Source organism: Ranitomeya imitator, chromosome 4, assembly GCF_032444005.1.
Source record: "Ranitomeya imitator isolate aRanImi1 chromosome 4, aRanImi1.pri, whole genome shotgun sequence".
NCBI lineage: Eukaryota > Metazoa > Chordata > Amphibia > Anura > Dendrobatidae > Ranitomeya > Ranitomeya imitator.
Window position 1 is genome coordinate 49,805,820 of NC_091285.1, and position 72,089 is coordinate 49,877,908.

Below are 72,089 nucleotides of genomic sequence, written 5' to 3' on the forward strand. Positions count from 1 at the left end.
CCTTCCTGCTTCCTCAGACTGTGCGGCGTCACGGCCGTAGCATGCTATTAGGGATCAGCTGACGCCGCCTAGTCTGAAGAAGCGTGAAGAAGGGGAGTGAGAGGCTAGTATATGCACTGCGCATGGCCATGGATACCAGGCCCACTGTGGGATCACATTAGACGACACTGCGAGGTGGGATTTCGGGCAGCGTGGACGCACAGGCGCAGCCAGGACGACAACAAATGTTGTCAGAGGACGGGCAGCGCAAACTGTGCATGGCCAAGGGATAACATAACAGCGCAGGGTCCATGACGGAATCAAACAACGCTAAGGAGCCAGCGCACGGTGGCAAGGGGGTAGCAATGACGGCTGTGCTGCGTCACATTACAAAGGAAAGTCCAACCTCCGGGACGGTTGGACGGTGTGAGGGGACACATTACATGTGTGTGTAGTTCAGCGTTTGCAAGGAGCATAATTTCAAGAGCGACCTTTCCCTTGTGCAGTATTAGTGCTGCACATGGTGGCTCTTTCAGTAACAAACGCCTGGGGGGGGGGGGACAGGTCCCCTTACATTTTAGGTGTGCCAGCGTGGCGGTCGCATGACACGTTGCCGGATACACAGCTGGGGATCAGCTGACGTTACTGAACCCCAATAACAGAGGAGCGACTGCTGACTGTGCAGACAGCACTTCCAGGCACCAACTGGCGGTGTTAGAGCCCAGGGACAGCAGGAGCAGCAGATTGGAGGTATTGCCGCACACACAGCTGGGGATCAGCTGACGTTACTGAACCCCAATAACAGAGGAGCGACTGTTAACTGTGCACACAGCACTTCCAGGCACCAACTGGCGGTGTTGGAGCCCAGGGACAGCAGGAGGAGCAGATTGGAGGTATTGCCGCACACACAGCTGGGGATCAGCTGACGTTACTGAACCCCAATAACAGAGGAGCGACTGTTAACTGTGCACACAGCACTTCCAGGCACCAACTGGCGGTGTTAGAGCCCAGGGTCAGCAGGAGGAGCAGAGGAACAGAGTGTAGGCCGAAGCCTGATTGGAGCAAGTTGAAAGGGAACCTTTAACCCCCCCCCCAAGACGTTTGTAGCTGAAAGAGCCATCTTGTGCAGCACTAAGGATGCAAAAGGAAAAGGTTGCTCTTTTAATTATGCTCCTTGCAAACACTGAAGTAAACACTAAAAATGTGTCCCCTTATACCGTTCAACCGTCCCGGAGGTGCAAATTTCCTTCGTAATGGGACACAGCACAGCTGTCATTCCTATCCCCTTGGTGCCGTGCGCTGCCTCCTCAGCGTTGTTTTAAGCTGTCACGAAGCCTGCGCTGTTCTGTTAGCCCTTGGCCATGCCCAATTAGCGCTGCCTGTCTTCTGACATAATTTGGTGTCAGGCTGTCAGTGCCTGTGCGTCCACGCTGCTCCAGATCCCACCTCGCAGTCTCGTCTAACGTAATCCCACTGCGGGCCTTGGATCCATGGGCATGCGCAGTGCATATCATCGCCTCTCACTCACCTCCTTCCTGCTTCTTCAGACTGTGCGGCGTCACGGCCGTGGCATGCTATTAGGGATCAGCTGACGCCGCCTAGTCTGAAGAAGCGTGAAGAAGGGGAGTGAGAGGCTAGTATATGCACTGCGCATGCCCATGGATCCCAGGCCCGCAGTGTGACTCAATCAGAAGACACTGCGAGGCGGGATCTCGGGCAGCGCGGCCGCACAGGCGCAGCCAGCCTGACACCAAATTAAGTCAGAAGACAGGCAGCGCAAATAGGGCATGCCCAAGGGATAACAGAACAGCGCAGGCTCCGTGACAGCTTAAAACAACGCTGAGGAGGCAGCGCATGGCACCAAGGGGGTAGGAATGACGGCTGTGCTGCGTCACATTACGAAGGAAAGTCCCAGCTCCGGGATGGTATAACGGTATCAGTGAACACATTTTATAAGTGTTAAGTTCTGCGTGTGCAAGGAGCTAAACCAAAAGAGCTACCTTTTCCTTGTACAGCATTACTGCTGCACAAGGTGGCTCTTTCAGTAACAAACGACGGGGAAAGGGGGGGACAGGTTCCCTTACATTTAGGTTGTTGTGCCAGCGTGGCGGTCGCAGGACACATTGCCGGCTACACAGCTGGGGATCAGCTGACGTTACTGAAACCCAATAACACTGGGTCGTATGTTTTTACTGTGCAGCCTGCACTTCTGAGCCGCAACTGGCGGTGTTGGAGCCCAGGAATAGCAGTTCAGGTGGTAGAAAGATGAACACAGCAGGAGACCTGGATGACACCCAATTACTTAATCAGGCAGAGGAGTGGCAAATTCCTGCGAGATCCAGGCCTGGTTCATTTTCAGGAAAGTAAGCCGGTCAACGTTATTGGAGGACAGTCGCATGCGACGGTCTGTTAGTACACCACCTGCGGCACTAAAGACACGTTCCGATAAGACACTAGCCGCAGGGCAAGCCAGCACCTCCAATGCATACTGGCTTAGCTCTGGCCATGTATCCAGCTTAGAGACGGGGAAGAGCCGTCTGGGAGTACAGTAAGAGGGCAAGCCATGTAGTCTGTCACCATCTGACGGAACCGTTGCCTCCTGCTGACTGGAGCCGCCGGTGATGGTGTAGACATTTGGGGCGGGCACACAAAAGTGTGCCAGAGTTGTGCCATACTGGGCTTGCCTTGGGCAGAGGCACTGCTTCTGCTCCCTCTTTGGGCAGAGCCTCCCCCACTGCCTCGACGCACTGAGCTGCTTTGTAAAGCACTGGCAGCACTCCTCTCAGTTGGACAGGAGAAGATGATGGAATTCACCAGTGTGTCGTGGTACTCCCGCAATTTACGCTCCCGGGTCAACGCTGGGATGAGGTTTTGGACGTTGTCCCGGTAGCGAGGAGGGTGAACACCCAATAATCAGGCATGTTGAGAATGTGGTCGATGCGGCGGTCGTTTCTTAGGCACTGCAGCATGAAATCCACCATGTGCTGCAGAGTGCCAACTGGCCCAGAAACGCTGTCCCCTGCTTGAGACATGATCTCTGCCCGTTCGTCATCACCCCACCCTCGCTGTACACACTGACCACTGGACAATTGTGTCGCTCCCTCCTCTGGACGGAGCTCTTCCTCCTCCATTGACTCCTCCTCATCCTCCTCACAAATTGGCCCCTGCGTACCCCTTTGTGAGGAACCACGTGGCGCTGACTCTCCAGAAGCTGATGGAAAAGGTGACTCCTCATCCTCCACCTCTTCCACAACATCATCCATTAACCCTTGCAAAATTTGCTGAAGCAGGCAGATAAGGGGGACAGTCATGCTGACTAGTGCATCATCTGCACTTGCCATCCGCGTGGAATAATCAAAAGGACGCAATACCTGGCAGATGTCCTTCATAGTGGCCCACTCTGTGGTTGTGAAGTCTGATCGGCGCTGACTGCGACTTCTTTGCGCCTGATGCAGCTGGTACTCCATAACTGCTTTCTGCTGCTCACACAACCGCTCCAACATATGTAACGTGGAATTCCACCGGGTAGGTAGGTCACATATGATGCGGTGTTCCGGAAGGCGGAATCGGCGCTGCAGAGCAGCAATGCGTGATCTGGCCAAGCTGGAACGCCGCAAGTGAGCACACTCTAGGCGGACCTTGTGCAGCAGGGCATCAAGATCCGGATAGTCCCTCAGAAAACTCTGCACAACCAAATTGAGCACATGTGCCAGACATGGGATGTGAGTGAGGTTGCCAAGGGCCAAAGCTGCCACCAGATTTCGGCCATTGTCACACACTACCATGACTGGCTGGAGATTCGCTGGCAGTAACCACACATCGCTCTCCTGCTTAATGGCATTCCAGAGCTCCTGCGCTGTGTGGCTTCGATGCCCCAATGAAACTAGTTTCAAGACGGCCTGCTGACGTTTGGCCACGGCTGTGCTCATGTCGGTCATAGGTAAACGTTCACGGGTCTATGTGGAGGTGGACTGTGACGGATCCTGCAGAGACGAATCTGAGGAACTGGTGTAAGAGGAGGAGTCGATGCGTACAGACTGGATTCCTGCAATCCTTGGAGTGGGCAGGACACGTCCTGCGCCACTCGCACGATCTGTACCTGGCTCAACAACATTAACCCAATGGGCAGTGAGGGAAACGTATTGCCCCTGTCCATGCTGACTGGTCAACGCATCGGTGGTGAGGTGGACCTTGCTAATGACGGTGTTCAGTAGCGCATGTTTTATGTTTGCCTCAACATGCCTGTGCAGGGCAGGGACAGCCTGCCTGCTGAAGTAAAAGCGGCTGGGCACCTTGTACTGTGGGACTGCCAATGCCATCAAGTCACGGAAGCTGTCAGTCTCCACCAGCCTGAACGAGAGCATTTCCAGGGACAACATTTTGGCAATGCCTGCATTCAGAGCCTGTGCTCGGGGGTGGTTGGCCGAGAATGCCCGCCTTTTCTCCCATGCCTGTACTACCGATGGCTGTAGAGTAGACTGGGAGTGTGAGGATGACTGGGAATGTGGTGCTGTGGGTGGAATTACACAAGGTCTCTGGACAACAGTGCCAGAGGTTCTTCCATGGCGATCCTGGGAGGAAGCCAAACCAGCTGTGCGTGAGCTGGAGGAAGAGGCAACACGAGCTGAAGAGGTGGTAGCTGCCGCTGTTGGTTGGCCTACATCTTCAGTCTGTTTCTGTAACTCCACCGCGTGCCTGGTCCGCAGATGTTTTCACATATTTGTGGTATTGAGGTTGCTGACATTTTTCCCTCTTTTTACTTTCTGATGACACAGCTTGCATTTGACAAAACAAATGTCATCTGCAACTGTGTCAAAAAAGGACCAGGCACTGCAAGTCTTGGGAGCGCCCTTTTTGGCTTTGGAAAGAGACAGGCTCCTAACGGGTGCCAAAGTGGAGGCTACAGGCTCCGCAGTCTTCCCCCTCCCTCTCCCTCTTTGGCCCGTAAGGGGAAGCTCTTCCTCAGAGCTGCTCCCACCACCTTCCTGTTCCTCACGCCACGATGGGTCAAGGACCTCATCATCTCCACTACCCTCTGCCACCAACTGCTCCTCCTGGGTAGTCTCGGCAGCACAGTATGCATCAGAAAGCGGCACCTGAGTTTCATCATCAGATGCGTACTGCGCTGTGGTCACCGGAGGCACTGGCCCACCTGCCTCTTCAGAGTCAGAGAGAAAAAGCTGTTGGGCATCACTGCACACTGCCTCTTCTTCCATTTCTCCAATGCTGCTTGGCTGGCCCCCTGTTTCCAAGCCAAGAGATTCAGAGAATAGAAGTAGAGACGGCTCCTGTCCTGGGCTCTCTGACTGCCTGGCCAATTTGGCAGGTGGTGAAGAGACAGATGGCTGCTCTCCAGTGCTCTGTGCCTGAGAGGATGTGGCACTAACTGAAGTCGATGCCGAGGCGTTAGCTGCCATCCACCCGACAACGGCTTCAATTTGGTCTTCACGCAGCAGCGGTGCACGGCGCTCTCCGACAAAGCTGCGCATGAAGGACTGTTCCCTGCTGAAACTGAGTGACGACGAGTCACCGGCGCCCGCAGCAGGCACAGAATCACCACGTCCTCTCCCTGCTCCTCTCCCTGCTCCGCGCCCACGCCCACGTGCCTTACTCCCTGCCCTCTTCATCTTGGTTGACAGATAAAGATAAGCAGAAAAGTACTAAGGCCTTAGTGTGCTTATTCCTGAAATGCTCCTCCTAACAGGTGTAAGAAACACTAATGTTGTAAAGTGTGGACTAAACTTTATTATTTTTCAAATGTGGCCTACACAAGTGTTAAGTTGTGTTTGGTGAACTTTACTTTTTTTTTGTGCAGATTGGGCTACAGAGCTAGTTTAAATCACACGGAGACCGTGCAGACAGCCGTAAACGGCGCTGCAAGGCCAAAAAACCCTCCTCTAGGTTATCCTATGTAGTGTTTTTCCACTATTTAGCTGGAGACGGGTGGAAAGACACTAATAGGAATTTTTTTTTTTTAATTTTAAACAGGCTGCACTATTTGAAAAAAAGGAAATTGTTTTTCAAGGTATGAGGCAGTAACGCACCCTGAGCTGAATCCAACCGGCTATAGCTGCACACAGACTACAGGGCGAGCTGCGCTCACACAGAGACCGTGCAGACAGCCGTAAACGGCGCTGCAAGGCCCAATAAACCCCCTCTAGGTTATCCTATGTAGTGTTTTTCCACTATTTAGCTGGAGACGGGTGGAAAAACACTAATAGGAATTTTTTTTTTTAATTTTAAACAGGCTGCACTATTTGAAAAAAAGGAAAATTTTTCTCAAGGTATGAGCCAGTAAAGAACCCTGAGCTGAATCCAACTGGCTATGGCTGCACACAGACTACAGGGCGAGCTGGGCTCACACGGAGACCGTGCAGACAGCCGTAAACGGCGCTGCAAGGCCCAAAAACCCCCCTCTAGGTTATCCTATGTAGTGTTTTTCCACAATTTAGCTGGAGACGGGTGGAAAAACACTAATAGGGAATTTTTTTTTAAATTTTTAAACAGGCTGCACTATTTGAAAAAAAAGAAAATTTTTCTCAAGGTATGAGCCAGTAACGAACCCTGAGCTGAATCCAACCGGCTATGGCTGCACACAGTCTACAGGGCGAGCTGGGCTCACACGGAGACCGTGCAGACAGCCGTAAACGGCGCTGCAAGGCCCAAAAACACCCTTCTAGGTTATCCTATGTAGTGTTTTTCCACAATTTAGCTGGAGACGGGTGGAAAAACACTAATAGGGAATTTTTTTAAAAATTTTTAAACAGGCTGCACTATTTGAAAAAAAGGAAAATTTTTCTCAAGGTATGAGCCAGTAACGAACCCTGAGCTGAATCCAACCGGCTATGGCTGCACACAGACTACAGGGCGAGCTGGGCTCACACGGAGACCGTGCAGACAGCCGTAAACGGCGCTGCAAGGCCCAAATACCCCCCTCTAGGTTATCCTATGTAGTGTTTTTCCACAATTTAGCTGGAGACTGGTGGAAAAACACTAATAGGAAATTTGAGAAAAAATGTGCAGCAGGCTGCACTATGAGCAAAAAAGGACAACTGTGTGAGGCAGTGTGAACCCCCCCTGAGCTGAATACAACCAGGTATATGGCTGCACACAGACTACAGAGTGAGCTGCACACCCACACACACACAGAGACCTTGCAGAACGCTGTTAAAACAGCGCTGCAAGGCAAGAGCAAGGTGAACAGTGAAGAGAACACACAGCGTTTTGCTAAATTAGCCTTTGGAAAGGAAAATAAAGCAATTAGCTAGCTCAACTGGCCCTCAGTTAGAACACAGCGTCCTGTCCCTAACTGAAATCACAGCAGAGTGAGCGCAAAATGGCGGCAGCGTTTTTTATAGTGCAGAGTGACATCATTTCTGCAGCCAATCACAGCCTTGCCAGTACTTACATGCCCACCATGCTAAACAGGATGTGCCCACACTTCCAATCATTCCTCATTGGCTGCTGCGTTCAGTTTGAATTCTGGGAACTTCCGATTCCGGTATCCGATACGCGGGAAGTATCGGAATTTGGTATCGGAATTCCGATACCGCAAATATCGGCCGATACCCGATACTTGCGGTATCGGAATGCTCAACACTAGTCATCGCGCCATCTGACCTGCAGTCAGAGCGGAGAGACGCCGGGAAGATGGAGCGGTGCCGGGAAGATGGAGCGGCACCCGGCGTGTGGAACGCAGACAGGTGAATATAAAATACTCACCTAGTCCTGGCGCTCCTGACCCTCCCCCTGCCTGTCACACTGTCTCCGGGTGGCGCAGCTCTTCCTGTCACCAGTCACTGGCACCGCTCAGAGGAATGAATATGTGGCTCCACCCCGATGGGAGTGGAGTCCATATTCATTTCTCTAATGAGCGGTCCCACGTGACCGCTGTACAGGGGAAAAGCTGCGGCACCTGGAGACAGTGTGACAGGCAGGGGCAGCGTCAGGAGCGCCGGGACTAGGTGAGTATGCCTCAGCTCCCTCTCCCCCTCACCCGCTGACCCTGCCACCCACCGTGACTCGAGTATAAGCCGAGAGGGGCACTTTCAGCCCCAAAATTTGGGCTGAAAATCTCAGCTTATACTCGAGTATATACGGTGTGTATATATATATATATATATACATATATAAATCCACAAATGGAAACCTGAAAAACATATACGGAGAAAAATAAAACAAGACCCTGCCCCTGTTCACCAATTTATTAGAAAGAAAAAGTACCATATATGCTCGAGTATAAACTGAGATTTTCAGCCCATTTTTTTAGGCAGAAAGTGCCCCTCTCAGCTTATACTCGAGTCATTATCCCAGGGGGGTCGGCTGGGGGAGGGGGAGCGGTGGCTGTCACATACTTACCTGCTCCTGGCTCGGTCCCTGCATCGCCGATGGTCTTTAGGCGCTGACACCTTCTTCCAGCGTTGAGCGGTCACATGGTACCGCTCATTACAGTAACAAATATGGATGCGACTCCACTCCCATGGGGGTGGAGCCGCATATTCATTACTGTAATGAGCGGTACCAGTGACCGCTCAACGCTGGAAGAAGCTATCAGCACTTGGAGAAGACCATCAGGGAAGCAAGTGCAAGTGCCAGGGGCCTGAGCGACGAGAGGCGAGTATGCCATTTTTTTTAATCGCAGCAACAGCATCTTAGACAAATATCTCTACGGAGCATCTTATGGGGCCCTTATTAACCGTTATGCAGCACTGTATGGGGCAAATGTTTCTATGGAGCATCTTATGGGGCCATTATTAACCTTTGTGGAGCATCCTCTGAGGCCCATCATAAACTTTATGGAGCATTATATGGGGCATATTCTGTATGGAGCATCTTATGGGGCCCATCATGAACTTTATGAAGCATTATATGCTGCTCCTGATTCAATATGGATATTCAAAAGCACTTAACCTACTTAATGTGTAGCTCAATTAGTTTTACTTTTATTGGTATCTATTTTTATTTTTGAAATTTACCGGTAGCTAATGCATTTTCCACCCTAGGCTTATACTCGAGTCATTAAGTTTTCCCAGTTTTTTGTGGCAAACCTAAGGGTCTCGGCTTATACTCGAGTCGGCTTATACTCGAGTATATACGGTATGTTAATTTATAGATTCCCAAAGGGTGCATTTTTACATTTCAGGGGCATGAAGATTTCCATTTTTACTTGGCAGAAAAGAGCCAATTATATGTTATGGCCACAAGATAGCGACCAGAGATATTCTGCAGTGGCCACATGTCTGAACGAGAGAAAGGAAATTCTAAATTCTGGTCTTACAGACATATGACCACCGGATCCAATCACTGATGGCAGATGTGAAATGTTTCCTCTACTGCCTCCATTGATTAGCTGTGGTGGTCACATGAGAACACTGCAGATAATCAGTGGAAGATTGGAGGGTGAGCATTTATTTTTATTAAGAAATGTTCTTTGGCTGTCTTTAATAAAACTGTAAAAAAATTGGAAAAATATAGTGGTAAAGCAATAGTGTGTGGTCTAAACAGCAGAACTAGTATTGTTTGTGGGCTGCAAAAAAATCATACAACTATGTGGGAGTACAAAAGTGGTGTAGGTAACAAAAAGAGGCACTATTATTTTGTGGTGAAGCACATAGATAGGAACTTTTACAGCGTGGTCTACTATTAGCCACTAATGCTTGGGGTACAATATGGGGTGATATCTGCTCTAATATTCTGAGGAGCACTATGCATCTGACAATACTGTATTCAAGTATTGGGGAAGTATAATATTTAATGGAGCTGTAATAATGGCAAATTTTGCAACATTTAGCTCAGAATTGTAGGCAAGTTTAGTTAGGAAAATGTAGTGAGGTTGCTGGAGAATTCAGGCACCATGGACATTTGAACAAGTCCTGGCTGAAAAAAGTATTCATGGTGATCTCTGCCGGAAAAGTTTGATAAAAATGAAGAGCGAGAAAGAGTGTTACTTGGTTTAAATGGGTTGTTCAGTCTTCTGATGAATGTCTGCAGTCACTCTATGTGACTGCAGACTTAATCCTTGTAGCTTATGCACCACACGCTGACAGCATTCTCCAGTGTTACTGGTGAGAGCGTGCAGTCATGAGACCACAAGTGTGTGACTTGTATACATGCAGTCATAAGCCGACTAGACATGCTCAGCCTTCAATACATGTGAATTGAGCAAAACCAAATATGTCTAGTCAGATTATGACTAGATGAATATGCAAATCACAGTCACATGATAGCACGCTTTCACCACCAACAACCGAGAATCCAGAAGTGTGTAGTACGCAAGCTGTAAGGATTCAGAAGTCTGCAGTTGTGACATCTGCGTTGGTGCCTACACTTCCTGTCTCTGCTTCTGTCAGCAGGTGGCATTGTGCTCTTGCTGCAGTTGACTGCGTTGTTTCTGTGTTCTCTGGTACTTGCAGTTCTGTTTGTACGGGGGGTATCCGGTGCTAACTATTCAGTGTTTATTTCCTTCTTTGTGACCTTGGTGGGGCTGTAGGCTATTTCGGCTCCTGAAATTTGACTTGCTCATAGGGAACTTCTCAGCATCCTGCTTGACTCCCTGTAGATATTCCCGAATTTTTACTTCAGCTCATTTTTTGACTACCCTCTTGTCTTGCCACTACAGAACTATTCTATTTGCTAGCTCGCATAACTGAACAGCAGCTAATTCTGTGGCCCTATCCTAGGAGTCCAAGTTAATTCTACATCTTTCTATGGTGTTAAAGGGTGTAGGCCAGGTCAGCACCTGGGACATGGAAAATGCAGTAGCTCTTGCCAAGCTTGTTCGTGGTGGTCTTCTTTAGGGCTGCCAAGTGACCACATACAGTGCTCCAGCTACAGCAGACACATAGAGTGACTACAGACATAAGAAGACCAGAAAGCCACTTTAGCTTGCATGTACGGCTACACAGTGAGTGTATGGGGGTAATATTGGTCTTTTTAATTGGTCAACATATTATGGATATTAAGTCAATATGTAGCGGTATCGGCACAAAACATGCATTTGCATTTCCATTTTTACGGAAGTACCGGTAATATGTAATCAATTAGGTATAATTTGATTCCAGTATGGTGGTAATTTTTAATAACCATAAAAGAATATGTAGGTTTTGTGCGTAGGGAGGGTAGATATGGAATTTTCAATTGTGTCTATGGTATATTAGGACCCAAGTAGCAGTCCAGGGTGGTGTCGGAGGGTAATACTGCTATTTTCTGCTCACTTTTTCAGAATTTATTGAACGGACTGTGGTTGATGATATAACTATTCAGCAATTGAGTTCATACATTTCCTACTTGAGTCCATACTACACTTTGCGAAAAACAGCACTACACCATCACCATCATATCATCATCATATAATGACTAGTTAGCACCACAACATCACGGTTCAATAATTCTAGTATACTCATGCTGTTACATAGGGCACAAGGAAAATTATGGATGACTATGACTTTTGCCTTGACCCCAGCATGACGGAACGAGGACTGCGAAAAAATGGCAGTACTGAAGACCTTAAAAGAGAAGTAGGTAGAAAGAAAATAAAAGAAGGAAGCGAGAAGACAAAGAAGTCGGTTGGAGTATCAGGGAAAGGTATTGGGAGGGTTGACGATTTTTTAAAACCTTTTCTCAACTCTCAATATCTAATAAAATGTTGCATCTTCGATAGAATTTGCACAAATTGGATTGCAAAACTGAAAGCCTGACGAATCCAAATCTTTGGGAAAATTAGTAAGGAATTTGTTCGCTGCTGGCAATATATATATAGTAGACATTTCTTCACTTTTCAGCAGACGCATTGTGAAGCTTCATTGAATTTTAACTAAATGAACTGAAACACATAAATGATTTTTTTTTTGTTTTATTTCTACATAAACAGCATTGCCTCAACTATTTAGTGTTTCTCAAATTTCGTCTGTTAATCAGTTCTGCCTTAAGGGCTGCAAAAAACAAGCTTGAGGGTAAAAAATATTACAAAGCCGAGGGAAAAAAAAATGCAAAACGATTTACTATTGAGGCTGCAGTTGTGCTTTGAGCATTGAAAGTTGTAAAGTTACCAACCCCTTAAGTAAATAGAAACTGATTTTATGGAGAGAAAAATAAAAATAAATCAGTTTAAGGAGAGGGGAAAGGAAAAGCTGAATTATATTATAGCCCATAATAGTACAATTTGTTTTTTTTTTGAGTAGTAAAGTGGTGTTTAAATCCAAAAGGTGTGAAATACAGACTGCAATACAATCTTGCATTAGAATGTATATTCATCTATGAAAATGTGCTCTACCTCAATTCCCTGAGATACAGAAATGCATTAGATTTCATTGCAAAGTCCTACATAAGTCTCAGCAGAAGTGTATTGCAGTACAGGGACCCTCCGACACCCTAAGCTGCAGTACATGCAGCCGGCCAATCAGAAGCCAGCAGCTCACGTCGGTGTGCATGAGCAGCGCATGGCAGTGATGTCATACAGCATGAGCCAGCGACACTGATGAGTGGTGTTGTCACAACCCGACGCCTGGGAATATCAGGAACTTTACTGCTATTCACTGTTGCCGAAGCTGGACTACTTAGGATCTTCTTGATAATTTTTGATAATTAATTGGTGAACTAGGGGCGGACTCTTATGTTTATTTGTCTCGTTTTTGTTTTTCCAGTATCCATTTCTGGACTACATCAGATTTGGTGGATTACTTACTACTAGTGTTGAGCATTCCGATACCGCAAGTATCGGGTATCGGCCGATACTTGCGGTATCGGAATCCCGATACCGAGTTCCGATACTTTTGTGGTATCGGGAATCGGTATCGGATCCATATTAATGTGTAAAATAAAGAATTAAAATAAAAAATATTGATATACTCACCTCTCCGGAGGCCCCTGGACATCACCGCTGGTAACCGGCAGCCTTCTTTGTTTAAAATGAGCGCGTTTAGGGACTTCCATGACGTCACGGCTTCTGATTGGTCGCGTGCCGCTCATGTGACCGCCACGCGACCAATCACAAGCCGCGACGTCCTTCTCAGGCCCTAAACTCCTCATTCTAGAAATTTAGGACCTGAGAATGACGTTGCAGCTTCTGATTGGTCGCATGGCGGTCACATGAGCGGCACGCGACCAATCAGAAGCCGCGACGTCATTCTCAGGTCCTAAATTCCTAGAATGAGGAGCTTAGGGCCTGAGAATGATGTCGCGGCTTGTGATTGGTCGTGTGGCGGTCACATGAGCGGCACGCGACCAATCAGAAGCCGTGACGTCATGGAAGTCCCTAAACGCGCTCATTTTAAACAAAGAAGGCTGCCGGTTACCAGCGGTGATGTCCAGGGGCCTCCGGAGAGGTGAGTATATCAATATTTTTTATTTTAATTCTTTATTTTACACATTAATATGGATCCCAGGGCCTGAAGGAGAGTTTACTCTCCTTCAGACCCTGGGAACAATCAGGATACCTTCCGATACTTGGTGTCCCATTGACTTGTATTGGTATCGGGTATTGGTATCGGCGATATCCGATACTTTTCGGGTATCGGCCAATACTGTCCGATACCGATACTTTAAAGTATCGGACGGTATCGCTCAACACTACTTACTACTTGCATGGGATTTTTTTTTTTAAATAAATTGCTGAGCCAGGGATAGTGTTGGGAGGTATTTTTTTCAACCCCAAGGCTTGACGTTAGCTGAGATTTTTGACAAATCACAGCTGTCATAAACCCCAACTACCGCTACCCCAATTGCCACCACAGTAGGGCAATCGAGAAGATCCTAGCAAAGCACAAGAATTGGCACGTTTAAATGGATTTGTAAATTCTGAAGTGACTGGTGGCTGACATTTTAAGGCTGGGAAGAGCCCAATATCCATGGACCTTCTCAGCCTGATAATATCCGCCTGCAGCTGTCACTTTACCTTGGCTGGTTATCAAAAATAGGTGGTATATCACTTCATTTTTTTTTCCCTTTCTTTATTTATTAGGTTAAACATGGCTAAAAACAATCGTTAGTGCCACATGAAAGGCACTAAAGGGTACAAATGTATTCGCACAAGCGGTGGGACATTTGTTGTGAATTCTGTCGTCGAACTCCCTCCTGTGGTCGTGAATGGTACTTCGGCGAGTTCTGTCCATGGACTCTCTCTGGTGGCTGTGAGTGGAGCTGCTGCTTCTGAGGTTCCTTACACAGGTGACGTGGTTTATCCTTTGGTTGGCTGCTCTATTTAACTCCACTCAGATCGTTACTCCATGCCAGCTGTCAATGTTCCTGCATTTGTTCAGTTCGCTCTAGATCTTTCTGGTGACCTGTCTACTCCAGCAGAAGCTAAGTTCCTGCTAGTTATTATTTGTTCATTGTTTCCTTGTCCAGCTGGATATCATGATTTTGCCTTGCTAGCTGGAAGCTCTGGGATGCAGAGTGGCATCTCCGCACCGTTAGTCGGTGCGGAGGTTTTTTTTTTGCACACTCTGCGTGGTCTTTTGTAGTTTTTTGTGCTGACCGCAAAGATACCTTTCCTATCCTCTGTCTGTTTAATAAGTCTGGCCTCCCTTTGCTGAAACCTGTTTCATTTCTGCGTTTGTGACTTTCATCTTTACTCACAGTCAATATATGTGGGGGGCTGCCTTTTCCTTTGGGGAATTTCTCTGAGGCAAGGTAGGCTTTATTTTCTATCTCTAGGGCTAGCTAGCTCTTAGGCTGTGAAGAGGCGTCTAGGGAGTGTCAGGAACGCTCCACGGCTATTTCTAGTTGTTGTGATAGGATTAGGGGTTGCGGTCAGCAGAGCTCCCACATCCTAGAGCTTGTCCTGTGTGAGTTTAACTATCAGGTCGTGCCGGGTGCTCCTAACCACCCGGTCCATAACAGTACAGCTGGCCCAAAGTATTAATGCATCTCAATAGAGGGATAAGAGAAGCTCTCAGACCATTTTTTTTTCTTTGCACTGTGTTTTGTCTTTCTTTTCCCCTAAACCTTTGGGTGGTTCAGGACACAGGTGTAGATATGGACATTCAAGGTCTGTCCTTTTGTGTGGATCATCTCACTGCAAGGGTACAAAACATTCAAGATTTTGTGGTTCAGAATCCGATGTTAGAGCCTAGAATTCCTATTCCTGATTTGTTTTCTGGGGATAGATTTAAGTTCCTGAATTTCAAAAATAATTGTAAACTGTTTCTAGCTTTGAAACCCCGCTCCTCTGGTGACCCCGTTCAACAAGTAAAAATCATTATTTCTTTGTTGCATGGTGACCCTCAAGACTGGGCATTTTCCCTTGCGCCAGGAGATCCTGCATTGCGTGATGTTGATGCGTTTTTTCTGGCGCTTGGATTGCTTTATGATGAACCAAATTCAGTGGATCAGGCAGAGAAAATCTTGCTGGCTTTGTGTCAGGGTCAGGATGAAGCGGAGGTGTACTGTCAGAAGTTTAGAAAGTGGTCTGTGCTTACTCAGTGGAATGAGTTTGCCCTGGCGGCAATTTTCAGAAAGGGTCTTTCTGAATCCCATAAGGATGTCATGGTGGGATTTCCCACGCCTGCTGGTCTGAATGAGTCTATGTCCTTGGCCATTCAGATCGATCGGCGCTTGCGTGAGCGCAAAGCTGTGCACCATTTGGCGGTATTCTCTGAGCATAGGCCTGAGCCTATGCAGTGTGATAGGACTTTGACCAGAGCTGAACGGCAAGAACACAGACGTCGGAATGGGCTGTGTTTTTACTGTGGTGAATCCACTCATGCTATCTCCGATTGTCCTAAGCGCACTAAGCGGTTCGCTAGGTCTGCCACCATTGGTACGGTACAATCTAAATTTCTTTTGTCCGTTACTCTGATTCGCTCTCTGTCGTCCTATTTTGTTATGGCATTTGTGGATTCAGGCGCTGCCCTGAATTTGATGGACTTGGAGTTTGCCAGGCGCTGTGGTTTTTTCTTGGAGCCCTTGCAGTATCCTATTCCTTTGAAAGGAATTGATGCTACGCCTTTGGCCAAGAATAAGCCTCAGTACTGGACCCAATTGACCATGTGCATGGCTCCTGCACATCAGGAGGATATTCGCTTTTTGGTGTTGCATAATCTGCATGATGTGGTCGTTTTGGGGTTGCCATGGCTACAGGTCCATAATCCAGTGCTGGATTGGAAATCTATGTCTGTGTCCGGCTGGGGTTGTCAGGGGGTACATGTTGATGTTCCATTGTTGTCAATTTCGCCTTCCACTCCTTCTGAAGTCCCTGAGTTTTTATCAGATTACCGGGATGTATTTGAAGAGCCCAAATCCGGTGCCCTACCTCCTCATAGGGATTGCGATTGTGCTATTAATTTGATTCCTGGTAGTAAGTTTCCTAAGGGCCGACTGTTTAATTTATCTGTGCCAGAGCACGCCGCTATGCGGAGTTATATAAAGGAATCCTTGGAGAAGGGTCATATTCGCCCGTCGTCATCACCATTGGGAGCAGGGTTCTTTTTTGTGGCCAAGAAGGATGGCTCTTTGAGACCTTGTATTGATTACCACCTTCTTAATAAGATCACAGTCAAATTTCAGTATCCTTTGCCGCTGCTGTCTGATTTGTTTGCTCGGATTAAGGGGGCTAGTTGGTTCACCAAGATAGATCTTCGAGGGGCGTATAATCTTGTGCGTATTAAACAGGGCGATGAATGGAAAACAGCATTTAATACGCCCGAGGGCCATTTTGAGTACCTGGTTATGCCATTCGGGCTTTCTAATGCTCCATCTGTGTTTCAGTCCTTTATGCATGACATCTTCCGAGAGTACCTGGATAGATTCATGATTGTATATTTGGATGACATTTTGGTCTTTTCGGATGATTGGGAGTCTCATGTGAAGCAGGTCAGAATGATGTTCCAGGTCCTTCATGCGAATTCCTTGTTTGTGAAGGGGTCAAAGTGTCTCTTTGGAGTTCAGAAGGTTTCATTTTTGGGTTTCATTTTTTCCCCTTCTACTATCGAGATGGACCCTGTTAAAGTTCAGGCCATTTACGATTGGACTCAGCCGACATCTGTGAAGAGCTTGCAGAAGTTCCTGGGCTTTGCTAATTTTTACCGTCGCTTCATCGCTAATTTTTCTAGTATTGCTAAACCGTTGACTGATTTGACCAAGAAAGGTGCTGATGTGGTCAATTGGTTCTCTGCGGCTGTAGAGGCTTTTCAGGAGTTGAAGCGTCATTTTTCTTCTGCCCCTGTGTTGTGCCAGCCAGATGTTTCGCTCCCGTTTCAGGTCGAGGTTGATGCTTCTGAGATTGGAGCAGGGGCTGTTTTGTCGCAAAGAAGTTCTGATGGTTTGGTGATGAAACCATGTGCCTTCTTTTCTAGAAAATTCTCGCCTGCTGAGCGCAATTATGATGTTGGCAATCGAGAGTTGTTGGCCATGAAGTGGGCATTCGAGGAGTGGTGACATTGGCTTGAAGGAGCTAAACATCGCGTGGTGGTCTTGACGGATCACAAGAATTTGACTTATCTCGAGTCTGCCAAACGGTTGAATCCTAGACAGGCTCGATGGTCGCTCTTTTTTTCCCGTTTTGATTTTGTGGTTTCATACCTTCCGGGATCTAAGAATGTGAAGGCTGATGCCCTGTCAAGGAGTTTTGTGCCTGACTCTCCGGGTGTTCCAGAGCCGGCGGGTATTCTTAAAGAGGGGGTAATTTTGTCTGCCATCTCCCCTGATTTGCGGCGCGTGCTGCAGAAGTTTCAGGCTGATAGACCTGACCGTTGTCCAACGGAGAAACTGTTTGTCCCTGATAGATGGACTAGTAGAGTTATCTCTGAGGTTCATTGTTCGGTGTTGGCTGGTCATCCTGGAATCTTTGGTACCAGAGATTTGGTGGCTAGATCCTTTTGGTGGCCTTCTTTGTCACGGGATGTGCGTTCTTTTGTGCAGTCCTGTGGGACTTGTGCTCGGGCTAAGCCCTGCTGTTCTCGTGCCAGTGGGTTGCTTTTGCCCTTGCTGGTCCCGAAGAGGCCCTGGACGCATATTTCCATGGATTTTATTTCTGATCTCCCTGTTTCTCAAAGGATGTCGGTCATTTGGGTGGTTTGTGATCACTTCTCTAAGATGGTCCATTTGGTACCCTTGTCTAAATTGCCTTCCTCCTCTGATTTGGTGCCATTGTTTTTCCAGCATGTGGTTCGTTTGCATGACATTTCGGAGAACATCGTCTCGGACAGAGGTTCCCAGTTTGTTTTGAGGTTTCGGCGGTCCTTTTGTGCTAAGATGGGCATTGATTTGTCTTTTTCTTCGGCTTTCCATCCTCAGACTAATGGCCAAACCGAACGAACTAATCAGACTTTGGAAACATATCTGAGATACTTTGTTTCTGCTGATCAGGATGATTGGGTGTCCTTTTTGCCTTTGGCTGAGTTCGCCCTTAATAATCGGGCCAGCTCGGCTACTTTGGTTTCTCCTTTTTTCTGTAATTCTGGTTTCCATCCTCGTTTCTCTTCAGGGCAGGTTGAGCCTTCGGACTGTCCTGGTGTGGATAGGTTGCAGCAGATTTGGACTCATGTGGTGGACAATTTGACATTGTCCCATGAGAAGGCTCAACGTATCGCTAACCGCCGGCGCTGTGTTGGTCCCCGACTTCGTGTTGGGGATTTGGTTTGGTTGTCATCTCGTCATGTTCCTATGAAGGTTTCCTCTCCTAAGTTTAAGCCTCGTTTCATTGGGCCATATAAGATTTCTGAAGTTCTTAATCCTGTGTCATTTCGTTTGGACCTTCCAGCTTCTTTTGCCATCCATAATGTGTTCCATAGGTCGTTGTTGCGGAGATATGTGGCGCCTATGGTTCCCTCCGTTGATCCTCCTGCCCCGGTGTTGGTCGAGGGGGAGTTGGAGTGTTAGGAGTCAAGTTTCCTCTGCTGCACAGGGGGAATCTCGATCCGTCTCCGCTGCGGTCTCCCATTCTCCTCCAGCCGCAGTGGAGTCTGCTCAGCAGGGACGTCGCTCCCAGTGTCTTGCTCGCTCTCACTCTGTACAGAGAGTTACTGCTGCTTCTTCTGTTCCTGCCATTAAAGTCAGTGCTGGTCAGCGGCGAGCGGACTTCCCTGGGACTAAGTCCTTGTTTGCGCACACTGAGCATGCCCAGAGCAAGATCTCCCGTTGGAGATCGAGGGTCATGTGCTCTGGCTCTGCAGCGCATTCCATTGGTCCTCTTGGCAGGTCTTGGAAGGGCAAAGTTTCTGTGGCCACTTCCTGTCCTGCAATTATATAAACTGCGCATGACCGCACGGCCATGCGCTAGTGTACAATTGAATACGTTTGTTTGTTGTGAGTGCAAGTCGTTCTTTAAATACCTCTACCCTATTGTATGACTGTTCACGTATGGAGTATGGCTGCTATCTAGCGCCCGACAAATCACTCAACGTGTCACACACGTATCAGCGTCTATTGCTGTGACCGCCAGTGCGGCGTCACGCGCCAGTAGTGCGCTTCCTGACCCACGTCTGGGTGCTTAGTGGTGCCTGCCAGCACGGCACAGTTCGCACTTCGATGCTCTAATTTTAAAAGTTGCCTAACACACCCTGTTGCGGTGTTGTGCCAGCAAGGGTCTAATCGGACTTCAATCCTAGTTGGGGTTAAGTTCGCTGACTGCTTGCTCGCCTTCTATGTGTGGTACCGCGACCCTGTGACGCAACAGGATCGCTTCCTTCACGTTGGGTGAAGTTTAACCCATGCGAGTATACTTATGAGTACCGCCATATAGTCCGTCATTACTCAGCAGCAGGTTCCATCTCTGCACGGTGGACCCCGAGCTACGAACGCACCGTACACTATCAGTCTTATTATTTGGTGCGTTCCGCTAGCCCTAACATTACACTAGCGCCAGGGTCTGGCTATTGATGACTAACAAACAGCAATCCCTGCGGTATATACAGCAGCTGGAGGGTAGGTTGGCGGCTCTCGAGAGCGCAACCTCAGCTGTGGATGTTACTGCAGTTGCTGTACAGGCTGCCAGCGTGGCTGCAGCAACTTTGTCCATTGCCACCCCTGTTCCGACAATTTCTCGCCTCCCGCTGCCAGAAAAATTTTCTGGTAATAGCAAATTTTGTAGGGGATTCGTGAGTCAGTGCTCTATTCATCTCGAGCTTCTGGCTGCACGTTTCCCCACAGAGCGGGCTAAGGTGGGATTTATTGTGTCTCTATTGTCGGACAGGGCGTTGGAATGGGCTACGCCGCTGTGGGAGCGTGGCGATCATGTGGTGCAGAGTGATCCTCTGTTTTTGAGCACTTTAAAACAGGTCTTTTTAGGACCTCAAGTCACCCATGACACTGCGCTCCAACTGCTGGCATTAACTCAGGGTGAGTCCTTGGTCAGTCATTTTGCCGTCCATTTCCGCACTTTAGCATCTGAGCTGGAATGGTCGGATAAAGCTCTTATCCCCATATTTTGGAGGGGCTTGGCTGACCATGTAAAGGACGCTCTGGCCACTAGGGAGATTCCTGCCACACTGGAGGAGTTAATAACAGTCTCCACTCGAATTGACCTCCGTTTTAACGAGCGGAGGTTAGAGCGAGCCCAGTGTAGGCAGAGGTTTCGGCTGGCTCCTACTTTCGCCAAACCTCTGGAATCTCCGGTCCTGGTTCCTGAGTCACATGAGGCCAGGGAAGTGTCACAAGCGGGACCTAAGTCCCGGACCGCTTGTGCACTCAGGGTCTGTCATGTTTGCCAGCAGTCTGGACATTTAGCCACCAGATGTCCTCAGCGGTCGAGGAAACGTCAGCGTCTAGTGGTCGTAGGTGGAGGTACACTAGACACGGCGACGTTTGCCTCTAAATTGTCCTTTAAGGGGACAATTACTATAGGCTCATTCTCCCACTCGGTAGAGCTCTGCGTGGATTCTGGGGCGGAGGGCAATTTTATGTCTTCTGCCTTCGCCCAACGCCACGCAATACCTCTGGTTATGCTAGCTCAACCTGTAACGGTACGAGTGGTGAATGGGTCGACTCTGCCCTCACAGATAACTCACCAGACCATCCCTTTTACTCTGTCCATGTCGCCATCTCAGCAGGAGATTATTTCCCTGCTCGTCATTCCAGAGGGAATTGATGAAGTCCTGTTGGGAATACCTTGGCTACGGTACCACTCTCCTCATATCGAGTGGTCCTCAGGCAGAATTCTGGGATGGGGTGAATCTTGTGGGGATAGGTATCAGAGGGAGTGCGTTCAGGTAGCTACAACTGAGGTACCCGCAGATCTTTCCTCTCTCCCCAAGCAGTATTGGTCGTATGCAGACGTATTCTCCAAAAAGGCGGCGGAGACCCTTCCGCCCCATCGCCCCTATGACTGTCCTATTGACCTCTTGCCTGGTGCTGAGCCTCCCCGGGGTCGAGTCTATCCGCTATCTCTCCCGGAGACGGAGGCAATGTCACAGTACATCCAGGAAAATCTGGCAAGAGGGTTCATCAGGAAGTCAGTGTCACCTGCTGGGGCAGTGTTCTTCGTGCAGAAGAAGAGTGGGGAATTGCGTCCATGCATAGACTACAGGGGTCTTAACGCCATCACCGTTAAGAATAAATACCCTTTGCCTTTGATATCTGAACTGTTCGATAGGCTTCGGGGAGCAAGGGTATTTACTAAATTAGATCTGCGGGGTGCTTACAACCTGATTCGCATCCGTGAGGGGGACGAATGGAAGACGGCTTTTAACACCAGGGATGGGCACTATGAATATCTGGTGATGCCCTTTGGGCTCTGTAATGCCCCAGCCGTTTTCCAAGACTTTGTGAACGATATCTTCCGGGATATGCTTTCCACCTCGGTCGTAGTCTATCTGGATGATATTCTCATCTACTCTCCAGATATTGACTCCCACCGGAGAGATGTTTGCAAAGTCTTCGACCTCCTACGGGCAAACTCCCTCTATGCCAAGTTGGAGAAGTGTATGTTTGAGCAGGAGTCCTTACCTTTCCTAGGCTACATCATCTCAGCCCAGGGATTGGCTATGGATCCTGCCAAACTACAGGCTGTGATGGACTGGCAGGAACCCCATTCTCTTAAAGCGGTGCAGCGCTTTATGGGGTTCATCAATTATTATCGCCAGTTCATCCCGCATTTCTCAACTTTGGTAGCTCCCTTGGTTGCCCTCACCAAGAAGGGGGCGAATCCCAAATTGTGGTCTGAGGAGGTCTCCAAGGCTTTTATCTCTATAAAGTCACACTTCGCTAGCGCTCCCATTCTTCATCGCCCCGATGTTGATAAGCCATTTATCATGGAGGTGGATGCCTCTTCTGTTGGTGCTGGAGCAGTCCTCTTCCAAAAGGATGCTCAAGGTCGGAAGCATCCTTGCTTCTTTTTCTCCAAGACCTTTGCACCAGCAGAGAGGAATTATTCCATCGGGGACAGGGAGTTGCTAGCCATGAAGTTGGCTTTCTCGGAGTGGAGACATCTCTTGGAGGGAGCACGTTTTCCCTTCCAAGTCTTCACAGATCACAAAAATTTGGTGTATCTGCAGACAGCTCAGCGGTTGAATTCTCGCCAGGCCAGATGGTCCTTGTTCTTCTCCCGGTTTCATTTCACCCTCCATTTCCTTTCTGGGGAGAAGAACATTCGGGCTGACGCTCTCTCTCGCTCCGTTGTGTCATCTGCGGAGGAGGAGGAGGAGCCTCGGCTTATTGTCCCCACCGAGAGTTTGAGAACCGTGGCCCCGGTTTCGCTGGAGTCTGTGCCCCCAGGCAAGACTTTTGTTCCATCTAGTTTGCGACCGGAGGTTCTCTCTTGGGCGTACTCGTCCAGGGTGTGTGGACATTTTGGTACTAAAAGGACATCAGAGTTACTGGCGAGGACATACTGGTGGCCGCATATGGCTCGTGATGTCGCGGAGTACGTTCGGGCGTGTGTCTCTTGCGCCAGGAACAAGACTCCTCGGCAACGGCCAGCTGGGTTGCTTTATCCTCTGCCCGTGGCTGACAGGCCCTGGGAGATGGTCGGGATGGACTTTGTGGTTGGCTTACCCAAGTCTCGTAATTGCACCATTATCTGGATGATCACCGATCATTTTTCCAAAATGGTGCATTTGGTGCCTCTTCCACGGCTACCATCTGCACGGGCGTTGGCTGTCTTGTTTATCAAGCATATCTTTCGCTTACACGGTATGCCAGACAAAATTGTTAGTGACCGGGGTCCCCAGTTTGCGTCTCGATTCTGGAGGGAGCTATGTCGTCTACTCAGTATTGAGTTAAATCTCTCTTCGGCATATCATCCCGAGACGAATGGGTTGGTAGAAAGGGCCAACCAGACCTTGGTCACATATCTGCGACATTTTGTTTCTGCCAGACAGGATGACTGGGCATCCTTGCTACCGTGGGCAGAGTTTGCACTTAACAATGCCGTAGCCGACTCTACCGGTCAGACTCCATTCCTCTTAAATTACAGCCAGCATTCGCGTGTTCCTGTGCCCATGCCTGTGTCTTCCGCTGATCCCAGGGTGGCAGACTGGGCTGTGGAGGCACGGGACATTTGGGATCGCACGCAGGATGCCATTCGGGCCTCCAAGGAGAGAATGAGGTCCTCCGCCGATGTTCATCGGCGCCCCGCTCCGACTTTTGTCCCTGGCGACTTGGTGTGGCTCTCCGCCCGTAACATCAGGCTGCGAGTTGAGTCCACTAAGTTTACTCCTCGCTACTTGGGTCCCTTCAAGGTTCTCGAACAGGTTAATCCTGTGGTCTACCGCCTGGCTCTTCCTCCACGCTTGGGTATGACCGACACCTTTCATGTGTCCCTCTTGAAACCCGTATACATGTCCCGGTTTTCCGAGTCATCTGCCGGGACATCGGGTTCGTCTACGGACGATTACGAGGTGAACGCTATTTTGGGGTGCAAGGTGGTACGCGGCAAAAAGTTTTATTTGGTGGATTGGAAGGGTTATGGTCCAGAGGACAGGTCTTGGGAGCCTGCTGAAAACATTCGGGCCCCACAGCTCATTGCTGCCTTCGAGCGTAGCGAGGCCCAAGGAGGGGGGGCTCTAGGAGGGGGGGTAATGTTAGGAGTCGAGTTTCCTCTGCTGCACAGGGGGAATCGCGATCCGTCTCCGCTGCGGTCTCCCATTCTCCTCCAGCCGCAGTGGAGTCTGCTCAGCAGGGACGTCGCTCCCAGTGTCTTGCTCGCTCTCACTCTGTACAGAGAGTTACTGCTGCTTCTTCAGCTCCTGCCATTAAAGTCAGTGCTGGTCAGCGGCGAGCGGACTTCCCTGGGACTAAGTCCTTGTTTGCGCACACTGAGCATGCCCAGAGCAAGATCTCCCGTTGGAGATCGAGGGTTATATGCTCTGGCTCTGCAGCGCATTCCATTGGTCCTCTTGGCAGGTCTTGGAAGGGCAAAGTTTATGTGGCCACTTCCTGTCCTGCAATTATATAAACTGCGCATGACCGCACGGCCATGCGCTAGTGTACAATTGAATACGTGTGTTTGTTGTGAGTGCAAGTCGTTCATTAAATACCCCTACCCTATTGTATGACTGTTCACGTATGGAGTATGGCTGCTATCTAGCGCCCGACAAATCACTCAACGTGTCACACACGTATCAGCGTCTATTGCTGTGACCGCCAGTGCGGTGCCACGCGCCAGTAGTGCGCTTCCTGACCCACGTCTGGGTGCTTAGTGGTGCCTGCCAGCACGGCACAGTTCGCACTTCGGTGCTCTAATTATAAAAGTTGCCTAACACACCCTGTTGCGGTGTTGTGCCAGCAAGGGTCTAATCGGACTTCAATCCTAGTTGGGGTTAAGTTCGCTGACTGCTTGCTCGCCTTCTATGTGTGGTACCGCGACCCTGTGATGCAACAGAATCGCTTCCTTCACGTTGGGTGAAGTTTAACCCACACGAGTATACTTATGAGTACCGCCATATAGTCCGTCATTACTCAGCAGCAGGTTCCATCTCTGCACGGTGGACCCCGAGCTACGAACGCACCGTACACTATCAGTCTTATTATTTGGTGCGTTCCGCTAGCCCTAACATGGAGTATGTGATGGAGAAGATTTTGGATTCTCTGGTTTCGAGATGGAAACTCCAGTACCTGTTCAAGTGGAAGGGTTATGGTCAGGAAGATAATTCCTGGGTTTTTGCCTCTGATGCTCATGCTGCCGATCTAGTTCGTGCCTTTCATTTGGCTCATCCTCATCGGCCTGGGGGCTCAGGTGAGGGTTCGGTGACCCCTCCTCAAGGGGGGGGTACTGTTGTGACATCTGTTGTCGAACTCCCTCCTGTGGTCGTGAATGGTACTTCGGCGAGTTCTGTCCATGGACTCCCTCTGGTGGCTGTGAGTGGAGCTGCTGCTTCTGAGGTTCCTTACACAGGTGACGTGGTTTATCCTTTGGTTGGCTGCTCTATTTAACTCCACTCAGATTGTTACTCCATGCCATCTGTCAATGTTCCTGCATTGGTTCAGTTCGCTCTTGGATCTTTCTGGTGACCTGTCTACTCCAGCAGAAGCTAAGTTCCTGCTAGTTATTATTTGTTCATTGTTTCCTTGTCCAGCTGGATATCATGATTTTGCCTTGCTAGCTGGAAGCTCTGGGATGCAGAGTGGCATCTCCGCACCGTTAGTCGGTGCAGAGGTTTTTTTTTTTGCACACTCTGCGTGGTCTTTTGTAGTTTTTTGTGCTGACCGCAAAGATACCTTTCCTATCCTCTGTCTGTTTAGTAAGTCTGACCTCCCTTTGCTGAAACCTGTTTCATTTCTGCGTTTGTGACTTTCATCTTTACTCACAGTCAATATATGTGGGGGGCTGCCTTTTCCTTTAGGGAATTTCTCTGAGGCAAGGTAGGCTTTATTTTCTATCTCTAGGGCTAGCTAGCTCTTAGGCTGTGAAGAGGCGTCTAGGGAGTGTCAGGAACGCTCCACGGCTATTTCTAGTTGTTGTGATAGGATTAGGGGTTGCGGTCAGTAGAGCTCCCACATCCCAAAGCTTGTCCTGTGTGAGTTTAACTATCAGGTCGTGCCGGGTGCTCCTAACCACCAGGTCCATAACAGACATTACTAAACTCTTTGCTTTGAGCAACTCCTGTTGCATTTACCTATGTGATATATTTGTTTAGATGGGTGTATTTATGCTGCGTAAGCGCACTTTACAACATAAGTGCATTTTTTTAAACTGAGGATTATCTGTATCTAATGAAAGTCCAAGGGGAAATTCTGTACAGAAGTCTTAGCATTCCCGCAAGAGAAATTGACATGCTGCGGCTTGGAAACTCAGTTTAAGCAGCGTAAAAAAGAGGCACAATGGGCATGAGATTTTTAATAATCCCATCCACTGTGCCTGTACAGTAAAGCGCAGCATTTTCATTGCAGCAATAATACGTTGGTCCAGAACTCTAGTAATACTGATCGTGGGCACCCAGCCTAATGCTATAGTTTCTTTCACTTAGATCTTCCTAAAAATGGATTACACCAAGCATTATGAAAAATTCTCTACCTTCTACTAGCACACACGGCAGACATGTCGAACAAGAGAACGGCGTTTCAATTGCATATTGATTCTTGGCAGCTAACAAAAAAAATTCATTAGACTTGTACTTAGTGTAAATCAGTGAATTATATAACTGGATGCTGAACACCTGTTATGAACGCTAATCTCTATATCAGGTAATGAAGTTTAATCATTGTCTCCATTAGTTGCTGTTAACGTCATGCTGTGTGAGGATTGATAAAATGTGTGGAAACATTGTTCCTTTCAGCCTACAAGCATCAATCTTTATTTTATTCCTGTTTATCAATCATTGTTCCTTTTTTGTGAACTTCGTCAGTATGGCTGAATTAGGAGAAGTGGCTTCTGCGATTAGGTAAGATTAGAATTTCAGGCAGAGAGTTATCATTATCTATTAATAATTTGTAGCTGTCATTGCAATATATAAGGCAACAATCTGGAAAGCGTGTCCAGGCTATTAGTAAGAAAAAAATTGCAAAAAAATGATAACCTTTCATACCATAAGATAGCATGTCATTTATAAACCTCTTACGATATCGGTGCTCACTTAGGCTATGTGCACACGTAGGAAATGTGGTGCAGAATTTTCTGCACTAAATCTGCATCTCCTGGCAGAATCCGCAGGTGCGTTTTTGATGCGTTTTTGATGCATTTTTTATGCGGTTTTAGTTGATTTTTGTGCGGAATTGTAAGCTCTTTTTGGTAGATTAGATTAGATCTATGTATTTGTGTAGGATACACATCACCCCGTCCCAGAGGATGCAGGGTTAGGATACCACTCCATAATGTGGTTTACAAAGAAAACCCTGGCACCCCTTTTGGGCAGATTACAAAACTTCTTTTAATATGCAATTAGAGATAAGCCAAAATCAAATTTCATGAAACTTGTGGTTTCATCCCAATTCAAAACCTTTGAGATTCGATTTGAGGTACGCGAAAAAAAAAAAATTGCCTGGCATAATTTCCCACAATGCTGAAGCATCAGAGAGCAAGCCGATGTCATTTTCCATTGCCATGTGGGCTTCCCTATAATTCCTTGCAGCTATGACATCTTATGGACTATCTTAGGGTACGTTCACATTCGCGTCTTTGGACGCAGCGTAGTCGCCGCAAAACAACGCATGCGTCATGAGTCCCTATCTTTAACATTGGGGACACATGGGCATGCGTTGCCATGCGTTTTGGTGCGTTTTGCGACGCATGCGTCGTTTTGGCGCACCTGGCAGGGCACGGCAAACGCAACATGTTGCATTTTTTCTGCGTCCAAAATTTTTTTTAAAAAACGCATGCGTCGCACTTGCGTCGCATTTGCATTGTTGATGCGTCAAAACCCCTATTGAAGTGTATTGGCAACGCAGAAGACGCAAGTACTTGCGTTGTTGTGCATTGTACGACGCATGCGTTCCTTAATTAAAAAATAGGATAAGTGTATAGACGGTGAAAAGACACTATATATATAAAAAAAGGTTGAACGCATGCGTCAAAAAAGCCTGCATTTTACATGCGTCTTTCGTGCGTCGTGCGTTGCGTCCACGACGCTGTGTCCAAAGACACGAATGTGAACGTAGCCTTACCTTGCACATTGGTAGTCAGTACCTGGGCCGTCAGAGATCATCTGTTCCAATGGAGCACAGTTTGTACGGCAGAGTCATTTTCCGCGTCCAAAGTCACTAGGTAAGTGTCTCTCTCTTGTAAAGTGTAAGCTCTTATAGTCAGCAGAGTTTTCTCTTTCTCCTCTTCCCTACATGTATTTTCTGAGCAATTACAAGATTTCCAGTATTGAAATTCGCACGAATGTTACAAAGTACATAGGTACATAGGTGGAAAAAAGACCTTGGTCCATCAAGTTCAACCTTTCGAAATCAATTGTACATTTGTCACTAATTTAACTATAACCCACAATTTTATGTGCATCGAGGAGATTGTGCAGTCCTTTTTTTAAAAGCTATTATAAAGCTATTATCACCTACTGTATTCTCACCCATCCCTTGTAGATTGTGAGCCTTTGCGGGCAGGGTCCTCATTCCTCCTGTACCAGTTATGACTTGTTTTTATTATGTATACCCCTCCTCACATGTATAGCGCCATGGAATAAATGGCGCTATAACAATAAATAATAATAATAATAATAATAATAATAATAATAATTTTAGTGTCTGCAATTACTACCTCTTGTGGTGGGCATTCCACCGTCTGACTGCTCTAACTGTGAAGAACCCTTTCATATTTACCTGCCAGAATCGCTTTTCTGCCACCCGTAATGAGTGCCCCCTGATCCTTATTATGGTCTTTGGAAGGAATAAGTCATGCTCCAGTCCTTTGTATTGACCACACATATATTAATACATGTAGATGAGATCTCCTCTGAGGTGTCTTTTTCTAAGCTAAACAACCCCAACTTTTCCAACCTCTCCTCATATGAGAGGCCTTCCATCCCTTGTATTAATATAGTTGCCGTCTTTGAACTGACTCTAACTTATCAATATCCTTTATGAAATGTGAAGTCCAAAACTGGATCCCATATTCTAGGTGTGACCTCACCAGTGATTTATAAAGTTGGAATCACAGGATTTTTCCTCTCTTTTTATACATCCTAAAATCTTGTTTGCTTTTGTGGCTGCTGCTTGACATTGAGTACCACTGCTCAGCTTACTTGTAACCAGAATATCCAAGTCCTTCTCCTGTTCTGCAGTCTCGAGCATGGTCCCATTTAATGTACTGTATATGCAGCTATAGGATTACTCTGCCCCAGGTGCATTACTTTACATTTATCTACATTAAACCTCGTTTGCCAAGTATTTGCCCATTGAGTCATTTTATTCTGATCGTTTTGCAACATAGTAATATCAAGGTCAGATTTTAATAATCCATAATAAATATAGAATAGGGTGCACTATGAAATAAGTCCATCAATATACACAAGACTAGAAGGGTGCTGCATAATGCATGAGATCATGTGAAACAAACATAAAGATACCAAAGGTAAATTTTTGGTGAAGAATCAACAACAAGTGGAACACAATTGTGAAGCTGAAAGAAATGTATTGGTTATTTTAAATTTTTGTGGAAATTCAAAAAAGTATTGCTTCTCCTTGCGGAGAGTGACATGTTAAGCATGTCGAGATGAGGGGACTTAAAGCCGCAATGCTCCTCTGGGAAATATGCAATTTGCCTCTTCAGAGACGAAGAAGACTAGAACTCTAGTGCCACTTATTGGAAGTAGCAATCCTAACAGTCAATGTCGACCCTTTAACGAGCCTTGTCACATGACTTAGGATAAGAGGCAAACCAGATCTCAATTTGCAGACACTGTGTTTCGCGGTACTGCCCCTCATCAGTTCAAAGTGGAGATCTAGTTTGGCTGAATGAGAGGCGTCTGACCGGGATCCATAAAGTATTGTTTCTCCTTGTGGAGAGTGAAATGTTGAGCATGTCGAGATGAGGAGAATTAAAGCCGCAATGCTCCTCTTGGAAAAATGCAAATTGTCTCTTCAGAGAGGAAAAGGACTAGAACTCTAGAGGGTATGTGTTTCTCATGATAATTTTGTTCAGTTCTCGAAAGTCGAGGCAGGGACGTAAACCGCCATATTTTTTCTTTACGAAAAAGAACCCTGCAGCCACAAGAAAGACAGAAGGACGTATGTGCCCCTTGCAGAGCCTTTCTGTAATATACTCCTTCATAGCTGAACGTTCAGGGCTGGACAGATTGAACAGATGGACTTTATGGAACTTAGCCCCAGGAACCAACTTAATGGCACACTCAAAAGGTCTATGTGGTGGTAAGACATTGGCCTCGCTTTCAGAGAATACATTTTCAATGTCCTTTAGGTACTTCGGAATACCCTCCAGACCAACAGACGACACATACACACATATTATAGATTTAGGCAATAATGCAGATTTATAACATAGACCGACACAGCTAGGACCCCACTGAATAATTACCCCAACCTCCCAATCGATGACTGGGTTGTGTCACTGCAACCAGGACATTCCCAACACCAATCCAGCAGACAGATTATCCAAAACAAAACAACCTTTTTTTCAGCATGAACTGAGCCCATCTTGAGTGAAGAGATCTACGAAATATAGAGAATCCATTCTTTGGTGAGAGGAGAGGAGTTAATGGCCACCACTTTAACCAGAGTCTCCAGCTTACCTGTCCCTATTTTGTTTTGAGTCAATCAAGTTGATGGACAAACCGCAATCAACAAAAGCTGTTGAAAAATAAGGAAAACTGTTCACCAGCAGTTCTACTTGAATCAAACCTTTGAAAATGAGGAAGAACGTACTTGAGGATCTGGGTGTTCTCTTCAATCACCACCCAGACCTCATCGTTTCCCAACACCTAACACCTTGGCTGATGAGGGACAGACCTTCATCTAATGTCCAGATTCCCCACAATATAGGCACAGCTGCTTTTCATGATGTCATCTCCTTTCTTTCTCCTTAAAGGTGACAGCACCCTCCTCCATAGCCTCAGATGTGGGATCAGATTCAATCCAACTGGGGAACAGCGGGGTTTGTAGTTGCATTAAATACCTTGCATGCAGCCTATGGTCCATACGGACAGCCTGGGTCATGGCATCCTTCAGAGAATCAGGTGGAGGATGTAGGGCCGATGCATCCTTTAAATGTGCCGACAGACCTCTGCGGAATAAGCCACTGAGGGCTGCGTCATCCCAGGAAACTTCAGCAGCCCAGCATCTGCACTCCAAGCAAAACCACTCGCCTCTCCTGACACACTCTCATGACTATATCCTCAGCCAGACTCACACGATACGGTTCATCGTAGATATGCTCAACTGCCTCAAAAATGCATTCACTGGGGCCGTGGAAGGCCGTGGAAGGTAGAAAAAAGCCCAAGCCTGAGGGGCTACTCTTAACATAGACATAATGACCACACCCTCTGACTTTCATACCCTGAAGAGCGGGGTCTTAACAAGAAAAAAGTTTACATCCCTCCCTGAAGACTCTAAATTTCTCTTTGTCTCCAGAGAAGGTGTCTGTCAACTTCACCGGAGGTTCAGGAGGAATCAGAGTAAAATCTTTAGCACCCACCCCCTGGACTCCTGACGACAAAGCCCCTTGCACTCTATCAGTGAGCTGCTGCTGAGACTGAACAAGGGCTGGCTGTTCAAAACTCAGTTTATGCATCATCTGAGTCAGATGTTTCACCTGATCAGAAAGGGTTTGCACAGGATCCATAATATCCCCACGCATCAGTAAAATTTATTTGGGTCAGTGATAATATCAGGAACACCGTGATGCATGCACAGATCAGACCAGAACTTGTGTCCAACCAGGGCACTGGGTTACTTGGTTCTCAGTGCACTGAGGGTTTGCTGGGGTTGGCATGACCACCGGCATGCAAGACCTGTGACACTTTACCGCTGAGGGAGGGTCAGGGGTGGAGCCAACCAGCGAGCTGCCAATGGAGTTATCAGAGAGCGGCGGGGACCAGAAGAGCCGAGGAGAGGTCAGACGAACCAAGGTCAATGCCGGGAGATCAGCAAGGAACCTGAAAAACAGACAAGAGAATGGTCAGGTAAAAGCCAAGAGTCATAAACCGGTACATCACCGCACGAACAATGCCGGAAAAAAGACGAAGACTGCCGAGTGGAGTGAGTACAGCCAGAAGGTAATTAGCGGCCCTGGAAGCAGATTTGGCAGGGAGAGAGCGCGATGGGAGGACGTATCGCTGGACAGGTAAGAAAACGTATAATGTTTATTTTTAATTTTATGTTTTCTTTTACAGCCCCCACTCCCCCCCCCCCTGCCCCATCCGATATCTGTAAAGTCCAAGCTCGGGGTTAAGACGGAAGTTCACGTCATCTCCAGCCCCGAACTCAAACTTTACAGAAAATCTCGGGCGAACCCGCTAATCCCGATCATCGGGGGGTTCGCCCATCACTAGTAGACTTATTAAACTTATTTTGTAATGTAAGGATTACTTATAAAGGCTTCATGCCTGGGTGCTTTTATTTTAATACAAAATTTAATTTGCTGCTGTATGTATAATCAGTTAAAGAATTTCATAAAGTTTTAAATGTGTGTAGTTGTCACGGTACTTATCATATTCTCTAATTTAAGCATCTGCTAATTACCTGACACTGTTACATACAGATAACACCTTATCAATTTACAGGTGCATTGTAAATTATGTATCAAAACCCAGTGGTGGCATATTTAAAAATGGTGATAGAAGACGCCTGCAAAGTATGGTTTGTGCATCTAACTAATTGGAGTATGCATTTCACTTGGTGTATACTGTATGTATTAATGTGCCAGAAATGAACAAACATATTTGAGTGTAATTGAATTCTACCCGAATATTATAAAAATCTGCTATAAAAATGGATTTAGAAAATATGATGGCCATCAAAAGGTTAAAAATAATTAAAAAATGATTATCACCACTCTATGTCCATCTCTCTGGCCACTCTGCACCTCACTGTGACAAGTCCAGTCCTTGTCACATCATCTTATCAGTGCCACGAACACTGAATCCCTGCTAATTCCCCACTGAATTCTCGCCACAAGTTAGGCGGGGACTTATGACTTTGATGAGGTCTAGGAAGTTTCTCTTTAGGCGTACACTAGGTCATGGTGCACACTCTGCCATTATGATGTTGTGACTTTATGTATGCTTGCACACAGACCTGCTGGCCTCATCAGATCCAGAAGCCCAGTCTTAGTGTGAGGAGGTAAGGGGATTCATCACTACCTGTAGTGATAGGAAGATGAAACGAGGACTAGTAGACAGGTGATGCTGAGGGGGCCGAAAGGTGATCGGTGAAGTCAGCATAAGGATTTTTTAATTTTAGAATTTTACATTTATTATCATCTGAAGTCTGGAAAGCATAAAAAAGGGCATTCAATTAGTGGAGAATAACTTCATTGTGAATCAAATTTTCTTGGAGAATCTGCGCTAATTAAAATTCAAATTTTGCTCTATCTGCTCATCTCTAGTGCTTGGTGCTAATATGATGATGTGTTGGTTAAGTAATCCTGTGGTTAATATTAATATTCAGAAATCATGGGCTCAAATATGCCACCTCAATGTCAATCCTCCTGCAGTGCCGTTGGCTTTCTTAGGCCGGGATCACACATGCAAGAAATACGTCCTAGTCTTGCATGATAATCCCCGGCCCGGCTGCCTGCACTCCGGAGCGGAGCGTGCGGCCGCATAGCAATACATGGAGCCGCACGCTCCGCTCCTGAGTGTCGGGTGCAGGGCCGGGGATTACCATGCGAGCCTTGGACGTATTTCTCACATGTATGATCCCGGCCTTAGCCCATAAACAGAGAGCCAGGTTAGGGGAATCTGTCAGTAGGAGCAACCCTCCTGTCTATATGGGCACGCAGGTAATAGGAAGTGGAATAAACTATACCTTTTTCTGTAATCTTATGTGTAACTCCAGAGGAAACCATGTTTTTTTTTTTGTGAATAATCTGTTAAGAAGTTTGGGCCAAAAATAGATCACCCTAAGATTCTGCCTCCAGAGAGTGTTTTGATGGACATCTGACTGATATTTCACATGCATGGCATCCAAGTGCAATCCGACATCGGAAGACACAGAGACAATTATTTTTATCATTATTATACATTTTTATAGCGTCATTTATTCCATGGCGCTTTACATGTGAAAAGGGGGCAAATATGGACAAATACATTAAACATGAGCAAAAAACAAGGCACTAACAGGTGCAGAAGGAGGGACGACCCTGCCCGCGAGGGCTCACAGCCTGCAGAAGATGTGTGAGGATACACTAGGTGAAGGTAGAGCTGGTTGAGTGGTGGCTCAGTAGGCTCAGGATCACTGCAGGCTGTAGGCTTGTTGGAAGAGGTGAGTCTTCAGGTTCTTTTTGAAGGTTTCTATGGTAGGCGAGAGTCTGATGTGTTGTGGTAGAGAGTTCCAGAGTATGGGGGAAGCACAAGAGAAGTATTGGATGCGTTTGTGGGAAGAAGAGATGAGAGGGGAGTAGAGAAGGAGATCTTGAGAGGATCGGAGGTTGCGTGTAGGTAAGTACCGGGAGACCATGTCGCGAATATAAGGAGGAGACAGGTTGTGGATGGCTTTGTATGTCATAGTAAGGGTTTTGAACTGGAGTCTCTGGGTGATAGGAAGCCAGTGAAGGGCTTGGCATAGGGGAGAGGTTGGAGAATAGTGGGGAGAAAGGTAAATTAGTCGGGCAGCAGAGTGTAGGATGGATTGGAGTGGTGCCAGAGTGCTAGAGGGGAGGCCATAGAGTAGGAGGTTGCAGTAGTCAAGGCAGGAGATGATAAGAGCATGCACTATTGTTTTTGTGGGGTCATGGTCATGCGCGGATCCGGGAAATATTTTTGAGTTTGAGATGGCAGGCGGAGGCATGGGCTTGGATATGTGGCTTGAGAGAGAGGGCAGAGTCAAGGATCACCCCGAGGGACTGGGCGTGTGGAACTGAGGAAAGTGAGCAGCCATTGAAATTAATGGATAGGTCTGGTGGCAGGGTAGAGTGAGATGGGGAAAGATGATGAATTCTGTTTAGTCCATGTTCAGTTTTAGAAAGCGAGCAGAAAAGAAGATCGAGATAGCAGACAGTGTGGGATTTTGGTAAGCAAGGAGGTGAGGTCAGGTCCGGATAGGTAGATCTGTGTGTCATTGGTGTAGAGATGATACTGCATACTGTGGGATTCTATGAGCTGTGCCAGGCCAAAGGTGTAGATGGAGAAGAGTAGGGGTCCTAGAACAGAGCCTTGAGGAACACCAACAGACAAGGGGCAAAGTGGGGAGGTGGTATGGGAGAGGGAGACACTGAATGTTCGGTCTGTTAGATATGGCAAGATCCAGCATAGGGCCAAGTCTGTGATGCCAAGAGATGAGAGGATCTGTAGCAGGAGGGAGTGGTCCACAGTGTCAAAGGCAGAAGACTGGTCCAGGAGAAGGAGGACAGAGTAGTGTCGCTTGCTCTTGGCAGTTAGTAGGTCATTGGTGACTTTAGTTAGGGCAGTTTCAGTTGAGTGATGGGGTGGGAAGCGAGATTGCAACCGGTCAAAGAGTGAGCAAGAGGAGAGGTGGGAGGACAGTTCAAGATGGGCATGTTGTTCCAGTAGTTTTGAGGCATAAGGGAGAAGAGATATTGGGCAATAGCTAGATACAGAGGATGGGTCAAGGGAGGGCTTTCTGAGGATGGGTGCGATCTTGGCATGTTTGAAGGATGAGGGGAAGACACCTGTTGTGAGTGACAGGTTGAAGAGGTGTGTTAAGGTTGTGATGAAGACCATGGCAAGGTTAGGGATGAGATGGGACGGGAGCGGGTCAAGCGTGCAAGTGGTGAGGTGTGATCTTGATAGGAGGGTGGAGAGCTTATCTTCTCTCATGGTGGAGAAGCTGGTTTTGGAGGAACAGGGTTGAGCAGCTAAGAGGGGCATTGGGCGCTGTGGGCCAAAGCTTTCTCTGATCTTATCGATCTTCTGTTTAAAGAAAGAGGCAAAGTCTTCAGCAGAAATGAGAGGGGAGGGAGGAGGTGTAGAGAATTTAAAGTGTTGAAAAGCTGTTTAGGGTTGTGAGACAGGAAGGATATGAGAGATGAGAAGTAAATTTGTTTTGAGGCAGTGAACGTGGACTTGAAGCTGGCAAGGGACTGCTTGTATGCAGTGAAGTGGACGGCAGAGCGGGATCACTTCCATCTCCACTCAGCGACCCTGGAAGCCTGTCTCAGTTCTTTGGTCAGGCTGGTCAACCAGAGCTGCCTGTTCATTGTACGAGTATTGCTATGCATGAGCGGGGCAGCCGAATCGAGTGCTGCTGTTATAGTGGTGTTATAAAAAGTGGCAGCAGAATCTGTGTCATGAAGGGAGGGTATGTTTGTAAGAGGGAGAAGAGACTCAGAGAGTGATTGTAAATTGAGATTTCTGCGAGGGTGATTGAGTTTGTGGAGTGCGGGATGCACACTAGGAGAGGAGAGGGAAAAGAATGTCAGTAGGTTGTGGTCAGACAGGGGGAGGGGTGAGTTAGTGAGATTATTTAAGGAGCAGAGGCGGGAGAAGATGAGGTCCAGCTTGTGGCCATCTTTGTGAGTGGCCCCAGAGGACCATTGAGTGAGGCTGAAGGAGGCAGTGAGAAATAATAGTGGAGTAGATGAAGATTTGTTTGTGTACTTTTGTTAGGAGACTGAACCTTGTGATCATTCATATCAGAGTAATACTGCCAATCTGCCGATTTGGTTCTTTCCCTGGCATACAAATATGGTACTCCTGGGACTATCTTGGTTGCTATAGTAGCTACCCAAAAATTACCATAATTTTGCTCGAAATGAGACTCATTGTTAATAACAAAGGGATGTGTGCTACCCATCTTCATATCTATTTCACTATGATAGCTCATTCTTGGTACAGTATGCCATGATTATCCCTAAAAACTTTGTGCCTTTCATTTTTTGAACAGGTTTTGAATCCTACAGAATAATTAAAGAACCCCAATAGCCTTTATATTTACCCAGGTGCAGATATAACATTAATGCATCCCATGTAGTCACACAGGGGCATTTAGCCTATGGACACTTGCAGAAGCAGGGTGTTAGGTGTCGAGATCCTACCTCTGCACAGTGGGAATCTCGAACCATCAGTCTCACATTCTTCTCCAGCCGCAGTGGAGTCTGCTCAGCAGAGACGTCGGTCCCAGCATCTGGCTCAGGCTGATACTGTACGACTGGTTACTGCTGCCTTTCCTGCTTCTGCCATTGTAGCCAGTACTGGGCAGCTGCGAGCAGACATGTTTGGGACTAAGTCCTGCTTTTCCCTTTCTGAGCATGCTCAGGGCAAGATCTCTCATTGGAGATCAAGGGTCACATGCTTAGATACTGCAGCAAATCCCATTGGTCCTTTAGGAAGGTCCTGAAGGTGTTCTTCTTCTGTGGATGACTCCCATTGGTCCTTCTGGGAAGGTCCTGTTCTTGCTGCAGCTATAAAAGGTTTGTATGGCCGCACGGCCATGCGATAGTGTACATTTGGAATCGTGTGTGTGTTGATGAGTGCAAGTCGTTCTTTAAAATCCCCTCCCTTGTGTATGACTGTTCGCAAAAGTTGGATGCTTGCTGTCTAGCGCCCGACTAAGCTGTCACATACAGTCATGGCCAAAAGTATTGACATCCCTGTAATTCTGTCAGATAATGCTCATTTTCTTCCTGAAAATGATTGCAAACACAAATTATTTGGTATTATTATCTTCATTTAACTTGTCTTAAATAAAACAAACACAAAAAGAATTATCCTAAAGCCAAATTGGATATAATTCCAGACCAAACATAAAAAAGGGTTTGGACAAAAGTATTGGCACTGTTCGAAAAATCATGTGATGCTTCTCTAATTTTTGTAATTAACAGCACCTGTAACTTACCTGTGGCATCTAACAGGTGTTGGCAATAACTAAATCACACTTGCAGCCAGTTGACATGGATTAAAGTTGACTCAACCTCTGTCCTGTGTCCTTGTGTGTACCACATTGAGCATGGAGAAAAGAAAGAAGACCAAAGAACTGTCTGAGGACTTGAGAAACCAAATTGTGAGGAAGCATGAGCAATCTCAAGGCTACAAGTCCATCTTCAAAGACTTGAATGTTCCTGTGTCTACCGTGCACAGTGTCATCAAGAAGTTTAAAGCCCATGGCACTGTGGCTAACCTCCCTAGATATGGACGGAAAAGAAAAATTGACAAGAGATTTCAACGCAAGATTGTGCGGATGTTGGATAAGGAACCTCGACTAACATCCAAACAAGTTCAAGCTGCCCTGCAGTCCGAGGGTACAACAGTGTCAATCCATAGTATCTGTCGGCGTCAGAATGAAAAGGAACTGTATGGTAGGAGACCAAGGAAGACCCCACTTCTTACCCCGAGACATAAAAAAGCCAGGCTGGAGTTTGCCAAAACTTACTTGAAAAAGCCTAAAACGTTTTGGAAGAATGTTCTCTGGTCAGATGAGACAAAAGTAGAGCTTTTTGGGCAAAGTCATCAACATAGAGTTTACAGGAGAAAAAAAGAGGCATTCAAAGAAAAGAACACGGTCCCTACAGTCAAACATGGCAGAGGTTCCCAGATGTTTTGGGGTTGCTTTGCTGCCTCTGGCACTGGACTGCTTGACCATGTGCATGGCATTATGAAGTCTGAAGACTACCAACAAATTTTGCAGCATAATGTAGGGCCCAGTGTGAGAAAGCTGGGTCTCCCTCAGAGGTCATGGGTCTTCAAGCAGGACAATGACCCAAAACACACTTCAAAAAGCACTAGAAAATGGTTTGAGAGAAAGCACTGGAGACTTCTAAGGTGGCCAGCAATAAGTCCAGACCTGAATCCCATAGAACACCTTTGGAGAGATCTAAAAATGGCAGTTTGGAGAAGGCACCCTTCAAATATCAGGGACCTGGAGCAGTTTGCCAAAGAAGAATGGTCTAAAATTCCAGCAGAGCATTGTAAGAAACTCATTGATGGTTACCGGAAGTGGTTGGTCACAGTTATTTTGGCTAAAGGTTGTGCAACCAAGTACTAGGCTGAGGGTGCCAATACTTTTGTCTGGCCAATTTTTGGAGTTTTGTGTGAAATGATCAATGTTTTGCTTTTTGCTTCATTCTCTTTTGTATTTTTTCATTTAAGACAAATTAAATGAAGATAATACCAAAGAATTATTTGTGTTTGCAATCATTTTCAGGAAGAAAATGAGTATTATCTGAGAGAATTGCAGGGGTGTCAATACTTTTGGCCATGACTGTAAAGACACACGATACAGCATCTATTGCTGTAACCACCAGTGCTGCACCGTGTGCTTATAGAGCGCTTTCGTATCCCAAATCTGGGTGGTTAGTGGCGTCTGCCAAAGCAGCACAGCACGCACTCTTGTGCTTTAAGTTATATTTTCTTTTACTTTGACACCCCTGTTGCACTGTTGAGCGCAAGTGGTCTGAACGTACTCTAATCCTGTGTCTTAGGATAGAGTTCTGAGACTCCTTGCTTGCACTCTTGGTGCGGTACAGCGGCCCTGTGATGCAACAGGTTTTGCTTCCTTCACACAGGGTGAAGTTAACCCGTGTTTGTATCCACATTGTACCACCATATAGTCCGTCATTACTCAGCAGCAGGTTCCATCTCTGCACGGTGGACCCTGGGCTGCGAACTCACCTTATACCATCTCTTTTATAATTTGGTGCGTTCCGCTAGCCCTAACACAGGGATAGTGGCAGAATATATCCTCAAGGCAGGAATTGTGGTTTGCAGACATTGCTAAATATATACCTTCTGAACATGACCACATTTTTTTCTGGGGGGTGAAAACATTGATCATATTGTCATCCATATAGTTTAATGTGCTTAATGTTTTATTATAATCGCATATAAAAAAAAAAAAAAAACATTTTTGGATTGAGTTAGTCATCCGCAGAGTTTAACGTGGTTAGTGTTACATTATGGTGGCATATAAAACTCCATAAAAAATTCAAAAATTTGTAGGGGTTGAATTAACCATCCTTAGAATTTACCACACTGCTCAGTGTTACATTATGGTAGTATACTATATAAAACTAAAAAAAAATATTTTTTTTCTGGATTAAATTAGTCATCCACAGAGTTTAACATGGTTATTGTTCCATTACTGTGATTTAAAATTTTAAAAAACACTTGGCCTTGTACACTTTGCAAAATATTTTTTTACTAAAATTTGCCTATTGTCATTGTTACAGTTTCATCTGCTCTGTGTGAAATTTTGTTGGTTTGAGATAAAAAGAAAAATTCTTCTGCTACAGGTGTAGAAATTTGGTTGCTCAAAAACTGACTTTTTTCATGGACACTGTAGAACCTGCTTTGTGTGAATTTTGTTGGTTTGATTTAAAAATAATAATTGCCCCACTACTACAGGTGTACAAATGTTGTTGTTCAAAAATTGACTATTATGATATGTACTGCAAAACCTGGTTTGCTTGAAATTGCCTTGGCTTGAAATAAGAAAAGTAAAAATTTGTTCCATCAGTTCTATGTCCCCAACTGCCATAATTTGTCCCTTTGTGGTGTTCCCACCTTGTACCAGCACATGTCCAGGAACATCACCCTTACCATTGCAGTTACTGGGATTGTCCACTTAATGACTGACACATGCACAAGTGCTTGTGGCCAGGGACCCTACGTGACCCTGATGACACACTAGGTTAACATATTGGAGGTTGGAACCGAGTCCCACCCTGGCATGGCGGATGTACTACCGACCCCAAGGATTGCTTGCCCTACTTCTATTAGCATTTCCTCCACCTCCTACACCTGTTCCCTCACCCCTTCCTATTCCTCCTCATCCTCTATCTCTGATGTGCCATCTCAGAGCACAATGTCCACATTTGCCGGAAGTTGAAAACTCTGCAGCAGCAAAGCAGCAACAGGCTCTGCTGAGCTAATTTGTCTAGGACACAAACTGCATACCACAGCAGAGTTATTGAAAGGAATAACAGACCAGACAGATCTGAGGCTCTAGTCACTGAAACTACAACCAGGCATGGTCATGTCTGATAACTAGCAAAACCTGGTGGCAGCTGTTAAGCTTGGCATGCTCACACATGTACCGTGCTTGGCCCACGTGCTCAACCTGGTAGTTCAGCAATTTCTGAAAACCTAACCAGATTATCCAGAGATTCTGGTCAAGGTACACCTCATCAGTGACTATTTCTGCAAGTCAGCTACAACTGACATCACTCTGGCTGTGTTGCAGCAACGCAAGCAGGTGCCAGCTCAGGGGAATGAGAAGGAAGAGATGGAGAAGATGGAAGTGGGAAAGGAAAGTAGTAATCATGTTGGAGAAAGGGAAGGGTTGGATGTAAGGAGCTTGGCACATATGACCGACTTTATGTACTGCTGCCTTTCCCGTGAGCCTCACGTTACATTCATCTTGGCCAAGAAAAGAGTACTGGTTGTCCACCCTTGTAGGCTCTCGCTACAAGGAGAGCCTTGCATCTCTCTTGCCTGAGGCAGAGAGGACCACTAAAATGGTGCTATACCAAAAGACCATTGTGGAAAATATGTTGAAAAAATTCCCATCAGACTTATGATACCAGCATCGGTATCCTTGCTCTATCAAGTGTGAGAGACGAGGGAGACACACATCAGGTACATCAGACACAGGGGTGCACTGTCAAAGATCTGGACCAATTTTATGACACCCTCCCAGCATCCAGGCCCTGATGACCAGGTATTTTTGACAAGGAGGGAACATTTTTTAAGATGGTCAATCAATAACTGGCCAACAATACTGACATACTCCCTAATTCCTCTGCGACCTTCAGATATTGAGACTCAAAGCTGGACACCTGACATGAGCAATCATTGAAGATTATGTGCTGCCCTGGTCATAGCATCTCATCTAAGTGGGTTTTTAGTGCGGCTGGGGGTATGGGAAACATAAAAGACAGGTGCTTTTGCCTGTCAACAGAAAATACTGACTTATCAGTTGTTGCATTCCAGGGTCTATGGATGACCCTACAAATATTTTTTTCCTGGCTTTGCACTCATTCATTTTGAGTGTAGATGTAGGGGATGTGAAATGCATGAGAGTCCCTTTTCTCCCCAACCCCTTTAAGAATGCAAATGTATATTATTAACGTGTTTGTACACGGTGGTACAGCTACACATAAAGTGTATTACCACCGCGTACAAGAGTACTGCTGCGCCTCATGACAATTGCTCTTGAAATATATATATATATATATATATATATATATATATATATATGTGTGTGTGTATGCCTTTACATGCAGACTTGTGATAGGGAAAGTTTGTCCCTGGGCCCAGTATAGTGTTAAGGGTATAGTGTTAAGCTGTAGTGCCCACAGTTGGCCACTAGAGGGGGCACTATATTATATAGTTAGAATAGGAGGGGCACAGTGGGATAAGTATAGTTAGAGCTTCCTGGTTTAGTTAGTCAGGGCCTGGGCGCCCCTGCAGCTCACAAGGCTGCCTGGCCAGAATTCACTGTGCCCCACAACGTTAAGGAAGGGGCCCAGCATAGAACAGGACACTAAAGAATCCCTCTAGGAGGAAAGGAGTATGGGAATGCTCTGGATGCTGCTGGAGGAATCTGTCCCCATAGAGAGAGAGAGAGAGCAGTTTGTTCAGCCGGGCAGCACAAACACGATGTGGCAGGTCTTTGCCTGGGCAGCAGTTCTTAGAACCGAGGTGAAGCGGTATAGGACTCCCCCATGTGAGGCAAGAATTCCGTATGGAATAGATTCTGCGGGACAGGAAGTTTCGGTCCGACCCTAGGCTGAGCATAGTGAAGAAAAGGATGGAGAAGGGACAGAAAGGAACAAATCAACTGTGTTACTTGAAGTACCTGTATTTGAATGGACTGTGCTGAGTAAACAAGCTGTTATTGAAGTTAACCCGGAGTGTGTCTCCTTTATTGCTGAACCGTCTGTGAGGAATACATCCCCGTATCGGGCAAGTCCAGATGGAGCAGAGTGTCAGCACAGAGGTAGCGCAACAGAGAAATGTGAACTTTTACTAGGAAGGGACCAGGGAATGATGCAAGGATTGCTATCGGCTATGACTACTGCCCTGGCTCCCCCTTCCTTCATAGGAGTACATGAAGTACACGTTCAAATAATTTTAATGAGGCTTTCCAGTTGTTGCCTTCAATAGTCTATCGATGACTGAATGACACTCTTTATAATTTTTTTCTGGCTTTGCTCTGTGTGCAGAGCCTTTATGAGTCTTGAAGTACCACAACCACATTTTCATAATATTAGAATGAGGTATTACAGTTGGGGCCTTCAAGCATGTATGGATGACCCTGCTCGTAATCTTTAACAAGCTTTGCACTGTGTGCCGAGCTTTTGTGAGTGTAGAAGTACCACAACTACACTTTGTTCACAATAGCTGAATGAGGCACTACAATTGGTTCCTTAAAGGGTATATGGATGACCCAGTCTGTAATTTTTAGTAGGAGTACCACTAAATGACAATTTGAACAGAATATGCCTGAGGCCCTCCTTTATGTCTAATACAGGGTGTACCTTAGTCCCTCTGAGTCCCTAATTTTTGGCATTTATTGCTTCCTTCATAAATTGCACTGAAATTTCCAAAAATCACTTTTGGAATGCTTAAATTATTTAAAATCGATTCCAGGACCTTGATTCAGTGGCCACACAGAAGTACCTGACAGCCAGATAGAAGCAAATCACCCCCTATGTACTGAAATCCCAATACTTTTTCTGATTAGCAGACTAGTGCAACACCATCGCTGCCCTGAGATGCATTCATTTAGTTGTGCCAGGCATAATAATTTGAAGAAAATAAGTCATATGAGATGCCAGCATGTGAGAGTTTCCATGGCAGACTTCCTTTTCATCGGTCACCAAAATAATATATTATTCTATGTTTTATGGCCTTTTTTTTTTTTACCCCTTTGCATTCCATAAAACTATGTAGGACCAATGCATGAAGGACAACTCGTTAGTTTTCACAGTTCTTTTGCACATTGCTCTATGTCTATATGTTTCAGATGTCTGACATATTTTGACTTCGTCCATAGAAAGCTCAACATTACATTCAACCTAGGATGCCAGATCTCTGGACATTACCAGATTGCGTAGAGTCAGGCAGAATTCAACTGTATAGACAGCCAAAAGGAAGACTTTCTCCGATGATAAATGATCCCTTAGATACACAAATTGCTTGGTCAGGGCTCTGCTACCTCAGCTCTTTCTGGGGGATAAGTGATGACTGAGTCATCTGTTTAAAAAAGAAAATGCTTTTTTGTAGAATTATTTTTCCACGTCTCTTTACTAAGCAGAAGACCCTCAGGGCATGTCCCATTAGAGAATACTCACTCTTTCTGCCTTGAAGACATATGGACTAAGAGTTGAACTGTGAGTCCTTTTACCCTAATGAGTTGCAAACGTCTGACTTTATCCATTTATGTATAAAAGAAGTGTGTGGCAGAATGAAATAATGCCATTTATAACCATTCATTAACCCTTTAGGTTCTTCATTTAACGGCTTAATTTTTTTAATATAAATTTATGTGTTAGGAACCACCTGTTTGATGTAAAGAAAATAGAGTGAGGGTATCGTTTAGACTTTCCTCCTAAACTATGGTCCATATACTATTTTAACCTATAGTACAGAAACCCAAGGCCACATTGGTGTTGCATTCTCAGTAGTAATACTGGCATTGACAGCTATCACTTTGGCATAGATTGTGTGAAGCCATGTAACTTATTGTGGGGGTAAGTAGCCATTTTTGTCTTTTTTTTTTTTTTCATTGTGGACACAATCATTTGGGTCTAGAACAGGGGTGTCAAACTGCATTCCTCGAGGGCTGCAGACAGGTCATGTTTTCAGGATTTCCTTGCATTGCACAGGTGATAATTTAATCACCTGCAGAGAATGATTCCAGCACCTTGTGCAATGCTAAGGAAATCTTGAAAACACGCATGGTTTGAGGCCCTCGAGGAATACAGTTTGAAACCCCTGGTCTAGAACCAGCGGACCTGAAGAGGGAACGCTAGTTCAAAATAAGTATAAAAAATTTGACATCTGTGAGTTCTCCAATACAATATGGTAATGCTTTGATTATTGATTTTCCAAATTCTCAATTCACGAGTTAAATCTATGTAAATTTAGTGAAGACATAATTTTTTTCAATAATGAGATAGGAGAGGACATTTGGTGCTTATAAAGTTCCATGGTGAGGCGACGAGGTAGGAGGAGAGAGGAGCAGGAGAGAGGAGCTACAAGCAGAGCTCTTCACTTCTCTCACCTTCCATCTACATAGAACTTTATGAGCACCAACTGACACTTTCTATCTCCATAATGTAACAATTTTTCTTCCCTGAATAATGATCTTATGTGTAAACTGAAAATTTGAAAAATGAATGATTAATCTTGGTGGAGAAGAAAAGCAGAATTGTCTGATAAGATATATTACAAGGTATCTTATGTTTCTCTGCATTATTGGTTTATGAAATTAATATTAAAGCGACAATTGCTCACTAACACGTCAAAAACCTTGTGATTCTGTAACTTTCTCTTTTAACCTACAGCAAAGCATACCAATAATTTCAAACTGTTGAGTATGTCAACCATCCATTTCTGGCCATGATATGATCGGTATTCTGCATTTCTCACCATCCAATTTTCCCTCTTTAGGCCATATTTCTTATTTCTCCTTGACATAGTGGGCTTATTCTAGCTGCTATGATGTCTCCCTTTCACTGCACATATAAACATGAGTGATTCCTGCTCTCCTGTACCCTTATACCCCACCTCCAGAAGAAGATGTAGCATGGAGAACTTTATTCAGCAGTACTGGGCAATGTTCCTATAATTGTAGATTTGGGGTGAGCTATAACACTTTTAGGAAAGCTGCAGATAGCTTCTTTTACCTTTCTTCCAGTCCACTATTTCATTTTGTTAGACTCTTAACTCTACACAGACTTCAAAGAGCAGCTGGAATCTGTTAAAATCCATTAACCTTTATGGATTTAAGCCATTCCCACTGCAGGCTTTTTTTCTAATTGCCAATTGTCCCTGAGCTAGTAGTTAGAGGCTAGCTGCAATAATGTTTCCTTGACACACACAGTACACATAGTCATGGGGCATTCCTTCTCTCCCGTCTCCTACTCTCCTGCCTTCTAAGCTCTTGTCTACTACACTCATGTCTCCTACTTTCATGTCTACTACTCTCTTGTCTACTACTCTCGTCTCTCCTACTCTCTTGTCTACTACTCTCCTGTCTACTAATCTCTTGTCTACTACTCTCCTGTCTACTACTCTCCTGCCTACTACTCTCCTGCCTACTACTCTCCAGTCTCCTACTCTCCTGTCTCCTACTCTCCTGTCTACTACTCTCCTGTCTACTACTCTCCTGCCTACTACTCTCCTGTCTACTACTCTCCTGTCTACTACTCTTGGGCCTACTACTCTTGTGTCTCCTACTCTCCTGTCTACTACTCTCCTGTCTACTACTCTACTGTCTCCACTCTACTGTCTACTATTCTCCTGTCTCCTACTCACCTGTCTCCTACTCTCCTGAATCTTTGTAACAAACTGCCTTCTACTATCCTGACTTCTACTCTCATGTCTCCTACTTTCATGTCTCCTACTCTCCGGTCTCCTACCCTCCTGAATCTTTAACACACTTTCAGAAATAATGTAATTGGAACACACTTGCTAGAAAGCAGCAGTATGCACCTGTGTGACTGAGCCCCTCTTGCCTCTGCTTTTGCATCCTCCTTTCTTCTTCAAACACTACAATATTCAGCTGCAATTCTAATTTGCTTTTCATAAGGTGCTGCAAATGCTGACCTAGTAGAGTTATTAGAAAGGTCAATTTTTGAAACCCCTTCAGGGGTAGGTGTTCCCTACCTTTGAAATATAGGTACGTCATGGTAATCATGTGGGCACCGGAGCCCCAAATGTTCAAATGCCGCAATTGGTATCGAACATAATATTAAAGGGACTAGGAAAGGATTGGGGATCCCTTTTCCTTCCAATCCTGCATCATTATCGCGAGGGCCTGATTGTTGTTATGGCAATCCGAGAACGTCAGCCAGCTACGTTATCCTGTTTTGAACATGCCCGTAGAATGGTCTAGAATGCAATCTATCAGTACATTACTGACAGGTAGGGTTGAGCAAAACGGGTCGAAAATTTTCAAAAGTCGCCGACTTTTGGCAAGGTCGGGTTTCATGAAACCCGACCCGACCCCTGTGTGGGGTCGGCCATGAAGTCGTCGATCTTTTGAATCTGGAATCGGAATTCCGATACCGATTCCCGATATGTTTAAGATATCGGGAATTGGTATCGGAATTCAGATTTAAGTGTAAAATAAAGAATTAAAATAAAAAATATCGCAATACTTACCCTCTGACGCGCCCTGGTACTAACCGGGAACCTTCCTCCTTCGAATCAGCGCTTCCAGGACCTTGCGGTGACGTCACGGTGACGCCACGGCTTGTGATTGGTCGCGCGGCCGCCCATGTGACCGCACGCGCGACCAATCAGAAGTCGTGACATCACCGCGAAGTCACCGAAGGTCCTTCAAGCGCTGATTCTTAGGAAGGAAGGCTGTCGGAAAGAAGCAGGGCGCGTCCGAGGGTGAGTATATACCTAATAGGAATATACTCACCCTCGGTCGCGCCATGCTTCTTTCCGGCAGCCTTCCTTCCTAAGAATCAGCGCTTGCAGGACCTTCGGTGACGTCGCGGTGACGTCACGGCTTCTGATTGGTCGCGCGAGCGGTCACATGGGCGGCCGCGCGACCAATCACAAGCCGCGACTAGGGTTGAGCGACCTTGACCTTTTTAGAGTCGAGCCGTGTTTCGCGAAACCCGACTATCTTAGAAGTCGAGTCGAGTGGAATCGGCCGATTATCGCGAAAAGTCGGGTATCGCCCGAAACACGAAACCCAATGCAAGTCAATGGGGGAGCATAGTCGGCAGTGAGTGGAGGCCAGGAAAACACCTACACTGCCCATTTTAATGGCAAAAACATCCATTCTTGTTAAAGAAGCTTGTCAATCGTAATTTACCTTATAATAATTGGAAGGCATTTGAAATTGGGGGTCATTTGGCTAAAGTTGTGGGGGGTAGGGCTGGTTCAAGTAATTAGTGGGCCCAGTAAATCTGGACCACGTCACGGCAGTGGAGCAGGGAGAGGTAAGTATTTCAACTTTGCAAGTGCTGTGATCCTGAGCAAACAGGGGGGGCCCACTCGTTGGCATTGGCACTGGCACAGGGCCCCTCAAAGTACAGCGGTGTGTTTGCACGGCGGGGGCGCCTCCCACCGGCAGCAACACTTTTGCGTACTATGAGAGGCCCTGTGCCAGTGACGTCGCCAACTAGTATTCCTCCCCCCACCTGATGAAGGAACCTGCACTTTCATCTGCACCTTCCTCTGTCCCCGTGTAAGGTGGTATGGTATGCGTGAAGAGGAACCTGACTTTCAGCAGGGTCACAATCTTGCTGTGTAGCGTGCACGGGGAATTTTGCGTTATGGGTCAATGTACCAGCAGACTCATCTATCACTGGCTGGGCAATGGGCAGGATGAGGAGGAAACACAGATATAGGCCCAAAGAATAAAGTGGGCTAAATGCAGTTCAAAATTGGTAACACAGAACTAACCAGGGGGCATTGCAGTGGAGGACAACTGGAATGAGAGGCTGACACAGAGAGTAGGCCCAAATCAGTAAGTAGTCGACATGCAGTTCAAAATTGGCAACCGCAGTAAACAGGCGGCCCAGCTTTGTTCAGTTGAGGAGAACAGCAAGGAGTGGCAGACACCGATAGTAGGCCCCAACCCAACTAGTAGGCCAAATGCAGTCTAACATTAACAACTACTTAACAAGAGCCTGAAAATGGAATTTCAGGACAGGAAACCAGGAGAACAGCAAGGAGTGGCAGACACCGATAGTAGGCCCCAAACCAACTAGTACGCCAAATGCAGTTGTTCCATTTAACTACAATTTAATGAGAGCCTGAAGATAGAAGTTCAGGAAAGGCAACCTGGAGAACACCTTGGAGTGTAACACACCATCTCTCTACACCCCATACCCAATTTGTAGGCCTAATGCAGTGTAGTTTTCAACAACTACTAAACGAGAGTCGGAAGATCGAAGCAATGTGGACGAAACCTGGGGAACACCTTGGAGTGGAACACACCATCTCTCTACACCCCATACCCAATTTGTAGGCCTAATGCAGTGTAGTTTTCTACAACTACTAAACGAGAGCATGAAGATCGAAGCAATGGAGAGGAAACCTGGGGAACACCTTGGAGTGGAACACACCATCTCTCTACACCCCATACCCAATTTGTAGGCCTAATGCAGCGTAGTTTCCAACAACTACTAAACGAGAGCATGAAGATTGAAGCAATGGAGAGGAAACCTGGGGAACACCTTGGAGTGTAACACACCATCTCTCTACACCCCATACCCAATTTGTAGGCCTAATGCAGCGTAGTTTCCAACAACTACTAAACGAGAGCATGAAGATTGAAGCAATGGAGAGGAAACCTGGGGAACACCTTGGGGAGGCAGACACCGTTAGTAGGCCCTACCAAAGTTGTACACCCAATGCAGTTTTAAAATTCCTAGAGGCTGAAAACAAGACTATTGACGCTCAGCTTTTTTCAAAGGAACACAGCTGAATTGAGTGGCGCAGACAGACACAGGTAGTAGGACTCAAACCAAAAATGTGGCTCACTGCAGCAGAAAAAAGTTACAGGGGTACACAAGCTGCAGTGCTCTGGGCAGTGGAGGACAATTTCAATAGTGAACCGCAGACAGACTTTGTACGCCTACTATTAAAAAAAGGATGCTCTATGCAATTATAAATAGGTTCCAGGGGTACACGGGCAGCAGTGGTGTGGTCAGTGGAGGCCTAGTGGAAGGAGTGACCGCAGACAGGCATCGAAGGTCTAAAATAATAACACATGGCTGTAGGCAATTTTAAATTGGTTCCAGGGGTACACGGGCAGCAGTGGCCTGGTCAGTGTAGTAGTAGTAGAAAGAACGGACCGCAGACAGGCATCGAAGGCCTAAAATAAAAAAGTTGGGCTGGCTGTAGGCAATTTTAAATTGGTTCCAGGGGTACACGAGCAGCAGTGGTGTGGTCAGTGGAGGCCTAGTGGAAGGAGTGACCGCAGACAGGCATCGAAGGCCTAAAATAAAAAAATTGGGCTGGCTGTAGGCAATTTTAAATTGGTTCCAGGGGTACACGGGCAGCAGTGGTGTGGTCAGTGGAGGCATATTGTAAGGAGTGACCGCAGACAGGCATCGAAGGCCTAAAATAATAACACATGGCTGTAGGCAATTTTAAATTGGTTCCAGGGGTACACGGGCAGCAGTGGCCTGGTCAGTGTAGTAGTAGTAGAAAGAATGGACCGCAGACAGGCATCGAAGGCCTAAAATAAAAAAATTGGGCTGGCTGTAGGCAATTTTAAATTGGTTCCAGGGGTACACGGGCAGCAGTGGTGTGGTCAGTGGAGGCCTAGTGGAAGGAGTGACCGCAGACAGGCATCGAAGGCCTAAAATAATAACACATGGCTGTAGGCAATTTTAAATTGGTTCCAGGGGAACACGGGCAGCAGTGGCCTGGTCAGTGTAGTAGTAGTAGAAAGAACGGACCGCAGACAGGCATCGAAGGCCTAAAATAAAAAAATTGGGCTGGCTGTAGGCAATTTTAAATTGGTTCCAGGGGTACACGGGCAGCAGTGGTGTGGTCAGTGGAGGCATATTGTAAGGAGTGACCGCAGACAGGCATCGAAGGCCTAAAATAATAACACATGGCTGTAGGCAATTTTAAATTGGTTCCAGGGGTACACGGGCAGCAGTGGTGTGGTCAGTGGAGGCATAGTGGAAGGAGTGACCGCAGACAGGCTTCGAAGGCCTAACATAACAAAAATGTCAATACAATGGTATTGTCAGTGGCAGGCATTGAAGGATGTCAGCGCATAGACTAAACATTGGTGGAGCTGTGAGATAATTTTGCAAGTGGTAGAGCACTGTTTGAGCTGGGGGGGGGGAACTGTCTTGTGGCCGGCGGTACAGGCCCAGGGCCCCTCATATTACAACGGTGTGTCTGACGTTGGGTGCGCACCACCACCGCCAGAGACACTTTATTGTACTAGGAGGGACCCAGTGGCAGTGCCGTCGACCAAAAGCGGGCACACCCACCTCTTCAGACAAACAGCACTCTCACGGGTGCTGGCGCCAAGTGTCGATACCACGGCCCCGTGTGGGGAGTTTGGCCATTTAGTGAGGTGTAAACATGTCGTATGCTGGACAATCAGGTGCAGAAAATTACGAGATTGGAAAAGGCATTCAGAATAGTCCACAGGCAAGACCTTTTCATAGGAAAGCTAGGTGTCAGCCGGGCAAGGTGGGGCAAAAGATTTCGAAATCCAGTTGTGGTTCATTTTAATGAAGGTTAGATCATCTACATTTTGGGTAGCCAGACGAGTCCTTTTTTCTGTTAGTATTGAACCTGCAGCACTGAATACTCTTTCTGATAGGACACTAGCTGCCGGGCAAGCAAGCTCCTGCAATGCATATTCTGCCAATTCTGGCCAGGTGTCTAATTTTGATGCCCAGTAATCAAATGGGAATGACGGTTGAGGGAGAACATCGATAAGGGATGAAAAATAGTTTTTAACCATACTGGACAAATGTTGTCTCCTGTCACTTTGAATTGATGCTGCAGTACCTGTCCTGTCTGCGGTCATAGCAAAATCACTCCACAACCTGGTCAGAAAACCCCTCTGGCCAACGCCACTTCTGATTTCTGCCCCTCTAACTCCTCTGGTCTGCTGGCCCCTGCAGCTCGTGTGAGAACGATCACGGGCGCTGTGTGCAGGGAATGCCAGAAGCAAACGGTCAACAAGAGTTGATTGTTTGGTTGCTAATATTAGTTCCAAGTTCTCATGTGGCATTATATTTTGCAATTTGCCTTTATAGCGAGGATCAAGGAGGCAGGCCAACCAGTAATCGTCATCGTTCATCATTTTAGTTATGCGTGTGTCCCTTTTGAGGATACGTAAGGCATAATCCGCCATGTGGGCCAAAGTTCCAGTTCTCAAATCTGCGGTTGTGCTTGGTTGAGGGGCAGTTTCAGGCAAATCCACGTCACTTGTGTCCCTCCAAAAACCAGAACCCGGCCTTGCCGCGTCACCAATTTCCAGTGGCCCCGGAAAAGCTTCCTCATTAAAAATATAATCATCCCCATCATCCTCCTCGTCCTCCTCCTCCTCTTCGCCCGCTAACTCGTCCTGTACACTGCCCTGGCCAGACAATGGCTGACTGTCATCAAGGCTTTCCTCTTCCTCAGCTGCAGACGCCTGATCCTTTATGTGCGTCAAACTTTGCATCAGCAGACGCATTAGGGGGATGCTCATGCTTATTATGGCGCTGTCTGCACTAACCAGCCGTGTGCATTCCTCAAAACACTGAAGGACTTGACACATGTCTTGAATTTTCGACCACTGCACACCTGACAACTCCATGTCTGCCATCCTACTGCCTGCCCGTGTATGTGTATCCTCCCACAAAAACATAACAGCCCGCCTCTGTTCGCACAGTCTCTGAAGCATGTGCAGTGTTGAGTTCCACCTTGTTGCAACATCTATGATTAGGCGATGCTGGGGAAGGTTCAAAGAACGCTGATAGGTCTGCATACGGCTGGAGTGTACGGGTGAACGGCGGATATGTGAGCAAAGTCCACGCACTTTGAGGAGCAGGTCGGATAACCCCGGATAACTTTTCAGGAAGCACTGCACCACCAGGTTTAAGGTGTGAGCCAGTCAAGGAATGTGTTTCAGTTGGGAAAGGGAGATGGCAGCCATGAAATTCCTTCCGTTATCACTCACTACCTTGCCTGCCTCAAGATCTACAGTGCCCAGCCACGACTGCGTTTCTTTCTGCAAGAACTCGGACAGAACTTCCGCGGTGTGTCTGTTGTCGCCCAAACACTTCATAGCCAACACAGCCTGCTGACGTTTGCCAGTAGCTGCCCCATAATGGGAGACCTGGTGTGCAACAGTGGCAGCTGCGGATGGAGTGGTTGTGCGACTGCGGTCTGTGGACGAGCTCTCGCTTCTGCAGGAGGACGAAGAGGAGGAGGAGGGGGTGCGAACGGCTACAGCCAACTGTTTCCTAGACCATGGGCTAGGCAGAACTGTCCCAAACTTGCTGTCCCCTGTGGACCCTGCATCCACAACATTCACCCAGTGTGCCGTGATGGACACGTAACGTCCCTGGCCATGCCTACTGGTCCATGCATCTGTTGTCAGGTGCACCTTTGTGCTCACAGATTGCCTGAGTGCATGGACGATGCGCTCTTTAACATGCTGGTGGAGGGCTGGGATGGCTTTTCTGGAAAAAAAGTGTCGACTGGGTAGCTCGTAGCGTGGTACAGCGTAGTCCATCAGGGCTTTGAAAGCTTCGCTTTCAACTAACCGGTAGGGCATCATCTCTAACGAGATTAGTCTAGCTATGTGGGCGTTCAAACCCTGTGTACGCGGATGCGAGGCTAAGTACTTCCTTTTTCTAACCATAGTCTCATGTAGGGTGAGCTGGACTGGAGAGCTGGAGATCGTGGAACTAGCGGGGGTGCCGGTGGACATGGCAGACTGAGAGATGGTGGGAGATGGTATTGTTGCCGCCGGTGCCCTAGATGCAGTGTTTCCTACTACGAAACTGGTGATTCCCTGACCCTGACTGCTTTGGCCTGGCAAAGAAACCTGCACAGATACTGCAGGTGGTGCGGAAAATGGTGGCCCTACACTGCCGGAAGGGATGTTGCGTTGCTGACTAGCTTCATTGGCCGAGGGTGCTACAACCTTAAGGGACGTTTGGTAGTTAGTCCAGGCTTGCAAATGCATGGTGGTTAAATGTCTATGCATGCAACTTGTATTGAGACTTTTCAGATTCTGTCCTCTGCTTAAGGTAGTTGAACATTTTTGACAGATGACTTTGCGCTGATCAATTGGATGTTGTTTAAAAAAATGCCAGACTGCACTCTTTCTAGCATCGGATACCTTTTCAGGCATTGCAGACTGAGCTTTAACCGGATGGCCATGCTGTCCTCCAACAGGTTTTGGCTTTGCCACGCGTTTTGGGCAAGATACGGGCCCGGCAGCTGGAACCTGTTGCGATGTTGATGCCTGCTGCGGCCCCTCCTCCTCCGCTTCAGAACTGCTGCCGCCTGCACCCTGTTCCCCCAATGGCTGCCAATCGGGGTCAAGAACTGGGTCATCTATTACCTCTTCTTGTAGCTCGTGTGCAACTTCGTCTGTGTCGGTCGGTGGTATAGCGTTCGTGATGGGGCAACATAGTCTCATCAGGGTCTGATTCTTGATCATTACCCTGCGAGGGCAATGTTGTGGTCTGAGTCAAAGGACCAGCATAGTAGTCAGGCTGTGGCTGTGCATCAGTGCACTCCATGTCAGATTCAACTTGTAATGGGCATGGACTGTTAACTGCTTCACTTTGTAAGCCAGGGACGGTATGTGTAAAGAGCTCCATGGAGTAACCCGTTGTGTCGCCTGCTGCATTCTTCTCTGCTGTTGTTTTTGCTGAAGAGGACAAGGAAGCGACTTGTCCCTGACCGTGAACATCCACTAACGACGCACTGCTTTGACATTTACCAGTTTCACGAGAGGAGGCAAAAGAGCTAGAGGCTGTGTCAGCAAGATAAGCCAAAACTTGCTCTTGCTGCTCCGGCTTTAAAAGCAGTTTTCCTACTCCCAGAAAAGGGAGCGTTCGAGGCCTTGTGTAGCCAGACGACGAACCTGGCTCCACAGCTCCAGACTTAGGTGCAATATTTTTTTTCCCACGACCAGCTGATGCTCCACCACTACCACTACCCTCATTACCAGCTGACAATGAACGCCCCCGGCCACGACCTCTTCCACCAGACTTCCTCATTGTTTTAAAAACGTAACCAAACTAACGGTATTTGTTGCTGTCACACAACTTACACGGTGAGCTATAACTTCAGTATGATTTAGCTACCCCTTTACAGGTGAGTGAGACCACAACGAAAATCAGGCACAATGTTACACATTCTGTTGTTGGTGGCAACAAATGAGAGAGATGCCACACACGCAGGACTGTCACTGAAGCACAAATGTAAATATTAATCTCCCACTGATTTGATTTTTTTGATTGATGTAGTGATTTTTTCAGGTAGATTTTGGAACCCAAATCAAGCTAAAAAAATAATAGACTTTCTATGGCCCACAATTGGAGAGAGAGAGAGAGATGGCACACCGAGGAGTCAAGACTGGCACACAAGCAGAAAGGGCAATATTAATCTCCCACTGATTTGATTTTTTTTTTTTTCCAGGGAGACTTTAGAAAAAAAAAATATAAAAAAAAAAGATTTTTTCAGGAAGAATTTAGAAACCAAATAAAGTAAAATGATTTTTTCAGGGAGAATTTATAAAACAAATAAAACAAAAAATAGGCTTTCTATGGCCCACTGAGTGACAGATGACGCACACAGGAGTCAGGAGTGGCACACAAGCCCAGAGGCCAATATTGTTCTCCCAATGATTGATGTAGTGATTTTTTCAGGTAGATTTTGGAACCCAAATCAAGCTAAAAAAAAAAAATAGGCTTTCTATGGCCCACAATTGGAGAGAGAGAGAGAGAGAGAGAGAGAGAGATGGAACACCCAGGAGTCAAGACTGGCACCCAAGCAGAAAGGGCAATATTAATCTCCCACTGATTTGTTTTTGTTTTTTTTTCCAGGGAGACTTTAGAAAAAAAAAATTATAAAGAAAAAAGATTTTTTCAGGAAGAATTTAGAAACCAAATAAAATAAAATGATTTTTTCAGTGAGAATTTATAAAACAAATAAAACAAAAAATAGGCTTTCTATGGCCCACGGAGTGAGAGATGACGCACACAGGAGTCAGGAGTGGCACACAAGCCCAGAGGCCAATATTGTTTTCCCAATGATTGATGTAGTGATTTTTTTCAGGTAGATTTTGGAACCCAAATCAAGCTAAAAAAATAATAGGCTTTCTATGGCCCACAATTGGAGAGAGAGAGAGAGATGGCACACCCAGGAGTCAAGACTGGCACACAAGCAGAAAGGGCAATATTAATTTGCCACTGATTTGATTTTTTTTTTTTTCCAGGGAGACTTTAGAAAAAAAAAATAATAAAAAAAAAATGATTTTTTCAGGAAGAATTTAGAACCCAAATCAACCAAAAAAATAAATAGGCTTTCTATGGCCCACTATTTGTGAGAGAGATGGCACGCTCAGGACTGGCACACAAGCCCAGAGGCCAATATAAATCTCCCACTTTTTTTTTTTTTTCAGGGAAAATTTATTAACCCAATCAAAAAAATAATAAATAGGCTTTCTATGGCCCACTATCTGAGAGAGAGAGATGGCACGCTTAGGACTGGCACACAAGCCCAAAGGCCAATATTAATCTCCCTTTTTTTTTTCAGGGAGAATTTATAAAACCAAAAAAAAAAAAATAAATAGGCTTTCTATGGCCCACTATTTGTGAGAGAGATGGCACGCTCAGGACTGGCACACAAGCCCAGAGGCCAATATTCATCTCCCACTTTTTTTTTTTGTTCCAGGGAAAATTTATAAACCCAATAAAAAAAATAATAAATAGGCTTTCTATGGCCCACTATCTGAGAGAGAGAGAGGGCACGCTTAGGACTGGCACACAAGCCCAAAGGCCAATATTAATCTCCCACTGATTGATTTATTGATTTTTTCAGGTAGAATTTAGAACCCAAATGAAGTAAAAAAAAAAAATAGGCTTTCTATGGCCCACTGAGTGAGTGATGATGCACACAGGAGTCAGGAGTGGCACACAAGCCCTGAGGCCAATATTTTTCTCCCACTGATTGATGTAGTGATTTTTTCAGGTAGATTTTAGAACCCAAATCAAGCAAAAAAATAAATAGGCTTTCTATGGCCCACTGACTGAGAGATGGCACATACAGGAGTCAAGAGTGGCACACAAGCCCTGAGGCCAATATTTTTCTCCCACTGATTGATGTAGTGATTTTTTCAGGTAGATTTTATAACCCAAATCAAGCAAAAAAATAAATAGGCTTTCTATGGCCCACTGAGTGAGAGATGGCACACACAGGGATGGCACTCTAGCAGAAATGTCAATCTTAATCTCCCACAAAAAAAAAAAAAAAAAAAAACAGGGAGTGTCCTTCAATTACTATCTCCCTGCAGTAATCTCAGCCAGGTATGGCAGGCAGCAATAAGGAGTGGACTGATGCACAAATTAAATAAAAAGTGTGGACAAACAAAAAAGATAGCTGTGCAGAAAGGAAGGAACAAGAGGATTTGTGCTTTGAAAAAAAGCAGTTGGTTTGCACAGCGGCGTACACACAGCAATGCAGCTATCAGGGAGCCTTCTAGGGCAGCCCAATGAGCTACAGCGCTGAGGGAAAAAAAAAAAATGTAGCTTCCACTGTCCCTGCACACCAAAGGTGGTGTTGGGCAGTGGAAATCGCTACAGCACAAGCGGTTTGGTGGTTAATGGACCCTGCCTAACACTATTTCTGCTTCTGACGAAGCGGCAGCAACCTCTCCCTAAGCTCAGATCAGCAGCAGTAACATGGCGGTCGGTGGGAACGCCCCTTTATAGCCCCTGTGACGCCGCAGACAGCAAGCCAATCACTGCAATGCCCTTCTCTAAGATGGTGGGGACCAGGACCTATGTCATCACGCTGCCCACACTCTGCGTTTACCTTCATTGGCTGAGAAATGGTGCTTTTCGCGTCATTGAAACGCGACTTTGGCGCGAAATTCGCGTACCGCATGGCCGACCCCGCATAGGGGTCGGATCGGGTTTCATGAAACCCGACTTTGCCAAAAGTCGGCGACTTTTGAAAATGAACGACCCGTTTCGCTCAACCCTAGCCGCGACGTCACCGCAAGGTCCTGGAAGCGCTGATTCGAAGGAGGAAGGTTCCCGGTTAGTACCAGGGCGCGTCAGAGGGTAAGTATTGCGATATTTTTTATTTTAATTCTTTATTTTACACTAAAATATGGATCGCAGGGCCTGAAGGAGAGTTTCCGCTCCTTCAGACCCTGGGAACCATGGAAACCCAATGCACTGCATTGGGTTTCGGGTTTCGGCCGACCCCGACTTTTTTATAGGATCGGCCGATTTCACTCGACCAGACTTTTGAAAAAGTCGGGTTTCATGAAACCCGACCCGATCCTATAAAAGTAAAGGTCGCTCAACCCTACTGACAGGTATAATGCATTGCAATGCTGGTGCAATGCAATATATCAGCGATCAGATTAATAAAAGCCAAAGTGAATAGAGGTACTAAGTAAAAGTAAGTTATACATTTAAAAAAATATATATTTAAAAAGTCACAAAATAAAAAAAACAGAAACAAATATTATGCCATTAAAAAGGTGTATATATGTAAAAAGAAAAATAAACAAAGGCATTACACATATTTGGTATTGCCACATCTTGAACCTTTCAGTGAACACTGTAACAAAATAAATTAAAAATATGGCAAAAAACTATGCTTTTTCATTATATTGCCAAATAAAACATGGAGTAAAATGGGATCAAAAAGTCAAATAGAAATAAAAATGTTATAGATGAAAAAGTCATCTAGTCCTGTAAAAAAACAAGCTGTGATACAGCTTCATCAATAGAGAAATATGCAGCGCCCCAGAGTCCTGGTCGTTGCAGTAATGTTATTCTTCCACCAGGGGGAGTGATGTTACGTCTGAAGGCAATGAAGAAGATCTTTTGTCCAGGTATCACAACCACAAAACACACTTCACACTCCAGGCCGCCAGGGGGAGACATGCTTCTATCTACTAGGGCACTCCTCACACTTGGGTAAAACTGGTGAGTTGGTTAGGAAGTTAGGCAGTCTGCCCCGACCGAGTTTGGCAGAGGCTGGTTGGAGTGGGTTCCAGCCAGCTCCAGACTGCGGCCTGCGGAAGGCGAGGGTACACGGAGCTGCGCCTGCATCCCATGCGGCAGCATCCCAAGAAAGAGACATTGGAAGGAATTGTGTTGCAGTGAGTGAGAAACGAAGTCATAGCAAAAGGAGAGGAATATCAGAGGGAAACCAGCTAGAAGCAGGCTGCCTCCTCCTGAAGCGCAGTACCGGTAGCCAGAACACCGAGGGAGTAAGGATCTCTATGCTTTACTTCAGAGACTGGCAGGACAGTTGATTCCACGTTGGCTGCCCGACCATATACCCAGGAGGCAAGGTAGCAACTTGTGGGGGCCGGGGCATCTCTAAGGTCTCTATAAAAAGCCTCAGGCCACCAGTCATACGGGTTTGTCCTATCCGTCAGGGGGACAAAGAGGAAGAGATTTAACACCTACAATAGTTGTGAGGACGTCACCGAGTTGCTCAGCAGAGAGGAATTACAACACTCAGGCGCTAGAGGAAGGCTATTGAATTCCACCTGGATAAGGGTACTCTGGATTTGCCTTCAGACCGGCCGTACTCTGCCGATCCTGTGGTCCCTACCCTGGACTGTGGATGCTGAAGCCTTCAGTAAAGGTAAAGAGACAGCAACCTTGTGTCCTCGTTATTCACTGCGCCTTACAACATCCTCCATTCCCCATCTACACTCTGGGAAGCCCTGGGGATACACTTCACCTGTGGGAAGGTATACCATCTAGCTGCCATAACATCACCCCAGCGGACGCCTAAGCAGCGTCGGTCACCCTGACCGAATACCACAGGTGGCGTCACGAACATTATCCCTTTAAAGACCTTTCCCTCATTTTCTACGGACGTTCCCCTAGGGCCACGGACCGGGTCAGCCACCGTGACATCCCCACTGAGAACCGAAGGACCCGGTACCGAGTACCCCATTGCCCTACACGGGGGGGGGGGGTGCTCCAAATAAAATGCTATATTTTTCAGAATAAAGAGATGCAAAAAATTATTGTTTTTTCTAAAAAAAATGTTTTTATGGTGTGGCAAGTGGCAAAGCATAAAAAAGATTATATAAATTTGGCATTGCTGTAGTCATACTGACCCAAAGAATAAAGTTGACTTATCAATGTTACCACATGAGGAACAGCAGCAAAAGAATCAATTCTTGAATTGCTGGTTTTTGTTCACTCTTCATCCCAAAAATCAAAATAGAAAGCGACTAAAAAATGTAATGTGCCTGAAAATCTAAGCAATAAAAACATCAACCTGTAATGCAAAAAACAAGCCTGAATCTTGTACCTCCCATAGCTACTCTGTCAATGATCCTGTTGTACAATCACATTCCTGCCGTCGTCATGCCGCTTGTCCTGATCAGTTCATATAATGTCATGTCGGCTATATTTCTATGGCAAACCTGCACCTTATCAGCAGCAACTGTAGGAAAGAGTGCACTCCAATGCCACAAACAATCTTCTAGATTATACAGGCCTAATCCACACTAAAAATAATTTTTTTTGTGTTACTAATGTGATACAGAAGGGGAGATCTCAGTTTGAAATTGTTCTGAGCCTATCTTTTAGATTATGTGCATCTTTGGCACCCAATTTCTCATGGGCATCTTTTACGCCTAGCTTGAGGTGGGCAACTGTTAGGCCACGTTCACATTTGTGTTGTGCGATGTTGCGTCGGAGACGCAACGCACAACGCAAACAAAAGCACAACAAAACGCACGCTAAAATGCAGCGTTTTGCAACGCATGCATCCTTTTTTGCCGAATTTTGGACGCAAAAAAAATGCAACTTGCTGCGTCCTCTGCGCCCTACACTTGCGGCAAAAAAAAACCTCATGCGTCGCAAAACACAGCACAACGCATGTCCATGCGCCCCCCATGTTAAATATAGGGGCGCATGACGCATGCGTCGCCGCGGTTGCGCCCGATGCAGCGCAAATTTGAACGTAGCCTTACACCTATCTTCTGACGAGCATCAAACACTCTCTGGTAAATGGTGTTGGGTAAACAAGTAATCATTGTAGGCTGGATCCTGGATCTCGTACTGCCCATAACTACACCTTACCAGCAGCAACTGTAGGAAAGAGGGCGCTCCAATGCCACAGACAATCTTCTAGATTATACAGGCCTCATCCAAACTAAAAAAATTTTTTATGTTACTAACATGATACAGAAGGGGAAATTTCAGTATGAAATTGTTTTGCGCATCTAGTCTATAATATACAGACCTCATCGACACGCATAAAAAATTATTCTGTTACTGACGCAATATAGTAGGAGATATCTCTCCTTGAAATTGGAAAATATAGTCTATGTTATACAGGCCTCATTGACAGGCCTTAAAAAATTCTTCTGTCACTAACTAGAGAAGAGCGAATATTTCAATGTTCGGCTCACAATTGCCGAATTTGCAATATTCGCTGATTTAGTCATCGATTAAATCGCCGAATATAGCCGAACATACACAGCACAATAGCCAGTGATTCCCAAGCTGTGTGACAGCATGGCAAACATCAGCGTAGTGTTTCTGATTGGAGGTGAAATCATCCCGGCCAGTCACAGAGCCACAGTTCCCACGCTGCCAGAAGACAGCATGAGCACTCAGCTGTGATCGGAGGTATCAAGTTTACCTATGGTCACTGGTGTCAGCTGATGGGACTACAGTTTGGAGTGGCCATACAATAATCACAGAGATCACAGGCCCAGGCCATTTGTCATACAGAAACAAGCGCTGTCATCTTTGTAGTAAATAGCGCTAAGCTGGCCCCTATCATCCAGACAATGACACGATTTGGCCAAAAAATCATTCAAGGAGGCTGCAAGCTGTTCATAATAATTAGTTCTCAGAAAAGTAATAGTGAGCATTTGGCTTATGCACGTCCAGACTGGAACACATGGAATATGTGTATATACCACCGTACGATCACTCCTAACTCCACGATAACCCTACAATCGTCGCTGCCAATAACAATCCTTTTTAATCCAAGTAAATAAATACAGGCCGATTGGATGACATACTTCTTTTGATGTTCACACCATCAGGTTGTTCCATCCCCTCTCCCTCAGAGTAGCAGTCATATATTGGCCCCCAGGTTCACCCACCCATTTCCTTGACCACTTTTTTGCGTTGCTGCCACACTTCACATCCTCAGAATTGACACCCATATCCTGGGACACTTCAACAGCCCCACCTCCCCAACTGCATCCCAGCTTCTATCTCTAGCCAATTCTCATGGCCTCTCACAACTTTCAAACTCTGAGACACACAAAGACGGTAACACCCTTCACCTGGACTTTGTCCGGCTCAGTTCACTCTCCTACCTAGATAACTCACCTCTTCCCCTTTGTACCCCTTGAAATTAGGAGTATAACAACAACTTACACATTTTTGGTTCCTCCGTAAAAACACATCTATTTAGGGCAGCCTATCACGTTCCTTAATCAAAGTCCTTTTTTATACATAGCTTATTCTCTACATCTCTGAAAATAATTCGCCATCAAACTCAACCATACCCAAAAGGCTCATTCAGCCTTTATCTACCCCCCATTTCCTCAAGATGGTTGTACCGTCATTGTAAATAAGCACCTGTAATTTGTGTCACCCACCCCCACCTCATTGTAGATTGTAAGCTATGAAGAGCAGGGTCATCATTATTTTTGCTTTACTTGTTTGATTATCTTAAACTTTGTAACTTTTTACTGTTTTATATGAACTGCTGACTTATAAAGCTATGCAGAATATGTTTGCGACATATAAATAAGGGTTATTGTTATTAGTAGATTGAAGATGGTGAAGTTCAATCTGTTAGCTTTGCCATGTGTAGGACAAAAGAATCTTTTACGTGAGCACAACTGCCCAAACGAGGGTTTGCTGCTGTGCTGACACAGGTTGGAGTAGGGTGAACAAGTCAAGCTGCTGGACTGTGAGAGAGGCAGGTGGAGATGTTATGGTGGATTGAGAAAGATGGGATGCGCTTGGTATGTAAGATCAGTCAGATAGAGCAGGCATCAGCTGCCAGGGTCTCAGTCACCCCAACTGTAGTGGGTAAACAAGTGGAGGTTCTTCGACCAGAGACCTGTGTGACAACACTTGCCAAGGTGAGGGAGGAGGAAGAATCAGAAGATGTGGTTTACATGGTGGACAGTGGTTGGCAAGGTCCGCTAGTCTGCATTTTAGCACAGTGACATTCCCAGGTTATTGCATATTAATCGTGCATTTGCCAGTTCATGCATGTATTACTGAAATTATTTCATTTTTTTACTCTACTAGATTGTTTTTAAAAAGTTAACAGAGAACATGTTTTTTTTTAGATTTTTGCTGGTCTGAATAAAGACCCAAGATAGGCAACATGTCTCCCAACCCTAAACAGCTATTCAGTACTTTCAATTCTCTCCTGCGTCCACCAGTTCCCTGTCCCTCTCCTCTCAGCTGAAGATTTTGCCTTGCGTCCTGTGAACTTGACACAATAATGTCACACCTCATTCCAAGCTTTACCAGAGTCTTCATCACAAGCCTAACCCACTTCTTCAACCTATCACCAACAACTGGTGTCTTCCCTCCTGATTGAAACATACCTCGATCACACCGCACCATTCCACTAAAACTGCCCTGACTAAAGTCACCAATGACCTACTAACTGCCAAATGAAAGCAATGCGAGTTTGTCTTCCTCCTTTTCCTGGACCTGGCATCTGCCTTTAAAACAGCTGACATTCCTTCTTACTACAAACTTTCTGATCTGTTGACATTACAGACTTGGCCTTTTGGTGGATCTCTTCATACCTAACAGAAATGACATTCATGTCTCTCACTCACACACCACCTCCTCTTCGTGCCCCATATGTGTCTGTGTCCACCAAGGTTCAGATGTAGGACTGGGCTATATGCTTAGAGCACGCACTAGCGCTTCCTCCCTCTTAAAGGGACTGCCTGCGTCAACCTAAGGTATTCCCAGCCTGTAGCTGGGCGACACCTGCTATTTAAGGCTTCTTTTCCAATATGGAGGTGCCTGAGCTACGTTGTTAGTTTGCCTTGCATGCTTGCTAGTTGTCAGGTTTCCCAGGTCCGCCCGTCGGTTGTCTACACTATACCCGTCTGCTCTTACCTGTCTGTGCTCATCTGCTCCTACCTGTCTGTGCTATTCTGTCCATCAGCTGGTCCAGATCGCATCTGTCAAAGCCCATCTGTCTAACACCCGGTCCAGCCCTCACCTGCCAGTGCTTTTCTGTTCCTCAGCTGATCCCATCTGAACTCATGATTCCAGAGTCCCTACATTTTATCCAGTTATTGCTGCTCCACTAGTTGGAGAGTGCATCTTACAGATAGGGTGAAGAAGTGGATTTACTGTGCTGTGGGTTATGAAATTAATTGGAAAATCCAAACTTCTTAACGTAGGTAACATTATGGGGTTTCAAAGTTTATCTGACTTTTACCCAAAAAAACTACAAAAGTTCTTTGGTTCTCGCAAAGAAGAAGTCGGATAGACTTTGAAACAGATTGAGATCAACCAATAAATATTTTCAACATTATGAAATTTGGATGCTCACATTCATTTCTTAACCAGCAGTGCAACAAATCCGCTTCTTCATCTTCTTCTTTAGCAGTTTTTTAGATTGAAAGATGAAATAAAGGCTATAGGGAATGTGTAAAATGTTCTCAAAAGTGAATAAAAGAAACCTATTTCTCTGATCAGATGTATTACAAACTTTCATATGTTCACATTCACTTCACATTTACGTATAGTTTGCCGAAACAACAACGCTCATTTACCCATAAAAGCAATTCTTTGCTCTGATATAACACGACGTGGACAGGTGATGGTTGAGCCATCATGGTACCCAACATATCAATTTTTGCTAAGATTTTCGAAAAATAAAAATAAAACAATATAAGATGACCATTACGTGTGAATCCATCCCTACGCTTAAACTGAAAACTTTGATATTATGTACAGTCTTCGTATAAGTATTAAAGTATTTGTGTTCTAAATTTCAAACGCCCTTTCAAACTGAATATTTAAGAGAAGCAAATATCTGAAAAATGCATGCCGCCAGGACGCATTGATATCTAGAAGATCATTATTTCGGTAGCAATATTTCAGGGATAATGGCCATACATTCTCCTTTTATGTTTCACTTTGTTATTTGCTTATAACATCCAACAGCAGGGGTTCATACACAAAACTGCCCACCTCATATCTTGGCTCGCGCTGGCGGAGGATTTACATGGAGATTAAAATAAACATTAGTTCAATAGGAATTCAAATGACCAAATGCTTATTAGGAAAATAAGTAGACTAAGTAAGCAATCTCCAAGGGCTTAATCAATCAGTTCAAGGGGCCCATAATAACAATAACACAGAGTCTGCATTGTATCTCTTAATGAGTTTTTATGTAAAACAGCAGCAGGGCTATAGCAGCATTTCTGGAAACAAAGACAGTTTATCTATTAGAAGTGCATTCGGTTATCTTGGTAAGTGTTGCAAATGGGGCTTTCAGCGGGAGAAGTTACAGCTGTACCTGATCTCATTGCATGATGGAGGTAATCATTTATGATCATCGTACTGTAAAAAACAAAAATATTGCTAGGACCAAATTTATTTTACTCATTAATTCTTATATTTATTTTCTAATTTTGTCTTCAAAATGTATCACTGTCTCTCTAGCATGTGGGATTTTTGTACATGAGACTCACACATTGGGTCCTGTCTATTTTTCTAACATACCCTACTATTTTAATGCCTATTGCATAAAGATGACCTTTCAATTGATTTTTTTTTTAATTTAATGGGAATCTGTCACCACATCTAACCTATCTTAACCATTAATATGGGCATACAGGTTATAGACTGCAGAAAAAAGTCATTCTGTGTGTCTCATATCAGATGTCTTGTTGCTAAGAAATAATCTTCTATCACTTTATATAAGTCAACAGGTTACGGGTGTATGCTGCCTGGAAGATAACTCTGCCTCCAGAGCTTGTTTTACAAAAAGGGGAGTTACCAGTATGAAGTGTGATGGCCGCTCTCTGCTCTCCTGATCTCACTGCAGAGCTGTGTGTGATTATACCTGACACATCTGCAGGTTTCTCTCAGCTTCAGCTTCCATCTTGCAGGCAAATAGGGTTTCTCCTGATCTGCAATAGTTACCTGTCTCACTGGCAACTTCCCTTCGTGTAGAATAAGCTCTGGAGGCAGAGTTATCTACCAGGCAGTGTCTTCCAATCCCCAGAGCTTGTAAGAGGTCATATATATATAAAGTCAGAAAAGATGATTTATCAGCAACGAGGAATCTGATATGAGACTTCTATAACCTGTATGCCCATATTAATGGTTTAGATAGGTAAGATGTGGTGACAGATTCCCTTTAATCTCTTACCGACATTGGCCATAATAAATATAGAGCAACTTGGTAGCGGTTTATGGAGTAAACTCATGGGGTGAGATTGCTTCATAATCGGCATGTACTAAATGTGTGTTATAGCCAGGACCTGCCTCTAATATTCGCTGCCTGCATCTGATAACAGCGTACCGGTATGGGGCATGTCATTCTACGTGCCCATCGGCGCTCCCGTGACGTAGTTGTGGAGAGACCATAGGTTGCTAGGAAAGCCCGTTGAAGACCTTCTTGCTTGTCATTACCAGGCTCCCTTGACACCTAGCCTGTTGGCCGGGCTTCAAAGGGGACCATGATTTTCCCCATATGCTACAACACTATGGTATTTCTGAATAAAGCACAAGAAATCAAACAATTGCAGGTTAAAGTCCCCTAAGGAGACTGAAAATTTCAGCTAAATGTTTTAAAAAATATGAAAAAATAAAAAAACATAAAAAAGGTAAAATCTCACCTCTTTTCCCCCACATTAAAAATAAAGATAATAATAATAATAATAATAATTATTATTATTATTATTATTATTAAAATAAAACAATATGCATATGTGGTATTGCTGCTGTCAGAAAAGTCTGATCTATCAACACATAAAAATAATAAAACTGATTTATTAACACCATAAACATTAAAATTCAAAAATGCCAAAGTTATGTTTTTTTTGGTAGCTGCAATATCACAAAAAAAAATGATATATCTGTCCTGAAATGGTATCAATAAGAATAAGAATATTGTCTTGCCAAGTAAACGGTAATCTTTTTCCTGGCTCCATCAACCAAAAAAGAAAACTTTATGGGTCTTGGAAAATAACCACACAACCCCCCAATTTTTTTTTTTTTTCAGATTTTTTGTCAGCACTAAAATAATAAGAAAACTGGACAAATGTGGTATCTCTGTAATCGCACTGATATGGAGAATCACATTGAGAGGTCGTTGTTGCTAGACAGTGAACACCATAAAAATAATTCACAAAAAAACTATGTAAGAATTGCAGGTGTTTTTTTTTACAATTTTTTCCCATTTCCCAATACATTATTTGGTAAAACTAATTGTGTCATTACATAGTAACATAGTAACATAGTTAGTAAGGCCGAAAAAAGACATTTGTCCATCCAGTTCAGCCTATATTCCATCATAATAAATCCCCAGATCTACGTCCTTCTACAGAACCTAATAATTGTATGATACAATATTGTTCTGCTCCAGGAAGACATCCAGGCCTCTCTTGAACCCCTCGACTGAGTTCGCCATCACCACCTCCTCAGGCAAGCAATTCCAGATTCTCACTGCCCTAACAGTAAAGAATCCTCTTCTATGTTGGTGGAAAAACCTTCTCTCCTCCAGACGCAAAGAATGCCCCCTTGTGCCCGTCACCTTCCTTGGTATAAACAGATCCTCAGCGAGATATTTGTATTGTCCCCTTTTGCACATTTTCAACAACTGGTAGTATATCACAGAACGTCTACAACCCCTGGCAAAAATTATGGAATCACGGGCCTTGGAGGATGTTCATTCAGTTGTTTAATTTTGTAGAAAAAAAGCAGATCACAGACATTGCACAAAACTAAAGTCATTTCAAATGGCAACGTTCTGGCTTTAAGAAACACTAAAAGAAATCAAGAACAAAAAATATAGTAGTCAGTAATGGTTACTTTGTTTAACCAAGCATAGGGAAAAAATTATGGAATCACTCAATTCTGAGAAAAATATTATGGAGTCATGAAAAACAAACAAACAAAAAAACACTCCAACACATCACTAGTATTTTGTTGCACCACCTCTGGCTTTTATAACAGCTGCAGTCTCAGAGACATGGACTTACTGAGTGTCAAACAGGACTCTTCATCAATCTGGCTCCAACTTTCTCTGATTGCTGTTGCCAGATCAGCTTTGCAGGTTGGATCTTGTCATGGACCATTTTCTTCAACTTCCACCAAAGATTTTCAATTGGATTGAGATCCGGACTATTTGCAGGCCATTACATTGACCTTATGTGTTTTTTTTTCAAGGAATGTTTGCACAGTTTTTGCTCTATGGCAGGATGCATTATCATCTTGAAAAATAATTTCATCATCCCCAAGCATCCTTTCAATTGATGGGATAAGAAGTGTCCAAAATATCAACATAAACTTATGCATTTATTGAAGATGTAATGACAGCCATCTCCCCGGTGCCTTTACCTGACATGCAGCCCCATATCATCAATGACTGTGGAAATTTGCATGTTCTCTTCAGGCAGTCATTTTTATAAATCTAATTGCAACGGCATCAAACAAAAGTTCCCGCATCATCGCCTTACCCAATGCAGATTCGCGATTCATCACTGATTATAACTTTCATCCCGTCATCCACAGTCCACGATTGCTTTTCCTTAGCCCATTGTAACCTTGTTTTTGCCTGTTTAGGTGTTAATGATGGCTTTCATTTAGCTTTTCTGTATGTAAATCCCATTTCCTTTAGGCGGTTTCTTACAGTTCGGTTAACTTCAGTTTCCACCCATTTGTTCCTCATTTATTTTGTTGTGCATTTCCTGTTTTGGAGACATATTGCTTTAAGCTTCTGGTCTTGACGCTTCCATGTCTTAGGCTACTTTCAGAATAGCGACGTACTGACGCAAACTTCGAAAAAAATGAACAACGGGGGCAGCGGATGCAGTTTTACAACGCATCTGCAGCCCCACTGTAAGGTCTGGGGATGAGGGGGCAGAGTTCCGGCCACGCATGCGCGGTCAGAAATGGTGGACACGATGCACAAAAAAGCATTATATGCATCGTTTTTTGTGCCAACAGTCTGCCAAAACACGACACATTCGTCACACAGCGGATGCGACGTGTGGCCATATGTTGCAATGCGTCGCTAATGCAAGTCTATGGAGAAAAAACGCATCCTGCGGGCAACTTTGCAGGATGCGTTTTTTTCTCCAAAATGAGGCATTGCGACGTACGTCAAACGACGCTAGTGTGAAAGTAGCCTAACTTGGTCTACCAGTATGTTTGCCTTTAACAACCTTCCTATGTTGTTTGTATTTGGTCCAGATTTTAGACACAGCTGACTGTGAACAACCAACTTCTTTTGCAACATTGTGAGATGATTTACCCTCTTTTAAGCGTTTGATAATCCTCTCCTTTGTTTCAATTGACATCTCTCGTGTTGGAGCCATAATTCATGTCAGTTCACTTGGTGCAACAGCTCTCCAAGGTGTGATCACTCCATTTTAGATGCAGACTAACGAGAAGATCTGATTTGATGCAGGAATTAGTTTTGGGAATTAAGTTTTACAGGGTGATTACATTTTTTTTTCTCAGAATTGAGTGATTCCGTAATTTTTCCCCTATGCTTGGTTAAAAAAGTAACCATTACTGACTACCACATTTTTTGTTCTTGATTTCTTTTAGTGTCTCTTAAAGCCAGAAAGTTGCCATTTGAAATGACTTCAGTTTTGTGCCATGTTTGTGATCTGCTTTTTTTTCTACAAAATTAATCAACTGAATGAACATTCTCCAAGAACGGTGATTCCATAATTTTTGCCAGGGATTGTATGCTGTGATTAGCTGGAAAAGCAGACGCCCACGGAGAAGTTCTGTAGTATACGATCAGTGAATTGAAAGGAAATTTTGCTATATATTTCAGGGAGTATAACTTTGGAACAGTGGACACAAAGAAAAAATAATATTAATGCTTTTTTAGATGTCCTTGGATAGAAATATAGAAATACTTGAAGCCATCATGCTCCGGAGACCCCTGACCAGTCCGTGCTTTAGTGGTCTAAACCTGGACCGATATGCACAGAAATCTGAATGAGCCTGAAGTGCATGAATAATAGAGATAACCTATTCATTTCAAATCTAATTTATTTAATTTAGCATGTCAAAATAATGTGTGGATTCAGGTTAACCTGAATTTTGGATAATTCACTTTGAGTGATTCTAACAAAATAGTGTCTGGCTGAACTCTATCGAGCTGAGAAAGAAATAAAAAAATATTAATTTTGCACAAATGTGAAAAAAGTATTAATTTTGCTCTTGTATTGATTTCACAATGGACACCTGGTAAGGGACTAGACTTCACGCCCCAAGCAACATCATGATATTAGGGCAATGAACATCATGACAGTACGGTGAGACATCACATTGTTTTGAAGTCTAGCAAGTGACTAAGCACTGACAAGACCTCTAACTGTTACAGTCTCATTTGTTTGGCAGCAAATAATGTAAATTAAAATCAAATGTCTTGGCCAAATTTGTGCTCATCTGCCAATCCTAATTTCAGTAGATTCTCTCATCACTACATTGTAATGCTTTCTGAAAATCTTTAAGCCTAATATCAGCATTTTTTTGAGCCCAGATCTAGCAAGACTCATAAAATACTTATTTTAATATCAACATTTTACAGCAATTCCGGTATGAATTTTCAAAGTAAAAGCACCAGTTAGCCCAGTTATTTTTAACAGAGATTTATGAAATTTGATTCACCACAAATCTAAATACTTCAAGGCCTCTAATTTAGTGTTGAGAGAACGTGCTAGATTGAGATGTTATCCGAGCAAGCTCGTGTGCTAACCGAGTGTCTTCGGCGTTCTCGAAAAATATGTTCTAGTCCCTGCAGCTGCATGGCTCTCGGCTATTCGACAGACGCATCACCTATTTGTTAGGCAATCCCTGCATTTGTTACGGCCGTCTAACACCCGCAAGCTGGGAGTGAAATATATTTTTCTAGCACACCGAAGACACTTGGTTAGCACCTTATCCGAGCATGTTTGCCTATCACTAGACATGAGCGAATATTGTCAGATCCCTCCTTATTTGGCTCACTAATAGTGCTTATCAAATAGCTGCAGCGGAAACCCGGATACCTGGAGCGCTTCGGATAATCAGGTGTACAGCGGCGCAGCTGTGTGACAGTCACAACAAACAGGCTCTCCGTGCATGTGTTGTGACTATCACACAGCCGCAACACGTGCAGCTGCAGCGCCGGACACCTTATTATCAGGAGCGATCCAGGTATCCGGGTTCCCGCTGCAGCTATTCGTTAAGCTCTATTAGCGAGCCGAATAAGGAGGGATCCAATGATATTAGCTCATGTCTACTCATCACTAGGCTTGAGCGAAACGGATCGGACAAATTCAAAAGTCGCCGACTTTTGGCAAAGTCGGGTTTCATGAAACCCAACCCGATCCTAGTGTGGGATCGGCCATGCGATCGGCGATCTTCGCGTCAAAGTCATGTTTTGTATGACACGTTTGGCGCCATTTTTTCAGGCAATGAAGGAGCGTGGGCAGAGTGATGACATACAGTTAGGTCCATATATATTTGGACAGAGACAACATTTTTCTAATTTTGGTTATAGACATTACAACAATGAATTTTAAACAAAACAATTCAGATGCAGTTGAAGTTCAGACTTTCAGCTTTCATTTGAGGGTATCCACATTAAAATTGGATGAAGGGTTTAGGAGTATCAGTTCCTTAACATGTGCCACTCTGTTTTTAAAGGGACCAAAAGTAATTGGACAGATTCAATAATTTTAAATAAAATGTTCATTTTTAGTACTTGGTTGAAAACCCTTTGTTGGCAATGACTGCCTGAAGTCTTGAACTCATGGACATCACCAGACGCTGTGTTTCTTCCTTTTTGATGCTCTGCCAGGCCTTCACTGTGGTGGTTTTCAGTTGCTGTTTGTTTGTGGGCCTTTCTGTCTGAAGTTTAGGGTTTAACAAGTGAAATGCATGCTCAATTGGGTTGAGATCAGGTGACTGACTTGGCCATTCAAGAATATTCCACTTCTTTGCTTTAATAAACTCCTGGGTTGCTTTGGCTTTATGTTTTGGGTCATTGGTCATCGTTTCATACTACAAATGGACAATCAGTTTTGCTGCA